The sequence below is a fragment of the Erinaceus europaeus genome, chromosome 9, assembly GCF_950295315.1.
Source record: "Erinaceus europaeus chromosome 9, mEriEur2.1, whole genome shotgun sequence".
Lineage (NCBI taxonomy): Eukaryota > Metazoa > Chordata > Mammalia > Eulipotyphla > Erinaceidae > Erinaceus > Erinaceus europaeus.
The window spans coordinates 62,646,386-62,718,474 of NC_080170.1; the positions used below are offsets into that span (position 1 = coordinate 62,646,386).

Sequence of the window (72,089 nt, forward strand, 5' to 3'; positions counted from 1 at the left end):
ACCCTGCTTTATCTTTTGGTCATGAGTGAGAGATTAAGCAATGAAGCCTACTTATAGTTTAAAAGCCCTCAGGCTCTCATAGCCTAGAGGCAAGAAAAAGAACAAAAGAGGCATTAACATCCACTGTGTCCCAACTCAGAGACTGAAATAATATTAAGACAACTGTTAATTTCTACAACTGTGAACTCTTTAAGTACCTTACGTAGACACAATCCAGACAAGAGTAACCAGTAATTTGAAAAGTACTGAGAGAGGGACCTCATAACAATGTAGAATAAATATTGGAGAAATGAATCAGGACAAGAGTTGAAATAAAAGCCCCCCAAAGGTTGAAGCACAAAATAATAAGACCAACATCCAAACACTAGTTAAGGAAATAGTCACAATAGTGAGTAAAGAGTTTGAAAGAATTGTCAACAGAAATGCAGAAACAACAAATGAGACTCTGAAAGAAAACACAAATTATCTCAAGTTTATTAGACAGCTGAAAGCTGAAAAAGCTGAGCTAAGAACACAACTAGCTGAACAAGCTAAAACAGTATCAGAACAGGGTAACATAATAGATGAACTCCAGAAAACAACAGTAGAGGGGAGAGAAAATAGAATAAATGAGGCTTATGACAGAATTAGCAAAATTGAGGATGAATTAGATAAAACTAAAAAAATAAGAGATCTCAAACAGAGATTAAGAGATACTGAAAACAAGAACAAAGACACATGGAATGATTTCAAAAGAAATAATGTACACACTATTGGCCTACCAGAGGATGAAAGAGAGGGAGGGGAAGAAGCATTCTTCAGGACATAAAAGCTGAGAACTTCTCTAGTCTAGAAAACATAAAAGATATAAAGGTTTGAGAAACCCAGAGGTTTCTAAACAGAATTTATCCAGACTTAAAGACACCAAGACACATCGTATTTAGAATGGAAAGGAATAAGGATAAAGAAAGGATCCTAAAGGCTGTAAGAGAAAAATCAAAGAGTCACCTACAGAGGAAAACCCATAAGATTAGCAGCAGACTTCTCCACACAAACACTACAGCCAGAAGAGAATGGCAAGATATCTATCGAGTGCTCAATGAGAAACACTTTCAACCAAGACTACTGTATCCTACTGCTAGACTGTCATTCAGACTAGATGAAGGCATAAAAACCTTCTCAGACAAGCAACAGTTGAAAGAATCAACTATCACCTAGCCTGTCCTGAAAGAAGTTCTAAAAGTTCTCCTATAAACAGTCAGACCAACATAAATATGACACCTATCAGAACACTCTAAAAATCTACTAGAATAGCTTTAAATTATCTTTAATCTTAAGTAGGGCACCAAAGTAATAACCCTGAGGTAAGGGGTAGGCATGCAGCTTCCTGGGACAGTGGGGGGTGGGAGTGGGTGGGAGGGATGGGTCACAGACTTTTGGTGGTGGGAATGGTGTTTATGTACACTCCTACTAAAATGTAGTCATATACATCACTAGTTAATTAATACGAGAGGGGGAAAATTAATTGTATGTCTCGAAGTTTTTCAAAACACAAACTGAATCTTTTCTCAATATATGCAGTGTAATTGATATGCAGACTCTCTCAAAAGCCTAGACCAAGTAGATCAGAAGCAACCAATAGCACAGCTATATACAAGATACTGGGTACTGTACAGCAAACCCTAACAAAAGGACTTTTCAAAGTTAACCCAATTACCAAATAATGTGATGATAACATTAACTATCGATTGTCTTTTGGAACCCTAAGACAGCAGGAACCTCACATCTCCACTATAGAGCCTCTACTTCCCCCAGTCCTGGAACCATTGGATAGGGCCCACTTTCCCGTATGCATCTCCCAATCCATATCAAATAATATTGCATCTGCCAATCACAACCTAATCAACACAACAATTGCCACCTCAACATGCTTCACTTCAGACTGTCCAGAGACTTCACATGTGGAATGACAACCCTTCAGCTTCATTACTCGGGTGAGACCTTTCCTTTCATAGTTTACTCTAATTCCATCTCAGGTGGTTTACTTTCTAACAAAGTCCCAAAACCTAGATATATACCAGTTTCTGTGAGAGAGAGCATATGTTCACACGTATCCATAAACTACTGCAAAATATATACCTGAAAGCAGAAGTACACTAGAGTTTGCAGTGAGTATCCCCCTAACACTTCCTCTCCACTATTCCAACCTTTGGGTCCATGATTGCTCAACAACTTGTTTGGCTTCGTATGTTAACTCTCTTTTCAGTCACCAGGTTCCAGATGTCATCAGGATGCCGGCCAGGCTTCCCTAGACTGAAGACCCCACCAATATGTCCTGGAGCTCCGCTTCCCCAGAGACCCACCCTACTAGGGAAAGAGAGAGGCAGACTGGGAGTATGGACCGACCAGTCAACGCCCATGTTCAGCGGGGAAGCAATTACAAAAGCCAGATCTTCTACCTTCTTCAACCCACAATGACCCTGGGTCCATGCTCCCAGAGGGATAGAGAATGGGAAAGCTATCAGGGGAGGGGGTGGGATATAAAAAAAATAATAAAATAAAAAAATAAATTATCTTCAATCTTTGATATCAATAAATGTCAATGGCCTGAATTTACCTATTAAAATGCAGAGTAGAAAGATGGATCAGATCAGAAAATACAACCCCACAATATGCTGTCTATAGGAAACCTACCTAACTCAATAAGACAAACAGACTCAAAGTGAAAAGTTTGAAAACTATCATACAAACCAATAGCCCTCCAAAAAGGGTAGGAACAGCTATTCTCATATCTGACATGATAGACATTAAAATAAATAAAATTAAAATAGATAGGGATGGAAATTACTTGAGGATCAGTCAATCAAGTGGACTTAATAATTATTAACATCTATGCACCCAATGAGAAGATATCTAAATAGATCAAAAATCTACTGAAAGACCTATAGCAATATATTAACAGCAACATAGTCATAGTAGGGGACTGCAACACCCCTACTCTCTCAACTTGACAGTTCATCCTGGCAGAAAAATAAATAAAGAAATGAGGGAGCTAAATGAGGAGATAGATAAACTAGAACTATCAGACATTTGCAAAGTCATTCATCCCAGGAAACTGGAATATACATTTTACTCAAGTCCACATGGGTCATTCTCAAGGATAGACTCTATCTTAGGCATCAAAGAGAGCATCAGCAAATTCAAGAGCATTGAAATCATCCCAAGCAACTTCACAGACCACAGTGGAATTAAACTAATACTTAACAATCAACAAAAGACTAATAATAGTCCCACAATGTGGAAGATCAGCAGTACACTACTTAGCAACCACTGGGTCAAAGAGAAAATCAAAGAAGAAATCAAAATGTTTTGAGAGTTCAATGAAAATGAAGACAAACGCCATAAAAATATTTGGGACACAACTAAGGCAGTACTGAGAAGGAAGTTCACAGCCATACAAGCACATATTAGGAAAAAAGAAAAAACACAAATAAACAACCTGATTGCACACCTTAAAGACCTAGAAGAAGAAGAAAGGAACCCTAAAGCAACCAGAAGTACAAAAATCACTAAAGTTAGGCAGAAATAACATTGAAAATCAGAAAACCATACAAAAGATCAACAGAAGTAAATGTTGGTTCTTTGAAAGAGTGAACAAAATTGACAAACCTTTAGCCAGACTCACAAAAAATAGAGAAGACCCAAATAAATCAGATTGTAAATGAAAGAGGAGGTATCACAACAGACACTGCAGAAATTCAACATATCATGGGAGACTTCTTTGAACAACTATATGCCACCAAGCTAGAGAACCTGGAAGAAACTGACAATTTCCTAAATAACTATGGACTTCCGAAATTAAATAAAGAGGAACTAGATAGCCCATCACAGCTAAAAAATTGAAACAGTTATCAAAAACCTTCCGAAGAATAAAAGTCTGGACCAGATGGTTTTACAAATGAATTCTACAAAACCTTCAAAGAAAAACTAATACCTCTACTTTTAAAAGTCTTCCAGAGGATTGAAGACACAGGAATACTTCCTTCCAGCTTCTATGAAGCCAACATCACTCTGATACCAAAAGCAGACAGGGACAGAACAACAACAAAAAAACTACAGACCAATATATCTGATGAACATAGAAGCTAAAATACTGAACAAAATTCTAGCCAACCAGATACAGCAGTATATTTAAAAGATTGTTTATCATAACCAAGTGGGGCTTATCCCAGGGATGCAAAGTAGCCTCCTTCTTCCAGTGCCTCCATAATTACATCATCAATGACACTATGGCCACTACTTCACTGACACAGTTCTGATGTAATGCCACTCTCTCTCCATGCATTAACAGCTCCACCACAGGTCCCTGCATACTGGTGACTGTGGTCCCCCAGTTCATACTCTATGGAGAGGCAGAACTTGCCTGGCTGCTCCCAGCCCCCAAGCCCCACAGAGCAGTCTTTCTCCCCCTTCTGATAGGTGTGGGTTTAACCACCTTTGTGGGCATGGCCGGCGGTGCTTTGGTTCATCATCTTATTACAGCAGAAGACTTGACCAAGAGACTCCACCTGATCGTAGACTCCACTACAGACACCCTGGCTTCCTTCCAGTGTCAGATCACCTCCCTCTCTAAAATGATCCTCCAGAACTGCTGCACATTGGACCTACTGACAGCCAAGAGAGGTGGGACCTGTGTCTTCCTGAAGGAGGAGTGCTGTTTTTACATTAGTGAATCTGGACTGGTTGAAAAAAATATACAGACTCTAATTAAACTCACTGATGACCTTTGCAGCCACTACCCTCTTGGGTCCTCCTCCTCATTGCTGCAAGACCCACTGACCACCTGGATGCTTTCCCTTGTGGGATCCCTGATTTTGATTTCCTTGCTCTTTCTCCTTGCCCCCTTTCTACTAAAGTTCATTCAGCTTCACATTCATTATATGACCAGAGTAATTGTTAACCAGGCTCTTGTTCATCCCTACAAGCCTCTGCCCACCGACTCTCATCAACCCTACTTTGACTCTGAGCTCTAGATAATTTTTTTGTCATATCTACCCCTATATTTTATAAAAGAAAAAAGGAGGACATGTGGGTAATGGGCCCACTATCCAGGAAGTCCAGGCCATTGTTTCCATGAGAGTCTGAGTGGGTTGACCCAAATTCACCCCCTTTCCTGGGGGAGAAGTTAGGCAGGTCCTTCCTGATCTCATGAACTTATGATGGGTGGGCTTCCTCAGATGGGGTACCTCTCTGTACATGCTATTTCATCCCCTTAAAGCAAAGGTCATGAATTACTGTGTATGGATGACTTAAAACCCACTGCAAATATCCTGGTTTTACTCTAATGCTCCTTTCCCCCCTACCCTGAAGTGCCTGTAATTTACCCTCAGAGAAAAATGCATTGTGATCTCATGACCAAGCCTTATACAGTAACTTTCCAGGTGTGATCAAATACTTTGTAGGTCAACATGTAACTATGTATTGTGTTTGGGTTAATGATTACCTCAACCTTCTCTCTAGACTATGGGTATATCTGCTTCCTTGTATCCCTCAATAAACGAGTTGACCTTCAGAGGCTTCTCCCGGAGTTGACTGAGTCCGGAGTGAAGTTCCTCTCTGCGCACCTCACCGTCGACATGAGAGCCACACTGTGACCCTCAGGGGTCGCTGTGATCCCCTGCCACTGCTGCCCAGGGAGGCGGTGGACCCAGAGCAACCTGCAGTGGACAGATATTCCATGTTCATGGGTTGGAAGAATTAACATCATCAAAATGAATATACTACCCAGAGCCATATAAAAATTTAATTATATCCCCATCAAGATCCCAACTACATTTTTTTGGAGAATAAAACAAATGCTACAAATGTTTACCCGGAATCAGAAAAGACATAGAATTGCCAAAGCAATTTTGAAAAGAAAGAACAGAACTGGAGGCATCACACTTCCAGATCTCAAATTGAATTATAGGGCTATTGTAATAAAAATTACTTGGTACTAGAACAAAAATAGACACACTGACCAGTGGAACAGAATTGAGAGCCCAGAAGTAAGCGCCCACACCTATGGACATCTAATCTTTGACAAAGGTGTCCAGACTATTAAATGGGGAAAGCAGAGTTTATTCAACAAATGGTGTTGGAAAAATTGGGTTGAAACATGCAGAACAATGAAACTGAACCACTATATTTCACTGAACACAAAAGTAAATTCCAAGTGTATCAAGGACCTGTATATTAAACCAGAAACTATTAGATACTTAGAAGAAAATATTGGCAGAACTCTTTTCCTCATAGATTTCAATGATATCTTCAATGAAATGAATCCAATTACAAAGAAGACTAAGGCAAGTATAAACCTATGGGAATACATTAAATTAAAAAGGTTCTGCACACCAAAAGAAACCAATACCCAAATCAAGAGACCCCCTCACAGAATGGGAGAAGATCTTTTTATTATTATTATTATTTATTTGTAAAAAGGAAACACTGACAAAACCATAGGATAAGAGGGGTACAACTCCATACTATTCCCACCACCAGAACTCCGTATCTCACCTCCTACCTTGATAGCTTTCATATTCTTTAACCATTTGGGAATATGGACCCAAGTTCATTGTGGGATGCAGAAGGTGGAAGGTCCAGCTTCTGTAATTGCTTCCCTGCTGAACATGCCATACATCAAACAAGAGTTTAATAACCAAAATATATAAAGATCTTGCCAACTCAAGAACAAGAAAACAAATGATGCCATCCAAAAATGGGGAGAGGACTTGAACAGAATATTCACCACAGAGGAGATCCAAAAGGCTGAGAAACACATGAAAAAAAATGGTCCAACTCTTTGATTGTCAGAGAAATGCAATAAAGGCAACAATGAGATACCACTTCACTCCAGTGAGAATGTCATACATCAGAAAAGGTAGCAGCCACAAATGTTGGAGAGATTGTGGGATCAAAGAGACCCTCCTGCATTGCTGGTGGGAATGTAAATTGGTCCAGCCTCTATGAAGAGCAGTCTGGAGAACTGTCAAAAGGCTAGAAATGGACCTACCCTATGATCCTGCAATTCCTCTCCTGGGAATATATCCTGAGGAACACAATACATTCATCCAAAAAGATGAATATACCTGTGTATACCTATGTTCATAGCAGCACAATTTGTAATAGCCAAAACTTGGAAGCAACCCAGGTGTGCATCAACAGATAAGTGGCTGAGCAAGTTATGGTCTATATACACAATGGAATACTACTCAGCTATTTAAAATGGTGACTTCACTGTTTTCAGCCCAACTTGGAAGGAGCTTGAAGAAATCATGTTAAATGAAGAAGGTCAGACACAGAAGGTCGAATACGGTATGATCTCACTCTCAGGCAGAAGTTGTAAAACAAGATCAGAAGAGAAAACACAAGTAGAACCTGAACTGGAGTTGGTGTATTGCACCAAAGTAAAAGACTCTGGGGTGGGAGCTGGGGAGTACAGGTCCAAAAAGGTTGACAAAAAGAGGACCTAGTGGGAGTTGTATTGTTATGTGGAAAATTGAGAAATGCTGTGCATGTACAAACTATTGTATTTACTGTCCAATGTAAACCATTAATCCCCCAACAAATAAATTTTAAAAAAAGAAAGGGAAAACACACACACACAAAGGTGTACACACATTATCTTACTTAGTTATTTATCATCACAAGAGCTTCACTGCTCTGGGCTGACTTTTTCAAGTAGAAAGACAGACATATAGAGAGGGAAAGATACCACAGCCCCTAAGCTTCCACCACTGCAGTTCAGATTGAACCAGAACCTGGGTAGTACATGTAGTAAGGAGGCAAACTATCCAAATGAGCTATTTTGCTGACCTGATATCTAACTTCAAAATAGTTTCATCACCACAAAAGTTTCTTTCACACACATTAGCATTCACTCTCCATTTCTTCTCTTCCAGTTGATGTTAGTCACAAATCTACTTTCTCTCTCTCTTTCTTGACTACCCTGATCATTTTATAATGGAATTATGTACTATTTGGCCTTCTACATAAAACTTCTTTTACTCAGCATGTTTTTTAAGGCTCATCTATGCCATAGCACTAATTAGCACTTTATACCAACTTGTGGGTGAATATGTCTCTTTCTAGCTGTCCATTCACCCACTGTAGACAGTTGAGTTGCTTCCACTTTGATATTTTGAAGAAAAATACAATAAATAGTTGTATTCAAATATCTAGATAAACAGGTATTTTTCAATTGTTTAGTTGTGTACCTAGGGTGGAACTGCTGGATCACAGAATACCTACAAACTTAATTTTCTGAGGAATGGCCAGTTTTGTCAAAATGACTGCATCATTTTTCATTCACAATTAAAAAAAACCAAAATTCTAACTTTTCCACATCCTCAACAGCTATTATATTGTTTCTTTTTTTCCAATCATTATAGTTATCTCAGTGTGTACAATGTGATATCTCATTGTGGTTTGACTTCCATTTCCCTAATAACTAGTGTTGTTCTGTACATTTTCATGTGTTTATTTGCCATTTGGAGAAAGGTCAACTTCATTGGAATAATGTTTGTTAAATTCTTTGCCCTTTCAAAATTGGTTTTGGATCTTTTTCTTGTTGAGTTGTATGAGTTTTTTTATATATTCTGAAAGATGAACTCTTATCAGGTAAATATTTTGTAAGTATCTTCTCCAACTCTGTAGGCTTTTTTTACTTTCTTACTAGTGTCAATTGACATATAAATGCATTATACTTTGATAATTCTTTTTTTCCCTTTTGTTGCCCTTGTTTTTTTATTGTTGTTGTAGTTATTGTTATTGATATCATCATTGTTAGATAGGACAGAGAGAAGTGGATAGAGGAGGGGAAGACATAGAGAGGGGCAAGAAAGATAGACACCTGCAGACCTGCTTTACTGCCTGTGAAGCGACTCCCCTGCAGTTGGGGATCTGGGGGCTGCAACCGGGATCCTTACAAGGGATTTGTGCTTTGTGCTTTGCTCCATGTGCGCTTAACCCACTGCACTACTGCCCGACTCCCGTACTTTGATAAATTCTAACTTACATATTTTTTCCTTTGCCTTCTCATGCTTTCACTTCCATGCTAAAAACTACCACTCACTACTAAGTCATGAAGATATACACTTATGTCTTCTACTTTTTTGTTCCTCCACTGCCAGGACCTCACAGAGGTACAATACTGATGTTCTAACCCAATTTTTAATCTATATTTTTATTTAAATTTTTATTTCCACACTACCCCCACTACAATTCCATATTTTTTCAGAGAGGTGTAGAGAGAGAGAGACCAAAGCATGGATCCACCATCTATAGAGTTCCACCCACTTTGCTCCTTGATGTTATTGCTGGTGCTTTCATGTAGTTCCAGGGATCAAATCCAGGGTCTCATGCACAGAAAGCATTTGCTCTAACTACTGAGCCTGCCCTGGGCTATGTCTTCTCCTATTATCAATTAAAAAAGTACAGTATGTGGCAAATGCAATGTAAAATTTTGTCAAATGAAAATCCATAAGAATTGCCTTTCATTATAAATGTGAGTCTACAGAAGGGAATTTACACAGCTTGATGGAAACAAAAATCTGTAGCTAATACATATCTAATGTTAGATGTTAGGTGGTTTTCCACTAAGATAAGGAACAAAAAGATATCACTTCTCACCATGCCTTATGAATATACTGGAGGTTCTAGATAATGCAGGAAGTAAGAAAGGGAAATATAGGACAGGCAGATTGAGAATAAAGAAATGAAACTCTGTTCATATATGGCATATTTACCTATAAGAAAACCACAAAGTACTAAGAAAATACTTCTCAAATTAATAAGCAATTATAATAAGATTGAAGAATACAAGGTTAATATTCAAAGTCTATTGTGCTCCAATATACCAAAAATAAAATATTGGAAATTCAGATTAAAGATATAATACCAAATTTATTAATACCTCAAAGATAAAATTCTTAAGTAAAACTGCAGCAAAATATATGTCAGATCTGACTGGCATAAGGATCCCGGTTTGAGCCCCCAGCTCCCCACCTGCAGGGGAGCCGCTACACAAGTGATGAAGCAAGTGTGCAGGTGTCTATCTTTTTCTCCCCCTCTCTGTCTTTCCCTCCTCTCTCCATTTTTCTCTGTCCTATTCAACAACAACAATATCAATAACAACAATAACTACAACAAATAAAAAAATAAAAAATAATGAAAGAAAAAGTAATGTTAAGTTGAACTTCATTAAAATTAAATCCTCAGGGAGGGGGTAGATAGCATGAAGAAACCTCATGCCTGAGACTCCAAAGTCCCAGGTTCAGTCTCTTGTACCACCATAATCCAGAGTTCAGCAGTGCCCTGGTAAAAAGGGAAAAAAATTAAATTAAAACCTCTTCTCTGTTAAAGATATGGTCAAGAGAGAAGACAAGCCACAGGATGAAAGAAAATATTTTTCAGAAAACATATATCACTTCTGGGAGGTGTGACCATGGAACAGCAAGGAACAGAACCAATCTGCCCCCAAACAATAAATATCCACAACTATCAAACTTAACAAAAGTCACCAGCTATATAGATGAGACATCCAAAGAAGGACCACAGCCTCAGCCATCCAGTTGCAAATGCTATCATAACTCCATCCTGACTTCCCTGGGCGGACAACCTCACCAACATATCCCAGAACCTCACCTCTCTAGAACCCTACCCAACTAGGGAAAGATAGAAACAGGCGGGGAGCATGGATCCACCTGCCAGTGTTCATGTCCAGTGGAGAAGCAATTACAGAAGCCAGACCTCCCACCTTCTGCCCAACATAAAGAATTTTGGTCCATACTTACAGTGGGGGAGAAATGACAAGGGGAAGTTGAGCAGAGAGCTCTGAACTCCAACTTCATCAGGATCCAGAGAGAGAAGAGGAAAAAAAAAAAGGAAGGACATTCAGAAGTAGTAATAGGTGTAGGTGAAACTTAGAAAGGTAGAGAAGATGGGACCATGGGAAGAAAATGGGAAAATATAAACAAATATAGACTAATACTTGTGGAAATAAAAGTGAACCCATACCTGCAACTTCGGAGAACTGTTGTAGCTTCCAATGAAGGAAATAAGGACACAGAACTCTGGTAGTGGGAATGGTGTGGAAATATACCCGTTATCTTATAACTTTGTAAATCAATAGTAAGCCACTAATAAAGCTAAAACATGAATGAATGAACAAAAGACATATCTTTTTAAAATTAATATCACTTTTAATTTTATCTTTATTAGTGATTTAATAATCATTTATAAGATATATCATCAAAGGCTTTCATCTGAAAAGTGATTTTTATGGGAACTTACAAGGCACTCTTAAATATTTGACAATAAGAAAATTAATATCCTGATGAAAAAGTGATCAAAAGATCTGGATACCTCACTAAAATGGGAATTTTCATTGAATGCTGATGGGAATGCAAAATGGTGCATTCACATAAGAAGATATGTCTGAAACTTTCTTGTAAAACTATACATATTCTTACTATACAATCCATTAATCACACTCCTTAACCTTTATGTGAATGCTTATAATCACTTCATTCATAATTGTCAAGCCTTGGAAGCATCAAGATGTCCTTCAGCGGGCAAATAAACTGTGATATATCGATACACTGAACTATTATTTGACAATAAAAATGAGCTCTGAATACTGCATCTGTGTTGGTTATTATACCAGGCCCCCTGCATTGCTTAAGGATGTGCTGTGGTCTATTTACATAATTATTGTTTTGTCTGAGACCCACCCTGCCTGCAGGGCATTACTTTAATGCCCACTGGTTAGATGGAATTCGAGCTCTTTTCCTTCTCTCCACCCACTCTCCTGCCCACTTCCTTTTCTGGCCAGCCACTTCCATCTCAGAAGGTATAAAGGCAGATTCTTTTCTAATCAATAAACATTGGCTTATGTTCCTGCTCAGCCATGAGCTCCTGGTCGTCTCTCTCCCATCCTTGAAGCTAGCCCAGCACATCTGCTGATCCCAACCTATTCAATGCAATGAGTACCACCTCGGCATGCTTCACTTTGGGCTGTGTCCAGAGAAGTCAGGTGTGGAATGTCAACCCTTCAGCATCATTACTCGGGTAAGACCTTCCCTTTCTCATAGGACTCCTTAATTCTATTTTAGGTGGTTCACTTCCTAACAAAGCCTCAAAACCTAGATATAGAGCAGGCCCCATGTGATAGGGCATATGTACACATGTATCCATAAATTAGAGCAAAATATATACTTGAAAGCAGAAGTACTCTATAGTTTGCAGTGAGCCAATAAATGAAGCAAGCAAGTAGAAAGACCTAAAAACACATAAAGTAACTAATGAAATAGTTTCTACTTAGACCTCAATATCTTCCTCACCTACTTCCTATTACACTTCCCTCCGTCACTCCAAAGTTAACCTTATCAAAGTAAGGACTACAAAAGCTGAATAAGGGCAAGAGACTGGCATACTTTAATGATGACTCTTTAGTCACTGTCAGGCTACCCCATCAGCTGGGGCCCTAACTGGGGAATCCTAGGATTCCCACACAGACATAATGAGCCTAGACCTTGAATAGATCCCTCTCTCCATTCTCACTGGTCATCTCCATCAAGAACAACATAATGGAACCCTTTCAGGGACCCCATAGGACCTTGCCCTCAATGTGGATCAACAATGGTAGAGAATGTAGATAGAGAATACTCTTTCTACCATCTGAGGAAGATGGGTCCTGAAATTAGTGCAACTTGGAATGTTCCTACTCATGACCACAGAATTCGAGTTTGGACCTACAGGGATGTAGAGGTTATATAGGCTCCTATGTTGAATATGGGTCACAGATCAAATAGATGGGGTTTCCACCCCACTAGGGAAAGAGAGAGCCAGGCTGGGAGTATGGATCAATCTGTCAATGCCCATGTTCAGCAGGCAAGCAATTACAGAAGCCAGACCTTCCACCTTCTGCATCCCACAATGACCTTGGGTCCATACTCAGAGTGTCAGGGAATGGGAAGGCTATCATGGGAGGGGATGGGATACAGAGTTCTGGTGGTGGGAATTGTGTGGAGTTGTACCCCTCTTATCCTATGGTTTTGTCAGTGTTTCCTTTTTATAAATAAAATATTTAAAAAAAAAAAAAGACCTGTCTCTATCAGGAACAACAAAATAGACTCCTTTGTGGGCCCCTTTTGTAGGACCTTGCCCTCAACTTGGATCAACAATGGTAAAGAATGTTCCATCCTCCAAAAGGAGGCTGGACAACATACTCTATGCTACACCTGAGGAAGATGGGTCAATATTGGAGTAGCTTGGAATGTTCCTACTTATGACCACAGAATGTGAGCTCAGATCTACAGGGATACAGAGGTCACATAGGCTCCTAAGATGAATATGGGCCCCAGACCAAATCAAATCAATGGGGTTTAAGGTCAACAATACTTATACCCCTTCCCCATATTAGGGAGCTACTCTCTTCCCTGATCCAGCTTTCCGTCCCTTTTCTAGCCATGACATCACCTCCCCAAACAATAACTTGGATCCACCTGCAAATCAGATTTCAGGCTCAGAGAAAAAAAAAAAAAGTAGTATAGCTACAGGCCCTTTGAAATATAACTAAAAATGCCTACTAGCTATCTACAAAGTGGAGGAACGCCAAACACTTCATCTGCACTATACCAGCCCTTAGGCCCATGATTGTTCAACAATTTGTTTGGCTTTGTATGTTAACTCTCTTTTCATCCACCAGGTTCCAGATGCTAGCATGATGCCAACCAGACTTCCCTCGACAGAAGACCCCACCAATGTGTCCTGGAGCTCTGCTTTCCCAGAACCCCACCCCACTAGGGAAAGAGAGAGGCACTGGATCAACCAGTGAACGCCCATGTTCAGTGAGGAAGCAGTTACAGAGCCAGACCTTCCAACTTCTGCATCCCACAATGACCCTGGGTCCATACTCCCAGAGGGCTAAAGAACAGGAAAGCTATCAGAGGAGGAGATGGGATACAGAATTCTGGTGGTGGAAACTGTGTGGAGTTGTACCCTTCTTATCCTATGGTTTTGTTAATGTCTCCTTTTCTAAAGAAATTTAAAAATTAAAAAAATAAGACCTAAAAATAAAGGAGACAGAATATCAGGGTAGTTAAACTATCTTTAAAAAATCCATGGGGTTTATAGTTAACAGTATTTATATACTTTTCCCATATTTGGGAGCTACTCTCTTCCCTGATACAGCTTTATAGCCCTTTTTCCAGCCATGACATCATCTCCCCAACAATAACTTGGGTTCACCTGCATATCAGATGTCACACTCAGGCCAAAACTAATATAGTCATAGGCCCTTTGGAATATACCTAAAATAGACCTACTAGCTATTTACAAAACGGAGACCCCAAATCTTTATCTGCAATATTCCAGCCTTTAGGTTCATGATTAGTCAACAGTCTGTATGGCTTTATATGTTAACTCTTTTTTCAGCCACCAGGTTCTAGATACTTAACATGATGCCAACTGGACTTCCCTAGGCAGATGACCCCACCAATATGTCCTGGAGTCCCACTTCCCCAGAGCTCTGCCCCATTAGAGAAAGAGAGAGATGGGCTGGGAGTATGGATCGACCTGTCAATGTCCATGTTCAGCAGGGAAGCAATTACAGAAGCCACCTTCTGTACCTCATAATGACCCTGGGGCCATACTCACAGCAGGATAAAGAATAGGAAATCTATCAGGGGAGGGGATGGGATACGAAGTTCTGGTGGTGGAGATCGTACGCTTCTTATCCTATGGCCTTGTCAGTATTTCCATTTTATAAATAAAAACTAAAATTAAATTAAATTTAAAAAGTGAGCTCTGAAGTGATGAAAAGAAACAGAAGAACTCTGAATATACAGTGCTACGTGAAAGAAAATCTGTACCATTCTAACTATACAACTTTCAGGAAAAGGTAAAACCACAATAAAAAAGATGATGATTTGAGGGGAGTGAGGGATGAATATGTAGAGTTCAGGGAATTTTCAGAGCAGTGAAATTATTATATATACTACTATAATGATGGAGAGATCAAATATATATGTTAACATTTGTCGAGACCCACAGAATTCACAACATGAAGTGCATTGATTTAAACAATGGGCTTCAGCTAGCAGTGGGCTAGGAAATCTATTTTATGTATGTTCCATGTAATTCATTACTTATTTTTGAATCTCATAGCTAACATGAAGGTATACTAAAAGTATTGTCTAGGAAGATGGTGTCAGAGTTGAGAATAGTGTGAGAGGCAGTAACTCTAGAATAGTTTTAAGTGTAGTTTTAAGTATAGTTGCTTTTTGCCCTCCTGCCCAGTGAGGTGGAAAATTCCTTGCCCTTTTCCCTTGACAAACAGAACCTAAATAGTGAGGGCCATCAGTTATTTTTGTCTGAAAGATCCTGCAAGCATTATCAGAGCCTTTGCATAGGGTCTGAGGAATGCTGTAACCCAATAAGTTACAGCATATGGCCGGATAAATTGCAAACAGATGGCCAGGTGGTCCCAGCAGAGGACAAAAGAATGAGGTAACCTTTTTTTGCATACAGGCTTAAAATTAGACAAATTCTATAGGTTGCTCAGTGTGTTGTAATGTTTGAAATGATTGGACCCCATGTTTTCTATAGAGTACCATTGGATATATTATAGAATCCTCGTTTTGCATGACCCCCTCCCTTGGAGTGAGCTCTGAAATCCTATAAATAGTGTGGTTTGAGCTTTGTTCGAGGTCAAGCTGGCAGACTGCTATCTGATGCCACTCGGCCTGGATTCGAATTCGTTAATAAACATCTTTTGCTTCCTTGCAGTGGATGGTGGTTTGATTTCGCTCTTTAACAAATAGGACTAGAAATCTGGATCAGGGCAGAGATTAGCTCCCAAATATGGGAAAGTATATAAATACCATTAACTGTTAACCTCATCAATCTGACCTAGGGCCCATATCTATTCATATTTAGCACAGAAGCCTGTGTAACCTCTGAGTCCCTGTTGGTCTAAGCTCAAAGTCCATGGTCACAGCTGTGAACACTCTAGGCTACAGTCATTTCTGGACCATTCTTCCTTGAAAGGCAAAAATTCAAATACCTTTTGACTAAGTAAATTCACTGTTTAAAATATATTCCATAATAATAAACCATCAAATATAAGAGAAGTGGGGCCAGGTGGTTGTGCACCTGGTTGAGCGCACACGTTACAATGCACAAGTCCAAGTTCGAGCCTCACAGTCCTCACCTGCAGGGGGAAAGCTTCACAACTGGTGAACTTGCATGGATGCAAGTGTTTCTCTGTCTCTCTCCCTCTCTATCGCCTCCTTCCCTCTCGATTTCTGGCTGTCACTATCCAAAAAATAAATAAAGATAATTAAAAAATAAGTATGCACAATGAAAAATAAAGTTCTCTGTGGGTCTACCCATTGCCCCTCTTTTCACACATTTATATACTATTAAAACCTCACTTCAAATTTTGTTGGTTATCATTACTCATACTGCCCTTTTCCTGTTATTCACTCAGTTTGTTTCATATTAGATCATAAAAAAAATATTGTGGGGGCTGGGTAATGGTGTACCTGGATGAGCGCACATGTTACAATGCACAAAGACCAGGGTTCAAGCCTGCAAGGATAAAGCTTTTCAAGTGGCGAAGTAGTGTTGCAGGTGTCTGTTTCTCTCCCTATCTTCCCTCTCGATTAATGGCTATCTCTAATCGATAAATAAATAAAGATAATAAAAAAAATTAAAAACCACTTAGTTATCCTAGGCTCAAGATGACTTTGCTAAATGGAATAAGGAAAGAAGGCTAAACTATTTGAAATTTAAATAACAAAGAGAAATGATTGTGTAGGAAACAATACAATAACGAAACTGACCCAGACTCAGAAAAATATGGTGGTATCAGAGAAGAATGGAGAGAAGATGTGGGGGGACTGGTAGAAGGATCTCTTGGATGTGAAAGTACTGGAACTTTGATGATAGGTGTGCTAAGTGTTACACACGCATACATAGATGACTCCTAAAATCTTATGATATTGTAAACCAATGTTAAGCCAATACAAATAAATAAAAAATAACTGCACTCTTTCCAAACCATGCTCATTCAATTGTAATTTTGATGCACTATTGTCTGAAGATACACACCACCATGTAGCAAGTCCTTTGTGGAGAAACAGAAGTGAGTCCTTTAGCCCCACTGCTCTCGATTGCAAGACTGGACATACTGCTGAGCCCAGTGCCACCAGGAGAGAAGCTTGGTCCCCTGTCCTCCTTTTCTAGGACCTCTGTTTTCATGCCTGGGCACTCAAACAGACCCATGGAAAGCCCTCAGCACCAGGATGTGTCCCTCTTCCTCTCTCTGTCACCTCAACCTAAGTGACTTTTTCTGTCTGAACTTAGCACATACCACCCAGACTCATTCACCATCTTGTGAGACACATCTCTCCAGCATCCTTTCCTTCTATTCTTCCTTCTTCATGTTGTGGCAGCCACCTTGGCAGTTTCAGTCCTTGGGAAACATGTTTCTCAGTTCACAAAGATCTGTCTCAGGACCTTGTTGTCAAGATATAATATGGATCATTAGTGATAACTTCTGAGTGCAAAAGCTTCTTCCTGTCCCATGTGCCTTTGCTGGGCGGGGGGGAGCTATTCCTTCAAGTGGTTGTGGTTTACGTATTCATGTGGTTTCAACTCAAATGTCATTACTTTCCCGGAAGAACTACTGATCACCCCCAACTAAAGCTGTATACCCCAAGAACTTCCACCACCATCACTCTTTAGTAGGGCTGCTATTTCCGCCTAGCAGACATCTACAGCTGCCATCAACTGGAGGGCACCAATGTCTTCCAGTGGGAAAGAATTAGATGTTGTTACCCAACCCCCAAAGCATAGGATGGCCCCAAGGCAAAGAGTGAGCTAGACTCAAACACCTCCCTAGGTTGAGAAGCCCAGTGCTATCACTAGAGGGTCTGTTTCTACAGTAATAATCAGTATTGAATTAAGGCTTTGAGGTTCCTTCCTAGTACTAGAGTTCCTCAAGAAATGGAGCCAGCATGATTTTTTGCTCCATTCCCACCTGCGTCCCAAGCCAAGACCCACAGAATTATGTCCTGGGAGTCCAGCCCAGTCAGCAGATGCCTGGCCCCAGCTAACCAAGGAACCTGAAAAAAATCACAATCTGGTTTACAAAGTCAAGACAGAAGTCTTTTATTAATTAATGACTGTGTATTCACATGAGACATAGGGTCCCTCACATGTTCATGAAGTCAAAGAATGATCTTTGCTGCTGTCTGTAAAAGACTGACTACTCCCTCTTAATGCTATGAGAATTTTCTTAAGTTTAAATATATACTCCCAATTAAAGCATGTTCTAATGACTGAAAACTGCCTATGGGAAGCAGACTCTTCATTTCCTCAAAGGACTGAAAAAAAATTTTTAGACTGAAAGCAAAATTCACTATATTCAGAATTACAAGAAACAAAATCTAATACATTCTACAAGATAAGGATATTACACAAAATAATTTAGTGTGAGCTAAACCTCTTCCCTTCCTTTCCTTCTAACCCATTTACTCTCTTATTTATCAACAGCTTTTTCTACCGTGCAAAATGATAGCCACATTATCCAATATCAACTTAAAAAAAAAAAAAACACAAAATGTTCTTCAAAAAATGAGAGGCACTATATAGCAACAGATACAGGAGATAACACCCTCAGCATTACTAAGCACTAATGGTAGGCGTACTATCACTCTGCCAAATGTAAACTGAGAGATCTTTGAATTTCTATAGTGTTTTTGCCCTTTTCAAAGATTTCTCACATGTAGCATCACACTGAAATTTTCACTACACATTGGTGTGCATATGGAAATAATGATCTCTTAGAGGAACAACTTTGAGCATTTTTCATTTTCCAGGGCTACAGGTAAAAATTAGGACTACTATTCAGAACCTTTTCTAATTCTATGCATCTCTTATTCTCTGCATGTCCTTACATATTCTCAGAATACTACTAGATATTCTAGTAATCACTATGTGGGAGAGGGTAGACAGCATAATGGTTATGCAAACAGACTGTCATGCCTGCGGCTCCATAGTACCAAGTTCAATCCTCTGCACCACCACAAACCAAAGCTCAGCCATGCTCTGGTTAAAAGAAGAAGGAGGAGGAGGAGGAGGAGGAGGAGGAGGAGGAGGAGGAGGAGGAAGAGGAGGAAGAGGAGGAGGAGGAGATCTAGTAATCACTATGCTCAAGAGTTTCAAACAGATTTTGAGAATGCATAAATCAAACAAAGTTAACCAGACTCCCAGATTCTTTACTATTATATGTCTCCAGGAAAGGTTAAAAAAAAAAAAAAAAAACCAGCAAATGTTATGTTATAAACCGTATAGTCAATTAAGACAGTTGAACTTACAGGGAAATCAAGGGCTAGGAGACAGGAACTGGGGGAATTGATTCCACTTACTGGGGTTCTGACTCAATGGAATGCAGGTCTTTCTAGAGAAGTGACAAATCTGAATTTTGATATGAATTTTACACATTTATATATGTTGTCTTGAATTGGAAAGAAAAGCACAACACTTCAAACATAAAAAAAATTAGACTAGATCAATTGGGCCCAACAAAAACTGAATATATTAAGTTTCATAAGCATATTTGCCCACATAACCTTTAACTAGAATTGTGATTGATTTCATTGAATTCTGGAGGAAAATGCCAGAAATGTCACCTTAGAAATAGGCTTCTCACCTTCCTAGACCACTATGGGTGAATAACTCGGAGTCCCCAGCAGAAATTATTTCAAGGTTTATGCAAGTTGAAACTAGTACCCAGCCTTGTTAATTGCTTGCACAGGCACACTTCTGGTGATTAAAAATATCCTTGCCTATGACCTTTGCCTAGCCATTTTGAAAACAACATAAACGGTGAAAAAGGAATAGCACCTGCAATTAACATAGAATAGGCCTTCATATTTCCAACGAAAAATCATATACATATACATATACATATACATATACATATACATATACATATATATATATATATAAACAGTTTGAGAATAATTTAGAATTTTGGTTGAACATAGTTAGCAGTCTCAAATTATTAAACTGATAAATGAACTTTTCTAAAACAAAGGGTATTTTCCTACTTCCTTTCCTTTCTTTCATTAATATAATTTCCTGTCTCATCTTAGCACAAAAATGTGTTAAGGAATCTGAAAGCTGTTTCTATAAGTACCTAGAACTATTACACAGATGTAGCAAAAATCATCTAAATATATTAAATCCTGTGGTCATAGATTTTTTTGTCCCCCTGGGAGCAGCTTGGTCCACTTAGTACCTGAATATAAACAACACCATGCTGGTCCCAGAGCAAGCACTAAATGCCTCATATTCCTAGACCCCAAAATTCCAATCAATCTATAATAATGAAATCATGTGACCTTGTGCCTATTTTTCCAAGACATCAAAAGAACCTCTACATCCTTGTGGTTTAAAACTCTGGGAGAACTTAGACGTATAACATTTGAAGTTACAAGGTGGGGGAAAAAAAGAAATAATGAAGTGATTCCAAATGAAGTTCTTTAAGACCCCAAATTGAATGTGCCAATTTTATATCTAATTCCACATCTCCTGACAACACTAGTAGTCAAGCTGGGAGTTCATTTCCTGTCTCTCCAGTGAGTGCTTTTGATGAATACATGATTCCTGAAATCTAAAAAGAACATGAAATTCTAAAGTGCTCATTTCATGGTTGGAAGAGAACTTTGCAATGTCCAGAAAGACTGAGTCAGTTTTAGCATAAAAAGTTAGGACCTTATTGCCAGTGAAGCTGACTGTACACAGCTTAGTGAGTCAAGTGATTCAGTACCAGCTGAATTGTTGTCATGTTAACTGACATGTTGGATTAGCATTTGCAACTGACAAAGAAAAATGATTCCAGAACTTAAAGGAGTGTGGCAGGGGGCCACATGGTCATCTTCTGTAGTCAAGGACATAAAGCCTTAGAGGGTTTTATTCCACAACATAAGGATCATCCTCAACAATGTAGATATTGTCTTCTGCCTGGACTCGGAAGCCAGCTGCATTTTGTAAAGCTCCAATGTGAGGGCCATTTAATGAAGCCATGCTGCAGAAAGAACAACAGGAGTAAGGGAAACAGAAACCACATTTGAAGTATAAACAGAAGGCTGGAGAGATAGTATAATGGTTATGCAAAATGACTTTCATGCCTGAGATTCTGAGCTCCAAGTTTCAGTCCCTAGCACCACCATAAGCCAAAGCTGAACAGTGCTCTACTAAAACAAAACAAAACAAAACAACCAGAAACAGAAATACAAGCAGAAAATGTGTCTATGCTCAGGCAATACAGGGTTTCAACAAATGCTAGAGCACCAGTCACATAGTTTACAAAACAAATTGAAGCTTCCAGCGTTAGAAATACTATTCCAGGAAGGTCTGTTATGAAAGGAGACAGGAAACACAAGAAGTATGAAAAGCAAAAAACCCAAGTGTAGACTCCTTCAAGAGAGTTAGGACGTAGAATCCAAAGAATCAAAAAGCTAAAACAGACATTAAACTGAGAAGCTAAATCAAGTTTATTTTTTTTGAACCACATCAAGATGTATAGTTGCAAAGGTAGAAAAGAAGTCATTTGGTTGTTGTTAGTGATCTACATTCCATATTTAAGACAATAATCAAATAGTATATATCGGAAAATACTGGATGTAGTAAGAAAAAAAAACCCAGTGTTTCAAATAAGTATTTACTAGTTCCTGATGGTAACAATATATGGTATAGCCAAATACTGGATGTAGCCTAAATGCCTATCAACAAATGACTGCCTAAAAAAGTTATGGAATATATATTCCATGGAATACTACTTTGCAATCAAAAAGATGATGTTGTGTCCTTTGAGACAAAATGGATGGAACTGGAGGTGATTATGCCTAGAAAAATAAGTAAAGAGAAGAAAGATAACTACTGGATGGTTTCACTCACATTTGGAATCTAGACATATGGTACATATGAATTTGGAAAAAAAAAAAAACAAGATCTTCCAAGACTTTGAGAACGATGGTGGCTATCTTTGTGAGGTGGGAGGGTGAGGATACAGAATTTTGGTGGTGAGTGTGGTGTGGAACTATACCCTATAACTTTACAATCTACTATTAATAGTAATTTCTTCTTTTTTAATCTAGCAACAAGAGATGTTTCTCAGTGGGTAGAGCATAGGCCTCGCACAAATGATTGATAACTGCTTTGGTCTCATCTCTCAGTCACTCATTAAACAAATACTTTTTGCTTTTTAAGAAAAATCTAACTGTTTCTTTAGACACAGAATGTGAAATCCAAGGCTTAGCTACTCTCCTAACACTCACATATCAAATGTACAAAATCTCTTATATGGGGTTTTGATGGTCTATTGCTATGAAGGGCATGATTGCAAGATCAAAAGTCAGTTTGTCTGGACCATTTACAATATGCTGGATATTGCTCAGAGAACACCTGTAGGCTGACTCAAGTAATAAACTCAGACACAGGAAAGACTGTACAACATCTAGTGAAAGAGAAATAGGAGTAATAGGTGGCAGACTAGAGGAATAGATTTTGAGTCTAAGGCCTTACTTTCAAGCTCAAGCTGGATCAAACAATGTAGGTAAGGATATAGGAACCACCTCCCCAGAGCACTATGCCACTAGGGAAAGACAGAAATAGGCTGGAAGTATGGATCAACCTGCCAACGTCCATGTCCAGTGGAGAAGCAATCACAAAATCCAGACCTCCCACCTTCTGTACCCCATAAATATCTTTGGTCCATACTCCCAGAGGGAGGGAATTTTCCAATGGAAGGGATGGGATACGGAACTCTGGTGATGGAATTGTAGCCCCTCTATCCCACAGTCTTTTCAATTATTATTAAATCACTAGTAATAAATAAAAAATAAATAGTGTAATAATAAATAATAAAGGTCTTTTGAAAATAAAAAAGAAATAAGCTGTAGCTTTCCACCACAGTCATTGTGTTGGCACCAAGGACTACAGGGCATGAATGTCAGTCAAGGGGATTTAAGTAAGTTTTTGTTCACTTAGCACTGGGGTGCAGGAGTTGCACAATGACCCCACTATTTCCAGAAGCCATATTCTTTTCCCTTTTCTTTTTTTTTCTGATAGAGTAAAAACAAGAGGGAAAGAAAAGAATAGAGGAAGAGAGATACCTGCAGCATGACTCTACCACTCATGAAGCTTCCCTTCTACAGGTAGAGATGGGGACTGAACTCAGGTCCTGGGTATGATAATATGTGCATTCAACTGGGTGCACCACTTCCTGGCAATGGGCATCTAAGTATTAACTAAGGAGTATGCTTGAAAAAACTGTAAGTTCAAATGCCTATGAGGCCAAATGATTACATCAGCACAAGCTGGCTGTGGAACCATATTGGACCACAGAGAACCTGAGCACTTAACACACTCACCACAGTGCTTTTGCATCCCTTCATCTGAAGCTATCTTCCTGGAATCTGTGCAGACTCCCTTCTACTCCGTGTATTTCTTCAGGATCATTTAGAGAGCTAATTTCCCTATTTGGTATTCCCCATGTTGTTTGTCCAAAAACATCAAAAGACCCTGTTTACTTATGTGTTTTCTTTCTGGGTCATATCTTTGAAAAATAGTTGGTATTCAATAAATAAATCACAGTATAAACGAAGAACAAACCAAACAGCTATTTCAAAGATTCCATCAAAATTAAACACTGATTTAATTATCTTGCTCTAAAAGATTAGGAGTGAGTTCTGGTACATTTCCAGGGAAATACAGAAAGCTGAAGGATCATGGGAAGACACAGAGAGCAAGGAGAGTTCTTCACACTAGACAGTTCAGAACACATGCATAAAATAGAGGGGAGGAAGAGATGAAAAAGGACAGAGATTTTTTTTCTTTAGTTTTTAGCAAGCAGAATCATCAAAAGATCAAACTTACTTGATCTGTTGTTCCTTGCTTCTCATATTTAAATATTCTAAATTGAGGAAGAGAAAAATCAAACCTGTTAGCTAAAAAGTTCGTGAAATCTTTTTTTCCAAGCATGTATGTTATTTCTGCTTTTACATTAATATGAACAAAATCTGCATAAAGTACAGAGTCTGAAAAAAAATAGAGGAGGCCAGGCGGTGGTGCACCCAGTTAAGTACACGCATTAGAGTACACAGGACTAGGGTTCAAGCCCCTGGTCTCCACCCGCAGTGGGAAAGCTTCAAAAATAGTGAAGCAGTGTTGCAGGTGTCTCTGTCTCTTTCTCTCTCTTTCTCCTCCTCCCCTCTCAATTTCTCAATGTCTCTAGCCAATATAATAAATCTTCTAGCGTTTGCCATACCATTTATATAATAAATAAATAATAATTAATAAATAACAATAAAAATAATAATTAATAAATAATAAAATAAATAATAAATAAATATTTTAAAAATAATTTTAGAAGAAAAGATGTTTTTAAAAAGAAGAAAGTAGATTTGATTCTTCCTGGTAAGTCTTTTGAGATCTGGGGGTCCCAAACAATTCTTTTAATGGAAAGTCTTATGTTCATTGATGGTTTAGTGTACTCATCCACATGCTTAGCTCACTTTAATACATTTATTAGTGATCATGCTTTTAAAACTGATTTATACTTTTTTAAAAAAGTGAATGATTGTGCCACACATGCATACAAATACAGCAGATAGGTGGCTGTCTTTTAAGACCCTTTATTTAGAGCTGGGGAGATAGCATAATGATTATGCAAAAGTCTTTTTCATTCTTGAGATTCCAAGATCTCAGGTTCAACCTCCAGCACTACCATAAGCCAGAGCTGATCAGTGCTCTGGTTATAAAAAAATTATAGTAAATAAAACCCTTTGGTCTAGTCTAGCTGTGAAGTTCATTTCCCTCCCAATCCTGCTTTCTTAAGTGGGTGTTATAAACTCAGTATCATCGCTCACAGGGACAAAATCTGATTCCTAAGGAAAAATGAGAAGGAAGAATGAACAAGTCTTATTTCTAACAATGATTGTGCCCTTCTGAACCCTGGCTCTACTCAACAAACTATTACTTAGTATTCAGTTTCAACCAGTGAACAGTTTAAATTTCACTCTTCTCTTTACAGGTGAATAAGTTTAAGGCAAATGAAAGAACTAGTCCAAGAGTCAAGAGATTTATGTGAAATGAACATCTTAGGGTATATGAAGTTATATGAACTCAGGGAGTCTGTCTAGAGCCTACACCCTGATCCCTTGAGCATAACCCTGAAGTGACTTACTTTTGACAATCATGGCAGCCAAAAGAGTGATCAAGATCACAGCAACAATCGAGATTATGATGATGAGTTGTTTGTCTACTGATGGATTTTTTACCAGTGACATATCCTAAAGAGGGTTCAGTGGATCATAAAAAGCATCTGGTTAGAAGACATTTCCTGAAATAATGTACCCAGAAACGTTTATCTTTCTTGGTCATTGGCTAGTTCTGGATCATGAAGGAAAAGACCAAATGATTTGAGGTTGTAACCATAAGGAATTTAAAATTCAGAGTATATATTGGGATGGGAAAATGTTTTCTGTCTTGCTCGAGGTGGCGATGTTCACAGAGGTATAAACATTTGACAAAATTCATATGATATGCTTCAAAGGGAAGCTTTATTATATATAAATTATTTTACACACTGACTTTAGTATGTATAAATTACTCATATTTTTTAAAAAATCAATATTTCCATAAACATAAAAGAAAATCAATTTTTGTTCATGTAAGTTGAGCTGGTAATGTGGTCTGAATGCTTTCAATTACTGTATTTGATCTTTGATTACAGTACTTGTTATTTAAATATAATTCACAAGATACAATTCTGTGTCTATATAGGTAGATTTGAAAGTAGCTGCTCACAGACATGGGTCTGATTAACAGTTAACGTAGAATGCTGTGCAACTGTGTAGAAATGCATAACTTCATTTCATTCTCCTAGTACAGTTCATGAAGAATAGCCTTTGGAATAGGCCGTTGCCTATGTCAGGCAACATACACCACGCTGGACCCTTTGCCACAGTTTAGCTCTAATCCTAAAGGGATTCCACTGGATAGGTGTCCTAACAAGAAATGGAGGTCAAAGGGAAGCACCAAGTGTCTTCCTGCAGAAAAGTTTCATCTCTAATGTCAGAATATCAGCTCTTCTATTTAGTTTCTTTGTGACTTTGAATAGGTTCTATCATTTCTCTGAATTTCTGTTTCTGTTTCTGTCCACTGCAGCTTAAATAGGGCTTTTGGGAAAGTTTCTTAATGACACTGAGCCATATAAAAAGGATAATTTAGTGTTTGAGCCACACTTGTTTAAAGGGGAAATGACTGGTGTTTGTCAAGAAGTGTGTTCTATGATGAACTAAACTATCAATGAATCCACCTAGTCATGGGGAAGGGGCTAGAGAGGATATATAAAATGTATGGTTGCAGAAAGCAGATTGTGTTTTCATTTAGAAAAAAAAAATACTAAAGCACATAAAAACTTCAAGAAAGTGCAACCAAACACAAAGTAAAAGAAAAATGAACCATAGTTGTAATACCCAGACACAACCACAATTTCCTTTTTTTTTTTTTTTTTTGCCTCCAAGGTTATTGCTGGGGCTTGGTGCTGCACTATGAAACCACTGCTCCTGGAGGCCATTTTTCCCACTTTGTTGCCCTTGTTGTTTATCATTGTTATTATTATTGTTGTTTTTGCTGCTGTTGTTGGATAGGACAGAGAGAAGTTGAGAAAGGAGGGAAAGACAGAGAGGGGGAGAGAAAAATAGACACCTGCAGACCTGCTTCATCGCTTGTGAAGTGACCTCACTGTAGGTGGGGAGCCAGGGGCTCGAACTGGGCTCCTTACACTGGTCCTTGCGCTTTGCACCATGTGTGCTTAACCCGCTGTGCTACTGCCCGGGCCCTCACCATTTCCATTTTGCATTTTGCATACCTCTAAAGTTTTTCCTAGTGTTTTTATTAGTGTATTAATATATTTAGCATATCCTCTATTTTAATGTCTCCCAACATTAATAAATGTAATTCAGTGAAGATTCTTCATGACAATATGTCAGTATGCTTAATTACTAAGTAATTAAATCCTTGGGTTGTCTATAATTTAGATTGCTTACAACATGTTTGTAACTATAAAAGATGGTAATGAACATTCTTACGTATCTTCATGTATTTGTTTAATTCTTTTCTTTTTTGATTTATTTATAAAAAGAAGACATTAATAAAACCATAGGATAAGAGAGGTATTTTCAGGAAGTTGACCTAGTAGGTCAAAATATACACTATATGTTTTCAAAACTCCTGGGAGACATTTCAACATCTTCAGAAGCCAGGCACAAAAAGTCCAGTTTCCCTCCTACTATGCTGAACTTGCTTCTGATTTGTTTCTACTTCCCACTAGATATACCTATCCTGCAGGCAACTGAAGTCAAGAACAAACTCACCTTGCAGAATGTTTTTATTTTGATTCAGCATAAATCTGACCCCACAGCAGTAAAGCAATCATTTACATTGTGGCAATTCTGACATTTAGAAGTTAGACACAAATTCAGCCCACATCTACCAGGTCAATCAATGCCCACACTGCATGAGTTGTTAAGATGCTTACTATCACTCCTGTGTAGTGGGTTTTCTAATTGTCCTTAAGGCTCACCACACGTGATTGCAAGGTTTTTTCTAAAACTATGAATATGTTGTTCTTGAAGATATGTGCTGTATGAGTGTAATCAGAAGGATTCTTCTAAGACCTCAAGCTCTTTTTTCTTTTTTATTAGTGATTTAATATTGATTTATAAAATTATAAGTTAACAAGGGTACACCATCCCCATCACCAGAGTTCTGTATCCCTATTCTCCCCTTGGAAACTGCAGTAGTCCTCCCAAGGTCACAAATATGGATTATTATTTCTATAACTATCTACCTATATTTATATATAATTGATCATTTTTTTCTATTGTCCTACCTTCTCTTCCTAAGTCTTATTGTTTAAGGGAAACAGGTGGTAGTGCACTTGGTTGAGTGCATGCTATAAGGCACAAAGACCCAGGTTCAAGTTCCCCATTCCCACTTGCAGGAGAAAGCTTCAGAAGCAGAGAAGCAGTGAAGCAGTGCTGCAGGTATCTCTCTCTCTTCTCTCTCTCCCCTCTCTCTCTCTCTCTGTCTCTCTTCCACCCCCATCTCCTCATCCACCTCAGTTTCACTCTGTCTCTAACAAATAAATTAATAAAATAAAATTTTTTAAAAAATACTTTTTAAAAAATAACTCTTGAGTCCAGGTGGTGGTGCACCTGGTTAAGGGCACACATTATAGTTCACAAGGACTCGGGTTCAAAGGGGTGGAATAGGGAGGGAGAAGCTTCATGAGTGGCGAAGCAGGGCTTCAAGTAGCTCTGTTATCTCTTCCACTCCCAATCTCCCCCTCCTCTCTCAACTGCTCTCTATAAATCCAGTAATAAATAAATAATATTTAATGAGTAACTCTTATTGTTGCTGCTTTGCATACAGTAGGAGCAAAGTTGTTTCTCTCAGGAGATTCCAAAGTAAAGGTCTTACAGAACAACGATGCTAACTTACTTGCAGAGAGAGTGCTTTGCTGAGCATCATGAAACCAGGGCCCTATGGGTGTTTGTCAGGCTCACTGTGGAATAAGTATGACACCATCTTAGAGAATCACAAAGATGTCTAATACCTTAACCCGTCATAAGGAGGCTTATGTACTAGAAAGCTCAGCTATGGCATCAGAATTTCCACTTATGATGGTAATTCACTTTTAAAAAATAACATTATGCTTTCACTTACATAATATTTTTGTTTGAGGTGGCATGCATGCTGCAACATTGATCCAAAGCATATTATTTCCCTAAAGATAACTGAAATATTCTTTGGTACGTTATGTTTAACTCACTTCTTTTGAATTATTTCATTATTTCTTTTTTGAAATGTTTAACCAGAAGGAAAGTGTGTGTGTGTGTGTGTGTGTGTGTGTGTGTGAGAGAGAGAGAGAGAGAGAGAAAGAGAGATAAGATAAAATTTCTCAGTAGTCTCTAACTAAAATTTCTCAATAGTCTCTAACCAACTTATATCTATTTGAACTTTCTAAATTAATTAAATCATCCCTGTTCAAGAGTTAAATTCTGTTCTTTTTTCTTTTTAATTAGAAAGAATCAATCTGTGGGGTGGTCTTGCAGAAGTAATCTCTAAATGTAACTTGCTTCCAGGGAGACATACAAGAGAATCTGGCTAATAAAAAGGGAAGGAATATGCTTACAGTTTGATTGTTATGCCAAAGGCCTTCTGAAGACTGTGTCACAGTGCCATTCCCATCTGCACAACAAGAAGGAAAGTTAATTAGAATTACAAAAAATATTGAATTTTCACTGCAGAAACTAAATATATTCATATTGCCTTCTGGTGATAAATAAAAAGTTGAATAATAATCTGACCAAATGCTGTAGGCATTTCAAGAGCCATAGCTAGTTGCTAACATTTATTAATTTAGTAAGGTTGTGTTTCTCTTTTTTTTTTTTAACTTTTATCTATTCCCTTTTGTTGCCCTTGTTGTTTTATTGTTGTTGTAGTTATTACTGTTGTTGTTGTAGTTGTTATTGGATAGGACAGAGAGAAATGGAGAGAGGAGGGGAAGACAGAAAGGAGGAGAGAAAAAGACACCTACAGACCTGCTTCACTGCTTGTGAAGCGACTCCCCTGCAGGTAGGGACCCAGGGGCTGAACAGGGATCCTCAGGCCGGTCCTTGCGCTTTGCACCACGTGCGCTTAACCTGCTGAGCTACCACCCAACTCCCTAGGTTGTGTTTCTTAACCATTTTGTCATGGGGTCTTCAGAAATGGGCACATTTTTTTCATCTTCACAGAAAAATAATACATGTACACACAAAGTTCTGCCTGCAATTTTAAGGTAGCCCCAGGGGATTCTCATTGAAACCAGGTTAAAAACATCACTTAAAGGCAGGTAATTAATATTTTCATGGAAGCTATGAATGAGTGCCTAGTCACACATACTTCCAAAAACCAGGACCATATTTTCCAGTGTGTATATTGCATTGGTTATTAAAATTCTATAGATATTTTGAGCATCATGTTGGCTTTATATTCAGAGTATGACATGACATCTAAAATAGGTGCCACGATTTTCTAGGCAATTACCACTACATACTAATCATACTACATCTTCACAATTCTGTAATCTCTCCCTAATAAAGGAGGAAAAAAATGGAATGGCTGGGAGTCGGGCTGTAGCGCAGCGGGTTAAGCGCAGGTGGCGCAAAGCACAAGGACCGGCTGAAGGATACCGGTTCGAACCCCGGCTCCCCACCTGCAGGGGAGTCGCTTCACAGGCAGTGAAGCAGGTCTGCAGGTGTCTTTCTGTCCTCCTCTCTGTCTTCCCCTCCTCTCTCCATTTCCCTCTGTCCTATCCAACAACGACAACAACAATAATAACTACAATAAAACAACAAGGGCAACAAAAGGGAATAAATAAATAAAATAAATATAAAAAAAAATTAAAAAAAAAAATGGAATGGCTTACCAAGTTTCTAATTCTGCAAGGAAAAGAGTATAATGACCACCACCCATACTGTACTCCCCTGAATAGACATTATTGTACATGTATAGATTTCCCTGACAATTGAGAAAGTTGTAGAGCCTCAGTTGTAAAAAAAACTGACCTAACCATACCTCCCCCAACTAAAACTGTATATAACTACTATGTTTACCATTCACTCATCCTGATACTATTTCTTGGCCAAAGACAGCATTTAGGTCTAGATACTACAGCCTAAGTTGTTTATGACTTTGCCTTTAAACATATCCTTCATCTGTGGAACTGGGAGATGCAGCAAAACCTGCACAGGCTTTAGCTGAGTCACAGAGAATTTGAATTTAGTCCTAAAAATGCTCTTGATTTTTTTAAGATTTTTTTTTGTACTTCTTGAAAGAGAGCATAAACAGTGTCTTCTCTGAAACACAGAGTGCAGGGGATCAAACCTGGCCCTCATGCATGCAAATACTATACTCTACCACCAAACCATCTCCCCAGTTTCTGACAGTGTCCATTAGCTATGTGACCTCATTCAAGACCTTTTGCATACACAGATATGCATGTATGACTCATATACCATTGATAGACATGTGTATCATATTTGCAAAGCATAAACATATTTATCATGCTATTTCTAGCTGGGGTAACCTGAAATATGAACTACTAATAGGATCATATTATAAAATTGCATAGATTATATGATTCATGAAAAGGACTTACTGCTATATTACATAAGTATCAATGATTATGAATTAGGGGCTATCTCAGGGAAGGAGCATAGTGGGCAGGGGGTTAGGGACACCACACAATTTGCTCTCTAAACATTCACCCTTCACTCCTCCCAAACTTCCAGTGAAGAATGCAACAGCAACTTGCTCATGGGCACAGAGCTAGCGACTGGCAGTTGAAAGGGGAGCCATCTGTCTGTAAGACACAGCAATCGGTCCCCCCCCCCCCCCAGTGTGGCAGTAATGGCAATCACAAGGGCCTGCCTTGAAAGAATCAAGCGAGGGAATGTAGGCATGACCGGTTTCTGGCACACACCTCTGTCAGAGGTAGGTGGTAAGCATATGATAACCAATCCCTTCCAGACTTAACTTCGTTAGCTTCTGTGAGTCATCTGCCCACTGGAGACTGACTCGGCACAGCGAGGAGTTGGCTCAGTAGTCTCAGACATGTGGCCATAGACATGGGGACACAGCTGCTTCTCTGTCTGTTCCCCTGTGGTTCAGCTCTACCTTGACCAGGTTTCAGTGACATGATATTTTAGAGAATAATTCCTGACTCCTACTTCCTTCAGCCTCATACCCTCAAAGTGTAGGATACAGCTGCTCCCATGACTGCTCCTCCATATGTTTTAATCTATGTTTGTTTTGTTTTATGCCCAGAAACAGTTCCCACTCAGGATTCCACATGGAAAACCACATGTAACTATTATCTAATCCCAGCTGAATGGGTCCCTCTGTGTACCTTTTGGCAAGTTCACTTCAAATTAACCAGCTTCCAGGAAGGATGGGCAAAAGAGACACCATTCATAGGAGCTCCATATAGGTTGGCAACTCCTGAACACAATGACTGTACACACACACACTCACTCACTCACTCATGGAGTATATGGGATAAATGGGAAAAAAACTGGCAAGACCATAGTGAGGCATGCCTCTTAGGGGCCACTGCTTAAGCCCTCAGCATATCTCATCATATTTATATGCAAGATTAAGTAAGAATTAATTTGGGTGACCAACTGTGTCTGGACACCAGGTAGTTGGATTTAATTGTTTAATGACCCTTACCCCATGGAATAAGTCTAGTAATAATAACTTTGGAGTTTAGGTCCAGTGAAATCATTCACTTAGATAATGCTCTGCTTTGCCATGTGCTTGAACAAGGTTCAAGACCAGCTTCCACGGCATTGAAGGAAGCTTCATCTTTCATTATCTCTCCACCTCTCATACTCTAACTAAATAATGATAATAATAACAGTAATGGAATTGAGACTTTTATTAAAATATGTACCTGTGTCAGTCAGGTAAAAGGATTCTGCTTGCAGTATACCAAGAGTTGCAGTTGTTATTATTAATGATCACTTATCCCCTTTTAACTATGTCCCAGCTCTTCATCTCATTTAATCCTTACAAATATTCTATGAAATTGATAAAAAGGCTAGCCATTTTACCAGTGATAAAACAGATTCAGAGAGGGTGAGATACTGGTTCAAGCCATACTACTAATTAAAGAGGACACTGTAGGTAATCAAATCAGATGCCCCTCCTCCTCCTTCTCCTTCCAGAAGGTGCTATCCACAGTTACCAGAAACTGAATGTGCCCAGGTGTTTGGGAAAGGAAATAAAGTTACCTGTTGTGCAAGAGTACATGGGTGAACTGGGTGGCCTTGTTGTTTCCTGTGGGATGGTTGGCTGGATTTCTGTTGTTGGTATTAGAAAAGATGGGCTCACTGCTGGAAAGGAAAGAATGGAAGAATTGTGTTCTCTTTGTGAAGGAGAACAAAACTATAATGCAAAGTTAAAAACAGATATGACTACCAGCTTCCCATCATACATTTAGCCAAACAGCTACTTCCCATCCCTAAATGTTCCCTGGGAATCTACTCTATGATGGCCATTAGGCACTCACTGCCATCTAGGAATTGTATTATCATAAATAAATCTGATGTAGATAATGACCTGATTAGGTTACCCATGTGTAGGATTATTATTTTTTATTTTTATTTTTATTTTGCCTCTAGGGTTATCTTTGGTGTTCAGTGCCTACACTATGAATACACTGCTCCTGGAGGCCATTTTTTTCCGATTTTGTTGCACCTGTTGTTATTAATGTTATTGTTGTCATTGCTGTTGTTGTTGGATAGGATAGAGAAAAATCGAGAGAGGAGGAGACAGAGAAAGATAGACATCTGCAGACCTGCTTCATCGCTTGTGAACTGACCCCCCTGCAGGTGAGGAGCCAGGGGCTTGAATTGGGATCCTTACACCAGTCCTTGCACTTCATGCCATGTGCACTTAACCTGCTGTGCTACCACCCAGCCCCCCATGTGTAGGATTATTAATATTAAAATATTATGTGTGTTTTCTATATTCCTAGGATCCTTCTGAGCGTATAAAACCTACAGCAGGGCTTCTTATGTTAGGACGCATAGCTGAGAGTTTGTTCATATAAGTAACATTTCACTTGCATAGAATGGGATCTGAGAGTTTGCATTAATTTGCCCTTTATGTTTGGCAACAATTTCCATCTGAATTCCTAGCCTTGTTCAACTTCTTGATTATCCACATATCTTTCTAGAGAGATAGACACCAGCACAGCCTACAAATGCTTACATTTAGAACACAATTCTCCCATTCTTTGCACTCCAGCAGTGAGGCCATCTTTTCCAATGCCAATATGCTCAAAAGAGTTGATCCCTTGAAGTCTCTTTAAGGTAACATGTTATGTGGTGGCTGAGCCTTGGTAATGATTTGCAACCCTCAAAAGCAATATTCCCTTGACCCCAGTTCCTTCTGGTCACAACCTTTGTTAGACTGGTGTCCTTGTGTTGATTCCTCTTCTACTGTTCACCAAAAAAATTCTCTTGGAATTTCTTCAATGCAGATCTATTTCCCTTTCTTAAAATCACTCTTTTTACTTGTATTCATGATAACTTGCCTCCTTATCAACTTATTATATTCCTTCCTCTTTGAGCACCATGGAATCTTGGAGCAAGTTATTCATGCTAACTGGATAATGTTTACCCCACCACGGTCTTTACCTTTCAGTATCACTTTTTGTTATGTTCTGTATAGGGGTTTGTGCTTTCCTCTGATACTCAAATCTGTATCAGGATGAGGTTCTACTGAAGAATTAAGGACAGAACAACTCAACACAGCACAACACAGAGTCTTTGTCCAACTTAGATCTGTGCTAAAGACCTCTTGAGATTAACTTTTTGTCAGGCTGGTGTGGTTGCACACCTGGTTGTGACCTCGGTTCAAGCCCCCAACCCCCACCTACAGGGAGAAAGCTTTGTGAGTGGTGAAGCAGTGCTACAGGTGTCTCTCTTTCTCTCTCCCTCTCCATCTCCCCCTACCCTCTCAATTTCTGGCTGTCTCTATCCAAGAAATAGAGATAACAAAAAATGTAAATATTAATTTCTTGCCTAAGTTTAAATCTTTGTAGGCTTCTTTCTTTTCTCTCCTGTACCTACAGTCTTATGTCCAACTACCCCAGCAACATCTTTACAAATGTCCCATATTGTTTACATCCCTCCTGCTCAACTCTAAACTCATATTCTGTAGAAAACTATCAGGATGAAGAAAGACATGGTTCAATTAATACTAACCCCCTCAGGAGATCACATTCAATATTACCTACATTGTTCTTCTGAACCTCAGCTTTAAATGAAGTCAGAATTTTATGCATGTTCACCAGAACTAACATACAAATCCATCCACCTTTGCAAGCACAAACTAAATATTAAGAAGCTAAACCAAAATTGAGAAAGTCTATGGATTCTTTAGAGTGCTCAGTTGCCTGGAACAAAGCTGTTTTATTCTTACCAACTTTCATGGCTTTAAAATCCCAGTTTTAACCTAAAGCCCTCTCTCCAAACTCAGTTCAGAGCCCAAGCCTTCAGATCTCTCCGGGTTAAGTACACACTTAGTTCAGTGGGGGGGGGGGGGGGGGGGTGAAGAGAAATCAATGTTCCATTAGAATGTTCTAAGAGGTAGTGACATTTCTGTTACTCCACAGAATCATGAGTCACCCCAAGGGGTTGACTGGCTTTAGTGGCTTTGAAAATATGCATTAAAAGTTATCTTTTTCATCCTATAAATACAAGGTTTGAAACCTAAGCTATCTTCAAAATGTCATGCTATTTTCTTATCTATAAGTCAGAGTTTCTCCATGTGTGTTAAATTCAAACTCTTCTCTGTTTAAAACTGAAAGAATAAAATGAGTTGCCAAAGTTGAGGAAATAAACATATACAGTCTAAATCCCACAAGTCCTTATACCCAAAATTCACTTTTTCATCAGGATAAATAATATCTTGTGCAACTCTGGGCTACATAAATAAGTTCAAAGGTGTTAGAAGCAAAATTGTGTATGTAAGTCACTGCCTGCTCTAAAATGACAGGGTAATTATATAAAGGCATTTTCAGCACAGACGTAGGATCAAGATAAATCCTTCCAAACATAAACTTTGTACTGATAATGGGAGGCACAATTCAGTAACTAAAACACAGATTCCCAATTCAAAGTAGTGAAGATTGATTCCCCACTCAACTATTTTCTGTTCAAATGGCTTTCAACAATAGACCTAGACTCTGTGCCTGAGTTCCCTTGACTATTAAGGAAGATGGAATCATGTCTACTGTGCACAGAGTTGTCATAAGAACTCAGTAATATAAAGTCTGTGCACAGAGTTGTCTTAAGGATTAAGTAATATAAATCTTAGTATGGTTCCTGTCCCATAGAAAACAGAGTAAATGTTAACCGGACAGAAATCTTATACTCAAGTATGGAGTTTGAATAGGTGTGATGATTTCTATTTAGAGCACCTTATGAGGAAAGAATTCATTAACCTACCCCTTGTTCTCTAGAATACCTATTTAACTCATAAAGCTGTGCTCAACTGGGTAGAATCCATGAGCCGTTTTTGCTAGATATCCTAATATCTAAGGTAAGTAGCTTTTTTTTTTTTTGGTATTACTGAATCCCCTTGATAATCCAACAACAAAAAAGCTGTAGGTGCTCTCATTCTGAAAACACTTTTACACACAAAACTTGCAGAGCAAATGAGACAAAGATTTCACAGATTTGTGAAGACCATGTTTGGAATCCAGGTAAGATTACGCCCCCTAGGGGCCGGGTGGTGACGCACCTGGTTGAGCGCACATGTTACAGTGTTCAAGGACCTGAGTTTGAGCCCCCAGCCCCCACCTGCAGTGGGAATGCTTCACAAGTGGTGAAGCAGGGTAGAAGGTGTCTCTTTCTGTCTCTCTCCCTCTCTATCATCCCCTCCCCTCTCGATTCCTGGCTGTTGCTATCTAAATAAATAAATAAAGATAATTCAAAAAAAAAGATTATGCCCCCTAGACTATATTTCTTTCTTCACAGAGTGTCCTGGACAGTCTACAGTCAAGTTCCAGATGCTAGCATGATGCCAACCAGACTTCTCTGGACAGACAACCCCACCAATGTGTCCTGGAGCTCTGATTCCCCAGAAACCCACCCCAGTAAGGAAAGAGAGAGACAGGCTGGGAGTATGGATTGACCTGTCAACACCCATGTTCAGTAGGGAAGCAATTACAGAAGCCAGAACTTCTACCTTCTGCATCCCACAATGACCTTGGGTCCATACTTCCAGAGGAATAAAGAATAGGAAAGCTATCAAGGAAGGGGATGGGATAGAGTTGTGGTGGTGGGAATTGTGTGGAGTTGTACTTTTTTTGTTTTGTCAGTGTTTCCTTTTTATAAATAAAATAAAATAAAATAAAATAAAATAAAGAAGAAGAAAAAGACCTCGGGGCTCAGAAACACATCTGTTTACCTAACAGGAGGTTCTGCATGGGTGTTGGCATTTGAGCAGAGAGAAGTTGGAACACTGGTGACCTCTGATGGAGTTAGAAATGAACGTGAAAGCAAGGATTAGTCAAGCAGCAGGAAGCAAAAGCCCTGTGGTTGGCCTATACAACAATCCAAAGGAGGAGAGGTTGATCCCAGGGAAAACTGGACACCAATCTTTCCTGCAGTGAGAGCTTTCTCACTGGTCAGCTAGAATGTATGAGGGTGAGGGCTTAAACACAAACTTCTGAAAAGGAAACAGCTGTACTAAAAGGTGTAGCAAAGGAGGTTGGGAGGTGGAAAGTGTTATCTAACATTTGCATTGAAGCCCTTTGAAAAGAAAAATCATGCATGTAAAATTAGTGTATCTTTGCAAACATTTGGAAAATGTCTACAGCCAACAGCTGTCTTTGTCCCTCTCTCAGTGGTAAATGACTAAGATTTAGACAGGAATTTCCAGACCAAGAATGTTTAACAAGGAAATAGCCCCTGCCACCTCTTAGAAGTCCTTCCCAATGGACCTCTTATGTAAAGGTTAACTCACACCATGGGTATATGGGAGACAGCACGGACAAATGGTTCATTTGGCTAGAAGGTAAAGGAGACTTTTTATTTTTATTTTTAATGCCAGCAGGGTTATCACTGGGGTTTAGTGCCTGCACAATGAATCCATAGCTCCTGCTGTCATTTCCCTATTTCTTTCTTTCTTTCTTTCTTTCTTTCTTTCTTTCTTTCTTTCTTACTTTCTTTCTTTCTTTCTTTCTTTCTTTCTTTCTATTTTTCACCACCAAGGTTATTGCTGGAGCTTGGTGTGAGCACTACAAATCCATCACTCCAAGTAGCCATTTATTTTTTTTTTCTCTATTTTATTTAAGAAAGAAATTCAGAGTGAAAGGTAGATAGAGAGGGACAGAGTTTCACTGCTTCAGTGTTTGTGAGGCACCCCCTCCCCCGCCCGCAGGTGGGAGCAGGGGGCTCAAATCAGGGTCCTTGGGCATGATGATAGGAGTGCTTAACTGGGTCTTCTACCACCTGCCCCCATCTTCCTTTTTTTATTTGATAGGACAGAGAAAATGAGAAGGGAGGGAGAAGGAGATAAAGAGAGAGAACGTGAGATATTTGCAGCACTGCTTCACCATTTTTGAAGCTTCTCCCCCTGCAGTGGGGACCAGGGGCTCAAACCTGGTTTACTGAATATTGTAATGTATGTACACCACCACTTGGTCCTGAAGATAACTTGAGGTCTTAGATTGGGATGCTCCCTACCTAAGAATGACAAGAGGAAGTAACTGACTATTTCCATGTAGTTTACAATTCCAAACTATGCATAAATGTTTTAGAACTACTGAGAGAAAGGGGGGAGAGAGATATGAAACTATAATTATGCTCAAACACTGTGACTGACACAAAAGCAGAGTCCATAAAGGACTGAATCAGGAATGGGTGCTTTTTTTCTCTCATCAGGCACACTTTTCCCCCATACAACTTTCCTTAAATCTCACTTCTACTAATGATAAAAGAAAACCTCAGGTTCTTTGGAATAGGGACAACTGGTTTAAGGCTCTTCTGAGGAATCAAATTTAATTTTGAATTTAGTCAATTACTACCTTGATAAAGGTAAAAAATAAACCTCTTACAAAAATTGCTGAGTGCCTATTACATATAAATCTAAAGCAGAAGGTAGTAAGGTTTCTGTAATAGAAAGGTAGTAAATACTATAGTTGTGTGGTTGGGGGATGGAAATCCGCTACGGTCTTTGACAGCCTTAATTCTGTCAGTGTGAAAGCAGTCATAAAACACACAGACATATACACACAGAGAGACACACACTTTATGAAACAACTGATATTCCTATTTTTAAAACAATAAAAATACAAGGCACACACTCTATCATTGAGCCATCCTCCTAGCCATCATGAAATGTATAAGTGTGACAAATGAACAGGTATTGGGATATTATCTACTCTGGCCCCAGCTATAGTTAACAGACCCTAATGTAATACTAATGTGTAATGAGATACTTTAAAGAAGAGTATATCTGATGGGGTCAGGAAATAGTGCACTAACTAGTAGAGTGCACACTTTATCACATGCAAAGATCCAGGTTTGAACCCCTTGCCACCACATGGGAGTAACTACACAGGAAAGCTTAATGAGCAAAAAACCAAAAAAGTGTGGTGGTATCTTTCTCTCCCTCTCTGATTCTAACTTTATATCTAGAAAATAAATTAGAAAGAGAGGGGGAAAAAAAGAAAGGAAGAAAGGAAGAAAGAAAGAAACCACTGAAAGCAACAGAATCATGCAGGTTAAATAAAGCTCCAGCAAAATCCCTGGCAGTAAATAAGTAAGTAAAGTAATAAAACTAAGAGAAAGAAAGAAAGGCAGGAAGGCAGGAAGGAAGGAAGGAAGAATGGAAGGAAGGAAGAAGGGAAGGAAGGAAGGAAGGGTAAGAGAAAGAAAGAAAGAAAGAAAGAAAGAAAGAAAGAAAGAAAGAAAGAAAGAAAGAAAAGAAAGGAAGGAAGAAAATTAGCTGATCTAAGGATCCTAATGGAAACAAAACAGGAGGAAATCTAGTCAACTTGCCTGAAAAAGTTGTTCTCCCTCAATAGTAAAGATTTATCTCCCCATCAGAAGAAACTGGAAACTTATAGAAGAAGCTAATGAGGAAAATCCTACCCTGAAGTTGGAAGATTAAACTCAGTCTGTGAAAAGTGCAAGAAAAAAACATAAATAAAGGGTTGATTACTGGAAACAGGTTACTTTGACTCAGTATAAACTCATTTTACATTAGGTAAAGCAGTGGCTTTGTAAATAATTACTTAGATTCCTGAGCACCATAAAAGTCTATTTATCTCTATTGCTTTTTTTTTTTTTTTTTTTTGCTGTTGTTATAGTCATGGGAGTATCACTTCTCCCAACTGGTTTTTTTTTTTTTTTTTTTTTTTCAGAAAGAAAGAGGTGGGAGGGACATTTGAATGTAATAATAGGTATATGTGTGACTTAGAAAGGAAAAGAAGATGGAACTATAGAAAAAATCAGCCAAATATATAAAAATATAGGAAGATGTAGAAATAATATGTAACCCATATCTGCAAGCTTAAAAGAACAGCTGTAGCTTACAATGGAAGGATTGGGATATAGAAATTTGATAGTGGGAACAGTGTAGAGTTGTACCCCTGTTATCTTGTAATTTTGTAAATGGATATTAAATCACTAATGATATTAGAGAGAGAGAGAGAGAGCAGAGAGAGAGAAGCAATGACAGACAGAAGCAGAGAGGAAAAGACACCACAGCACCAAAGCTTCCTACAGAGCAGTAGGGGCCAGGCTCAATTTAATGGGTCATGTGCATGACAAAGCAGGTTCATTATCTAGGTGAGTTATCTTACTGACCCTCCATGGCATTGTAAGAAATTTAGCTGGACCAAATATGGAATTTCACAACCTAAAAAAAAAAAAAAAGAAAGAAAGAAAAAGAAGAAAAGACAAAAAAAAAAAAAAACTCCTCTGCATACCTGTGTCCTCACAGCTCTTTAGAACACAACAGACTACTGAGCTTCTCTAAACTGTCTCCCAGATAAGTTTCCCCAGAGTCAGCTGTCTTCTGCATTAGAATTGGCTTCCCCTAACTTGCATTCACAAGAGAAACAAGTCAAATCCCAAAGATGGGAAATTATAAAATTAAGTTCTTCTTTTAAATTGTGTTGTTGTTACACGGGAACAGTGTCCTATCTCCTCCCCATGATAAGTGCCAGCACAGCACTATGTGTAATAGCCAGAAATTGGAAGCAACCCTAGTGTCTAGTGACAGATTAATGTTTTACAGTTGAAAGTAAATAAAATAGTTTGTATATGCATAACATTTCTCAGTTTTCTACGTAATTATATAACTCCCACTAGGTTCTCTGTCATCCTTTTCCAGGGCCTGTTTTCATATTTCTAGATGTTCACCTTAATTTTTCTATTATCTTTATTTATTGGATATAAACAGACAGAAATTGAGAAGGAAGGGGGTGATAGACAGGAAGAGAGACAGAGAGATACCTGCAGCACTGCTTCACCACTCATAAAGCTTTCCCCCTGCAGGTGGAGACCGGGGGCTTGAACCTGGGTCCTTGCACATTGTAATACATGCACTCAACCATATGTGCCACGATTCAGCCCCACTCACTTTAATTTTTAATCAAGAAATCCCATGATGGGATGTGAGATATTCATCAAGAAAGTGGGCAAAGTGAAAGGTAGAGCTTCTTGCTTCTAGAGTGTACATACAACTGCATCAATTGTTGTTAACAATTGTTGAAGTTGGGTGGTGTATTTATTGGATATTATCTTACCTATGTTATATGTTCAAAATTCTCCATAGTCATTTTTAAATGTTAATAAAGGTCATTTTAGCACCCTTCTAAAATAATCTCAGAGCAAAAGGGCAAGTTCTTAAAGTTGAATCAATTCATCTAGATAAACATATTTGCTAACTAAATGTGGATCAACAATGGTAGAAAACGTTCCATCCTTTGGAGGGAAGCTAGACAGCATACTCTAGATACCTTCTGAGGAAGATGGGTCCTGAAATTAGTTCAACTTGGAATGTTCCTATTCATGACCACAGTATGCGAGCTCAGATCTACAGGGATGCAGAAGTCACATGGGTTCCTAAGATGAATAAGGGCCCCAGATCAGATCAATGGGGTTTATAGTCAACAATATTTATATACCTTTCCCATATTTGGGAGCTACTCTCTTCCCTGATCCAGCTTTCTAGCCTTTTTTCTAGCCATGACATCATCTCACCAGACGATAACTTGGGTCCACCTGCATATCAGATATCAGGCTCAGAAAAAAAAAAAAAAAAAACTAGTATAGCCTTTGGAATATAACTAAAATAGACCTACTAACTATCTACAAACAGAGACTCTCCAATCTTCATCTGCAATATTCCAGCCTTTAGGTTCATGATTAATCAATAATTTGTTTAGCTTTATATGTTAACTCTTCTTTCAGCCACTAGGTTCCAGATGCTACCATGATGCCAACCAGACTTCCCAGGGCAGATGACCCCACCAATGTGTCCTGGAGCCCCGCCTCTCCAGAGCCCCACCCCACTAGAGAAAGAGAGAGACAGGCTAGAAGTATGGATCGACCTGCCAATGCCCATGTTCAGCGGGGAAGCAATTACAGAAGCCAGACCTTCCACCATCTGCACCCCATAATGACCCTGGGTTCATACTCTGAGAGGGTTAAAGAATAGGAAAGCTATCAGGGGAGGGGATAGGATACAGAGTTCTGGTGGTGGGAACTGTGTGGAGATGTACCCCTCTTATCCTATGGTTTTTGTCAGTGTTTCCTTTTTATAAATAAATTTTTTTTTAAAAATTTGCTAATAGTGAGTATTCATGAACCAACTGGTATTGTGAAATTGTGAGGTGCTCCCCTAGCCTAGAGTTGTGAATTAAGACTGGACTTAACATTTCATTCTACACAAATGAAAGTAACCCTATTGCCTGAGTTACAGGAAAAGAAGAATTTAGGAATCTCTCCACTCCTTAATAAAAGAAAAATCACTATCAAACAAAAATTGCACCTCAGCTAACCCACCAGAAGGGACCAAAAGGAACAAAGAAGACAAGCTCACCTGCTTGTATCTCCAAGGATAAGGTGAGCTTCATATCATTAAACCACCCACTGTGCTCCACACGGCAACAGTACTGACCACTGTCAGTCTGGACTGCCTTCTCTATGGTCAGAGACACATTCCCTTCCAAGATATTTCCCTTTAGGTTATAGCGCACATCCTTCCAGAATGTGACACGAGACCCATCGGTCCAGATAAGTTCACTTGAGCATTTTGATGACGGACATGACCCTCGGCCCCAGCACATGGTGGTGACTCCTTTGGCCGTTGAGTAGGAGCACGGTAGTGTGACAGTCTGGCCCACCACACCTCTTATTGTCTGTTGGGAAATGACGGTATCTGCAAATAAGAAGTATTTTAGTTTTATACTAAGTGGGGAGAACAGCATAACGGTTATGTAAACAGACTCTCATGCCTGAGGGCCCCAAATCCCAGGTTGAATTCCCTACACCACCATATACCAGAGCTGAGTAGTACTCTGTAAAACAAAAGCAAGAAAACTCAACAATTTTGCATTTGTTTTCACTTTTTCCTTATATACTATATTTGGTTTAACACCATATAGCTAGATCTTGGATCTTTAAAATGTACTATAAGCATTTTCTATGTTATGGTTTTTACCAGCATGATTGACAGATTTGCAGATAAAACATATATACAATTTTTCTGTATTTAGGGTTGGATCCTGATAGATTGCCAAAAGAGAAATTACAAAAGCCTTTTTTTTCAGTCTCTTGGTGAATATAATCAGCATTTTCCCCAAAGGATTTTAACCAAATGACAGTCTAGTAACACATGAATATTTTTTTTTAACACATGAGTATTTTCATCCTGAGTCTGACAGCTATCAACTTAACTAAGTAGATGATACTTAGATGTGCTTGCTTCCAGCTCCCAGATCTAATCACAGTCTCTGGAAATCTTCAAACATTTTGATTGCATTTAAAGTCTTAAGTCTTTTTTAAAATAATATTAAAAACTGTTCTTGCCTAGGCAATCAACTTTATAACCCCTATCTCATGAAAAAGCAGGGCTGGAAGGCCAGGTGAAGGCTTGTACATGATACCATGAGCAAGCATCTGGGTTCAAACCCACCTTGGGGGGGGGGGCACTTCAGGAGTAGAAAAGCTGGTCTGCAGATGTCTCTCCTTGTCTTTCCCTTTTTATCACCCCCTCTTTGTCTCTCCCTCTCTATCCCACCATCCCTTTCAATTTCTATCTGTCCTAATTAAAAAGAAGAAGAAAAAGAAAATGAAAAAGCAGGGCTAATGATCTGGATAACAAAGTGTCACTTTGAAAGCAGAAGTCTAGTAAACTCTTCAGAAATCAATTTGTTGTCCATGGGTTTCTAAGACTTCCAAGAGGACTGGAGACTGAGCACAGGCTTTGGAATTGCTCCAAGAAAAAAAAATCTAAGTAGCTAAAAGTCTCACAAATTCATCACATGAGCAAGGCTGGCTTACTGAGGTGCACCAGGGAACTGAAGACTATCCAAACACTCAATTATGCCACCTCACAAACAAATTTTAAAACTCTCTCTTGGGGTAGTGGCATTAACACCTTAGTGATCAAAGGCACTCATAGCGATACTTAAAAAGAAATCTGAGATTCACTCACATTCAGTACTGGACTATGAGTTTGGGAAACAATCTGGAAGTAAAATGCCTATTGTTACATAAAATAGTGTATTTTCCCTCTGGAGTTCTTATCTCATTTTCCTTAATTTCAATTTGAGACCATAGATACAGATGTCATTAATTCTTTTTTAAAAAATACAGTAGTAAAAGTAAAATTCCACTAATAATTCCAGTTATAGAGGTTATTGCTTCTAAATTTTAGAACATTTCAAGTCCTACATGTTTTGAATAAAAATATTTCATTTTAAAAATAACTTCAGACTGTTTAAATAAGAAGAAGGCACAAAATTCTCCCATGAAGGACTTGTCTTCTTTCTAGCCCAAGTCCATTTTTCTCCAGTTCCCTTGACATCAAGATAGCAACTCTTACTATTCCTCAGACACCTCCACACACAATTATCTATCCACCTCTTTTTGTTTACACACAAATAACAGCATGTGACATACTCTTCTATATCAGGCTTCTTTCACTTACCCAAGAACCTGTGATTCTTATAGTTTTATGCAATTTCTTTGAGTATGATTATAACTTGATATTTAGTCCATTCAACTTTTCTACAAAGCCCAAGAACATGCATGCTCCTCCACCTTACACCTGCACCCCAATCCTCCTATCCCCAGGGCTTGCCATTCATCCCCCTTACCTGTCACAAGGAGAATAAGGCCTGTGATGGCTGCCTGCAGATGCATGATGACATGAGTCTGGAGGAAAGAAAGCAGACTGATTGTTGTCCCCCTAGAGATGGTGTCAGAATAAGTGTTAATTCTTCAATTGTAACTTCCCCTTTCACACTGACTTGGGGAATCACGTGGACATGCTTTGCTGAGGCTGAGATCATGTGTATATCTTCAAGCTTCTGCTGGCTCCAAGGGGCTGGGGTGGAGGGTCCTCAGATGCAGCCCCTCCTTCCCTGCACACAGTACCAGTCAGCTGCTGGTGCTGTCATGGAGGGGGTAGGGAGTAAGCAGGAAGGAAGCCCAAGGCAGGCCTAGTGTAGGGACTCAGAAGCAAAGCCCAGTAAGCCAATGGCCGAGGTGCACTTACCCTTGGCATTGAGATGCAAGTCAGCAGACACTTTGGTGAGTACAGGGTGCTTCCTGCTCTGTGGCCACAAGTGATGATGTTCCCAGCCTCCCATCAGCAAGAATTCAGCTAGTGTGTGAATCAGTGGTCTAACTGGTTAATTCATAGGACAGGAAGCAGTGATGCAGGCTAGATCTTACCCAGTGATGTCACTGCTGTTTCGGGGAAGGAGTGTCTCTGGGTTCAGAGCCCAGCCCTGTAGCTTTCAAAGATACCTATGCCTGCAAGTGACCCAACCCCTCTCATTCTTGAATTCTTCACACTTTAATTTTTATTTAATTATTGGCTACAGACAGAAAGAAATTGAGAGGGAAAGGAGAGATAGGATAAGAGACAGAGACACCTGTAGTACTGCTTCACCTCCTGTGAACCTTTCCCCCTGTAGGTGGGAACTAGGGGCTTGAACCTGGATCCTTACACATGGCGACATGTGCATTCAACCGAGTGTGCTGCTTCCTGACCCTCAATTTTTCTCATTTCTTAAATGATTTTAAAAACACTTTTTTCCCTTGAGATGTTGAGAATGAGTGAAAAGGCTTTGGGAGACATTCAAAAGCAAAGCCTAAACAAGCACTGTTCTGACGGGGAAAATTTAGGGGAGATTTACTATGCAGCAAACTGTGTGCCAAGCACCTGTCTGATTCAATCAGTGATCACAGAGCCCCTGGGTTGGTGCTGTAGTGTCTTCATTCACAAAGGAGGAGACTAGGACCCAGAGTGGTGAGGTGAACACAGACTCCACTCCAGGTCTCTTTTTGCATTTTTAATCAATAAACTACACTAGCTGTGTGAGTCTGCCTGGTACTTCATTAACTTCCCATCTTCTCTGAGACTCAGTTGCCTCCAAAGGTGGGGTGCATAGTACTCTATTTTGTCTTCTTGCTGCTTGTAACAGGCTTTCAGAAGTGAGTGATAGCCCTGATACGTACACACACATGCACACACACACACACACACACACACACACACACACACAGAGACACACACCTAGAATGTGAAGCTGCTCCAGCAACTTTTGCACTCGGAAGATCCACACTACAAAGTGGTGGCCCCAGATGTACCTTGTATGACAGTACTTACAGATTCCTTACAGATTCATTCCTAATGGTCAAATCTTAACAATTCAGTGGGCCCCTGTAAGTTGACTTTTGGTGAGACAAAAGCAGATGGCAATACACAGCCCCTTTGTGTTTGTTCTTCGGAGTCTGCAGTGGGTCCTAGTTGGCAGGTGTCTCTGATGTAGCCTTTCTACCACTTCCTTGAACACAACAGGCTCCCTGGTCCAGCAGTCTTCACACAGGATGTCCTCTGGCCGATTTGCCGAAAGTTGCTTCTCCCATTGAGTGAAGCGTTGATTGAATCTTACAGTCTCCACTACTCCTGATAATTAGACAGTGCCACACACTTTATTTTTTAAAGACAAAGGCAGAGAGGCAGAGAGTGTGTGTAAAGGAGTCATAGCTGTGAAGCATCCTTCAATTGTGAGGGCTAGGCTTGAGCATAAGTCACGCATATAGCAAAGCAGTGCACTATCCAAGTGAACATTTTGCTAGCTATATGCACATGTTTTCATTAAACTGGGCAACAAAATGGGTTCTACTAAAGAACAAGAACATTTCTGTTCTTACATGGATCCCTCTTATTGTCTGCCTTCAGATGCTTAGAAGGGTACAACTGACCCCACCTCAACTACCTGCAAAGATGTTCACACAGAACTTAAGCTATGTTTTATGTTTGGGGGCATAATATTTTATGACTCATTTCAAGATTTGCACATGGCCTAGTCTCGGATTTAATTCAGTCCTACCATAGTTAATATTGAAACTAAACGGACATGACAGTATATAAAGAATGAGAAAAAAACAAAAACAAAAATCCAGGATTGTGCAACTAGTAGAGAAAGAGGTAAATAATCAACTAATAAAAGGTAAGGCAGAATGATATAAATGACAAATACATAATCAAATCCTGTTACTTCCCTCCTACAACCCTCCTGTGATTCAGAGGGAAAAATATTAACCCCTAGCCCACCTAACAAAGCCCCACTCACTTTGCCTTTGTCTACCTTTTAGGTTTCTTCTATCATGACCCCAGTCACTTAGGGGGTCACAAATGCACCCCTTCTTTAGGACCTTTTCTTGATGATGCTTTCTTCTGAGACCCCTATTAATTCAGCTTTCCATTTTCAGATTTTTCCTTTTCACTCTCATCTTTGCTTACCAATCACCTTTTCCCATAGCCTTATAATCTCTCCACCTAAGATAGTCAATTATCAACTTTTTCTCTAACACACTCTATTTCAATTCTCTACACAACTTTTAATGCCATATTTTCCCTGATATATATGAGGGAAGGGGTTGGCCCTGCACTCCCCTCTTGTACTTTACTAACTAATAGAGCATTCTCTAATACTGGAGCTCTTCTATATGGGTTTTGTGTAAGGACTTGAAACATGGCTAGCATAACTGGTGAATTTTAAACTGTCTCACTTAATTTCATTTTAATTAAATTTAAATGACTGCACTTCATTCTAGACTATAAACTCCTTTAAGACAGAGCTCCTCCCTTTCTATTTCTGGTCTTCCCTTGAAACATTGTAAGGAACTAGCAAGTGTAGACTTCATAGATACACAGAGGCACAAAGGCATGGAGAGAAACCACTCACTGGATGAGGTAAGGGGAGCGGGAAAGAAATTTCTGAAAGAAAATATGATGAGAGAGTTGCCTAGATGGAAGATGGGGGAAGGGGCAGGGTTTGGTGGAAAAGAGCCAAAACAGGGACACAGATGAAGGTACTGAAAAGTTAAGTAACTACTCAAGCTATAGGATAGCAGAACTCCTGCTATGTTCTAGAAGCTCCCAAAAGCACAACAGATGTGCTCTAATATAGACTTGGGGACTGAACCCAGAGATTCATGCATGTATGTCATGAGCTTTGCTGCTGAACCACCACCACCCTGGACCCCAAAGTTTTTTTTTCTTTTGAGTTTTTTTTTCAAGTTGAGCTTTACACAAATAAAAGTGGAATTAATTACCTTATGATCAAGCAATACCATTCTGAGGTATTTATCCAAATAATATGCAAACACTAATTTGAAGGAACATATGCACCATTATGTTCATAGCTTTATTATTCACAATAGCCAAAGAGTTGAATCACCCTAAATGCCTATCATCAGATGACTGGCTAAAGAAGCTATGGGATATATATTCCATAGAATGCTTCTCTGTAATAAAAAAAAGATGATATTGAGGGTCAAACAGTGGCACAGCACATTAAGCACACATGGCACAAAGTGCAAGGACTGGTGTAAGGATCCCAGTTTGAGCCCCCAATCCCCACCTGCAGGGGGGGTTGCCTCACAAGCAGTGAAGCAGGTGTCTATCTTACTCTCCCCCTTTCTGTCTACGCCCACCTCTCTCCATTTCTCTCTGTCCTAGCCAATAGCAAGGACATCAATAACAACAACAATAATAACCACAACAATGATACTTTTTTTAAAAAATATAATATTGTATCCTTTGGATGGAACTGAAGGTGATTATGCTTAGCAAAATAAGTAAGAGATGAAAGACCACTACCAGATGTTTCATTAATTTGTATAATCTAGAGATTACATGGATATGAATTTTTTTAAAAAGAAAGAAGCAAGCAAACTGTTTCCAAGACTTGGGAGAACACCCTTGGTGGTGGATGTGATGTGGAACTATTTACTGTCATCTTATAATCTTGTAACAAACTATTAATCATGAGTTAAAAATGCAGTTAAAAATTGACCTTTACAACTTTCCATGCATGACTGTTCTCTAGTTCAACTCTGTGACCCTTTGAAGGAGACATTCTAGTTGAAAAGCTAAGGCTCTACTAAGTGACATAATCAGTGCTGAATGTGAATTTCCATCCACTCACATCACAAGAAAAGAAACACCCCCTGCAGGCACACAGGGGTGAGATGATGAGCTCACCCCTGGGAAGAATCACCAGGGTTGCCTAGTTGGGAAACTCCTAGGTGTGCTGGGAGAGAACACAGTAGTTCAGGAAAAGGAGAGAGGACCATAGAGTGAACCACAGTCCTCTAGAGTTCCAGTCCTGGTTCAGGAAGCAAACAGGATTCTCCATAGAATGTAAGACATAAACCAGGTTCCAGATGTCATCAGGATGCCGGCCAGGCTTCCCTGGACTGAAGACCCCACCAATGTGTCCTGGAGCTCCACTTCCCCAGATACCCACCCTACTAGGGAAAGAGAGAGGCAGAATGGGAGTATGGACCGACCAGTCAACGCCCATGTTCAGCAGGGAAGCAATTACAGAAGCCAGACCTTCCACCTTCTACAACCCACAATGACCCTGGGTCCATGCTCCCAGAGGGATAGAGAGTGGGGAAGCTATCAGGGGAGGGGGTGGGATATGGAGATTGGGTGGTGGGAATTGTGTAGAGTTGTACCCCTCTTATCCTATGGTTTTGTTAATTTATCCTTTCTTAAATAAAAAAAAAAAAAGAATGTAAGACATAGAAGCTAAAAGATGGCTCCACTTAAGTCAACAGGAAGGTGCCATGGTGCCTCCTACTTCAATGGATAAAGCTGCATGAAGCACAGGTTTTAGAGAAAGCATTCTGAATTTTAGACATACTGATTTTGAGATGTCTTAGATATCCAATGGAAACTGTTGGCATTCAAAAGAGAGGCATGGACTAAAGAGACATACCTGGAGTTATTAGCATAAAAACAGTATTTTAAAGTCTTTCACTTAGAATTAATACTCAAGGGAAGATTGTAACCAGGCCCTGGATCTTTCACTTAGAATTAATACTCAAGGGAAGATTGTAACTAGGCCCTGGATCTTTTCACAAAAAACAGAATGTGGAGGGTCAGGTGGTAGCACAGCGGGTTAAGTGCACATGGCACAAAGCGCAAGAACAGGCATAAGGATACTTGTTCGAGCCCTCGGCTGCTCTCCTGCAGGGGGATCACTTTACAAGCAGTGAAGCAGGTCTGCAGGTGTCTGTCTTTCTCTCCCCCTCTCTGTCTCCCCTCCTCTCTCCATTTCTCTCTGTCCTATCCAACAACAACGATGTCAATAGCAACAATAATAACCACAACAACCACAATGATGAAAAAACAAGGGCAACAGAAGGAAAAAAATAGCTTCCAGGAGCAGTAGATTTGTGGTACAGGCATGGAGCCCCAGCAATAACCCTGGAGGCAAAAAAAAAAAAAAAAAAGATAGAATGTGTAGAAGTACCCAGGCCCCAATAGAAGCAGAACAAGAGGTAGGAGAAAAAAGCAAAAGGGAAATGGGATCCTGGAAGCCAAATGAAGAGGCAATTATGATGCACTATTACAAAAGCTAAGGCTTTTGGTCTGTAAGACTGAGCAGTCTACTTCAACAAAAGCTCTTTGTGTGAAGAAACAGTGAGCGAATGACAGGTCACTTTCTCTAGGTATGTGAGGTCTTCGTGGAAAAAAATATTTACAAGGAAAAGGAAAGTCAAAGAATTAGAGACAGGGAACTCTCTATAGGAGTTTTACAGTAAAATTAATTAATTTTAAAACCATAAGCACAGTTGGGGAGTAGGGCCAACAAACTTCTATAAAAATAATTTTAAAAAATGTTTCTGTAATTGGAGATGGTTGAAAGGAGAAAGGAACATTTATTTAAGAGAAAATTGAGAGGGCAGTGGGGAGTGGAATTTAGTGCCCAGTAGAGGATTCTGTGCAGACATATCAGAAAGTCAGTGATAGCAAATGGAATAGGGACCAAGACATGGCCACATCGTGGCACTAAGATGTTCCTGGGGATCGTGGTCATGACAGTGAGCCCAGCCCAGGCAGAGGGCCTCAGGTCACGTACAGCTTTGGCTCTGAGGGAAGAGGAAAGTCCCAATATGAGGAGAGCCATTTGTAAATTTTTCTGGGTGGGGCTGGGTGGTGGCACACCTGGCTGAATGCATACATTACGATGCACAAGGACCTGGGTTTGAGCCCCCAGTCCTCACCTGTAGGGGGAAAGCTTTGTGAGTGGTGAAGCAGGGCTACAGGTGTCTCTCTGCCTTTCTTCCCCTCTATTTCCCCCTTCCTTCTTGATTTCTGACTGTCTCTATCCAATAAATAAATAACTATAATAATAATAAATAAATTTTCTGATGTATCTCTTAAAATAATTCAGCCAAGGGAGACTTCCTAAGGCATGGCTATGGAGTAGCAGCAGACTCCTTTTGCTCTCCCCAGTCAATTAGGTAAAACAACAAAAATCAGGGAGTTGGGCAGTGGCACAGCGGGTTAAGCACACGTAGCGCAAAACATAAGGACCAGGGGAAAGATCCTGATTCGAGCCCCGGCTCCCCACCTGCAGGGGGGTTGTTTCACAGTCGGTGAAGCAGGTGTGCAGGTGTCTATCTTTCTCCCCCTCTCTGTCTTCCCCTCCTCTCTCCATTTCTCTCTGTCCTATCCAACAACAATGACATCAATAACAACAATAATAATAACCACAACAATGTTAAAACAACAAGGGCAACAAAAGGGAAAATAAGTAAATATTAAAAAAAAAAATCACCTGAAAGTTCAACAAAATACAACCAGGATTTCTTCAGAAACCCACCAAGCTACAGGTGAGTACAGACATGTATGGCTCACAGACAAAACAGGGGTGAGGGAGAGATTCCTGAAACTAAAAGGCAGTACTAAGGAACTGCTGTTGCCAAACTGGGAAATTGGCAGCTGAGGTGCACCACTTCTGAGTCCAAGTTTAAGCAACAAAAAGCTGTTAAAATAATCCAATCAAGCACCTTTCTCACCTCCAAAGCACTTAGGACTTTTCAGTACCAAAGTCTTAACTCTAAAAGCTATCCCCTTCCATACTGACCACAGCCTTTCATCTCAAGTTTCACAAAACTCCAACTCAACCAAATCATTTGTACCTGTTCATTCTTTGCAGGTTTCAAGCACAGACTGTCAAAACTACAGAAGTCATAATTCAGGACTGGGCTTCCTCTTGAATGAGCATTTTGCTCTCCCCAACTATTTACTGTTTATAATTTAGAAGTAAGTGCTCTTACTTTGCAGACAAAGAATAGAACAGCTAGTATAGCAATGCTCTAGATACATGTATTCCTATTTCCACATTATAACATAATCATTATCTTACAGTTGACAAGAGGCTCTGAAAAAGCATGTGTTGTTGACTCTACAGTCATGGTTTTCAGGTCAGCCAAAAACAAACAGGAATTACTTTTTCCAAAAGTATCACACAAGCTTCAGTGGTTTCGTTTCTCCCCCTCAATCTTCTCCGTGGTGTTGGGGAAAGCTTAACTGACTGACAGAGTAAAGTGCACTTCTGTGGCCCAGGACATGGGACAGTTGCTCCAGCTATGGACTTATAAGCATGAGGTCCTGAGTTTGAACCCTGGTATTGAATTTGCCAGAGTAATGCTCTTGTTCTCTCACCTTCTCTCCCCTATCTTAAATAATCAAACTTTTCTCTTTTTTAAAAAAGCAAATGTAAATGAGACTTTATCTCCCAAGAAAGCAAAGGATTCTGTTTTGTGTGAATTTCCCTAATTTCTACAGATTCAGTTACATTGTCTTATTATTTCAGATAGTATGAAAAGGCCTAAGCATCTGAGTTATGGCTTTTTCTTTGGCCCAAGTTTCCAGAGGTCTATACTCACAGTTATGAGGCATTTTCTGGTTTCTCTAATGGGTTGTCATTATTCTTATAAGTTGAGATAACTTTATCCCAGGTTTCCATTCTTTATCTGTTTGCCACACCTCTAGCTGAGAAAGGATCTTTGAAAAATCAAACTCTCCAGTGGGTCCAGATTTCCAGCTGTATTTGAGCCACTAACTTAAAAAGATGACAAAGAAATCTTAGTGGGTCGGGCAGTGTGTGTTACCTACTAGGCCTTATGTAAAAGATTTAGCACAGACTTTGATTTCAGGACTCTAGGCCTAAGAATCAGACTTTAATACTATTTTTTATGTGAGATGTGATCAGCTTGCCTGGGGCCATTCCCTTCCACACAGTGATGAATAATCTAAAAACCAAAAAGAGGAATGGAGTATAGTCCCATAGAAGTAACTTCGAGCAGATGCAGAAGTGAAAGCCAAATTTGCTGCTCCTATTGTTCCACTAGACACGTCACCCACCAAATACCATCTCACCAAATGCTTCTTGAGGTACACACTGCCCACCGCCCCCCTTACTGATCCACCCACTCCGACCCCCTTATTGAGCAATGGAACCTTCTAAGAAACGAAACAAACCTATGGGCTAGGGAGATATCATAATGGTTATGCAAAAAAACTTTCATGCCCGAAACTCCATAGTCTCAGGTTTAATCCCCAACACCACCATTAATCAGAGCTGAAGTGCTCTGGTAAAAATAAAACAAACAAAAAACTACATAATTGAACCTCAGAAGTTCAGGATAGCAAGCTGCCACTTGTAGTAAAAATGGAGTAAAGCAGCGTCCAGGAGGTATTGCAGCAGTTAAGCACACATGGCGCAAAGCACAAGGACCAGCATAAGGGTCCCAGTTCAAGCCCCCGACTCCCCACCTACAGGGGGATTGCTTCACGGGTGATGAAGCTGGTCTGCAGGTATCTATCTTTCTCTCCCCCTCTGTCTTCCCCTCCTCTCTCAATTTCTCTCTGTCCTATCCAGCAACAACAATAATAATAACAATAACAACAATGATAAATAACAAGGGCAACAAAAAGGAAAAAATAGTCTCTAGGAACAGTGGATTCAGAGCCCCAGCAATAACCCTGGAGGCAAAAATAAATAAATAAAAATGAAGTAAAACTGTAACGTGCACCAAGATAACTGTCTATACATTTTCAGGTACTAATGATACGTCCCTAGATATCATTAGTCCACAGAGGGTTTACGGACTGTGTGAAAGACATCAGAGAAGGGTGTGAGCAGCAGCCTTCTCACACAGCTAAAGGTCACTACCCCATGGACAGCAGAATGGTTTCTCACTACCTTAGAGGGCTGGCTGTCATACATTCCCAACCAAAGCAGTGTCTCCTTCTTAAAACACTGGATTCAAACCTGCCTATTGAATCAGTGCATTAACACATGGTGGTTAGACTTCTGTCCCCCTTTCATTTTAGGGAACCTGAGGGTGGGGACCGGGGGAGGGATCAAAGAGACTTAACATCATTGGATTATTTTTTAAATAATTTATTTATTTATTAATAAGAACGATAGGAGAGAAAGAACCAGACAACACTGTGGTACATGTGCTGCTGGAGACTGAACTCAGGACGTCATGCTTGAGAGTCCAATGCTCTATCTGCTATGCCACCTCCCGGACCACACAGTATTGGATTTTTACAAGATAAAGTCAGATTATTTTTAAAAGAATCAGATATGACAAGACCTAGGTACCAAGTTGAACTACCCATGTTAGCAGCATTTATATAATATACATTTAAGGCCAGGGAAATAGTACAGACTATCAAGACTAAGGCTTAGAGATCCCAGTTTGAGTGGAGTAGTGCGCTGATGGGAAAAAATAAAGAAAAAGAAATCTATATATAGCCCAGATGGCAATAAAGAATTATAATAGTTAAAATAATTTTCATAAATTGTATAGAGGTAGGGGAGATAACCTAATGGTTATGCAAAAAAGATTCATGCTGGGGGGCCAGGCAGTAGAGCACCGGGTTAAACTCACATAGAGTGAAGCACAACACACACAAGGATCAAGCTCCCTACCTGCAGGAGGGGGGGATCACTTCAGAAGTTGTGAAGCAGGTCTGTAGGTATCTATCTTTCCCTTCCCCTCCTCTCTCAATTTTCTCTGTCCTATCCAACAACAATGGAAAAAAAAATGGCTGCTGGGAGCCAGGGATTCATAGCGCAGGCACTGAGCCCTAACTATAACCCTGGAGGGGAAAAAAAAAGTTTCAGGAGTCGGCAGTAGCACAGTGGGTTAAGCACAGGTGGCACAAAGCACAAGGACCAGTGTAAAGATCCTAGTTTAAGCCCCCGGCTCCCCACCTACAGGGGAGTTGCTTCACAGGCAGTCAAGCAGGTCTGCAGGTGTCTATCTTTCTCTCCCCCTCTCTGTCTTCCCCTCCTCTCTCCATTTCTCTTTGTCCTGTCCAACAATGACAACAACAACAATAATAACTACAACAATAGAACAACAAGAGCAACAAAAGGGAATAAATAAATAAATAAATATTTTTTTAAAAAGTTTTATGCCTGAGGCTGAGGGTGAGGCTCCGAGGTCCCAGGTTCAATCCCCAGCACTACTAAAAGCCAGGGCTGAACCATAATCAAGTGATGTGTATACACACACACACACACACACACACACACACACACACACACATATATATATGATAACCATCATGTAACTTTATGGAATCACCCAGTTAATACTTACTGATAATCTACTATGTGTGAGGTTATCCATATTCTAGGAAAATCACTTGGCATTTTATACTTAAGTGGTAGAAACAAGGATTGATATTTCCAGGAAAAAATAAAATCATTATCAAAATATTCTTTGTCATATTATTCAGGATCTTGTATGCAAGTCTGTTAAGGCTTTTTACCTGTTGTTATAATCATGTGCTTGGCTATAAGGTTGCCCTGAACTCTAACATCCCTGAAGGAAGAACATGAGCCTCTGTGCCAGTGGTGCTATCTATTGGCTACAGTTTGCAATACAGCTGACATAACGCCCAACTACTCAGTCCATCCACAGATGCATATTTAAGACACACTGTGAGTTCTAGGCCCTGAGAGATGAGGTGAATGATAGCTTACTTTCTAGCTGAGACAAATAAAAATTTGAGCTAAATCACAAAAATAAAGACAAATAAGGACATTTCAAATCTGAATAAACCAGGCAGGGAACAAACTGGGCTAGAGATGGGCAGGTTGACAAGTATACTAGGTAGGATAGTCAGAATTCTTAGAGGAAATTTAAGTTCAAAACTAAAAGATGAAAAATAAATATCTCTTAATAGGTTGAAGAAGAGTATTCCAAACAGAGAGAACTAGAAGAAATGTGGCTTGTTCTAGAAGACAGGAAACCATTGTCGCTAAAAAAAAGAAAGAATTGGAGAGTTGATGAGGTCAGCAGAAAACCAATCTCCTGTCAGAAGTTTTAAATGACAGAGTATCTGGGTCTATTTGATCACTTATAAGGGGAAAAAATTTACACTGCTGGTGGGAAGTCAGGGAGAGAAGTGTTGGGGGGGTGAAGGAATAATCAGGAGAGCAAAAGTAGGATGGGGGTATGCCAACTACAGAGATTTCTTTGGTAGATGGGTAACTGAGTGGATAAATGAATACATAGAAGAAATGAATAACCGTAATTAAAAACGAACAAGGCTTGCCTTGGGTATTTAGCTTTAACTGGTTAAATTTAATTTCAAAAAACTATTTTCAGTGAAGGGAACACTGCTAAGATAATTTTATAAATGATTGCCTTGGGAAAGATAAATATGTTTAACAACATAATTTCTGGTGTATTTGCTTAAATCATATTACTATTTCTAGTCACAATGTCTTTCATATCCCCCAATATCAGGCTGTTTTGTATTCTCTTCAAGAGGCATTATGTGATACAAACTCAAGATTGTATTACAATCACTTGTAAGTTAAATTAACTTAATATTTCAGAGGTAAAGGAAAGCTTTTAAACAGAATGAGTTATGTGAACACAGAAAAGAATGAAGTGTTAGATCATAGTTAAGTGATTGTAATTATTATTCTGATAATAAGCAATTTGTGAACATCTCCTTCAGGCATGAAGCCTTCCCTACTATGGAATCTGCAGTAAATCAGAATTTCATTTTCTGATGAAAAAAAAAATTGCCACCCATAACCCTCTGGCAGTCAAGAACAAATAATTGTTTGGTATAACATTTTAAACATGATTATGTCCCTTAATGCAGCAATTTCATGTCTAGAACCCTAAATCTTGGGAGGGTGTTGGGAAATTGTGAGAATGTGGTTGAGGGTTGAGCTCGGCAGGCCTCACAAAGTACCCTGCATTCCTGATACTATGGCCTATCTACATAATCATTGTTTTGCCTGAAAGATCACCACTCATACCATTCCTTTGATTTATCTTCTTTCTACCCTCAAGACCCTCCCTGCCTCCAGGGTATTATTAATCCTACCAGTTAAAACCCTAAGAACAGTTGCTAAGGAAGTTCCTACCTTTCCAGCCCATTTTGCCTTTCTCCACCCCTTTCCTAGCCATTTCCATTTCAGACTGCCACTTCCAGGTCTATCTTTTAAAAGCCATGTTCTCTGATCAATAAAGATATTACATTGTCTCGCCACCACATGTTTGGTTCCTGAGTCATCTCCCTCATGTCACTGAGTGAGTAGCAGTCCAGGCTGGCTCCAGGCAAGTTCTCTCCAACCCAGAGAGTATGCACCCAGGAAAAGGCACCCCCATGCTAGCCCAGCAGGAGGGCATAAATACACATATGTTATTGTAAAAAGGATGTTAGAACAAATTTAAGTATCCACTGGCTGAGGTTGTAGAGAAGAAGTGGTAGAGGACATAACTTGCTTATAGGAGGTCATGGGTCCAGTCTCCAGCACCAAAACCCAAACAAACAGAAAACCAAATATATACACATAGGGATGTGATTGAATAGGTTTAGCACTTTTGTTCTACTTAGTATAATATTTCATAGCTACCAAAAGAAAGACTATTATTCCATATATTGTAGCATGGTCTTTTATAGTCAGGAAGTGGGGCATCAGGGAAGCAAGTTACAATGTGTGTTTGTATGTCTTTTTGAGGGAAGAGAGAATGGTCCAGAACTGTACTAATCCTGTAGCCACTATTCACTTATGGTGACTGAGCACTTATAAGTAGTCAAAACTGAGAGGCAACCTAAATGTAGACTAATCACTGGATTTTTAAAATGTATTTATTCCCTTTTGTTGCCCCTGTTGTTTTATTGCTGTAGTTACTATTGATGTCATTATTGTTGGATAGGACAGAGAGAGATGGAGAGAAGAAGGGAAGACAGAGAGGGAGAAAGATAGACACCTGCAGACCTGCTTCACTGCTTGTGAAGCAACCTCCCTGCAGATGGGGAGCCAAGGGCTTGAACCAGGATTCTTACGCCCATCCTTGTGCTTTCGCCACCTGCGCTTAACCTGCTGTGCTACTGCCTGACTCTCAATCACTGGATTTTTAAGACTAACAATGGAAAAGCCCATTAATGAAGTGTACATTCACTCTACATTAAAATAATAATAATTTAGATGTACTAAGACAAATAAAAATATTCTTTATACTTCTACTTTTGTGCATATGTCTAGAAGAAACAATAAAATGATCTATGTAATCATTGCAGTTCTAGCAGGTGGTGGTGGTTTAAAAAGATAAAATCCTGGGGAAAGACTTGATGGAAAGGACAGGGAACAGGGACTTTTAGCTTTAACTTAAACTTTACTATATTTTTCAAAAAGGATCAAGCTAAAAAAATTAAGGTGACTAGTAGAGATAAAAGTAACATTTGAAATTCAGTTAATATTGTCATATCAATACTAATTTATTGGTTTTTGATAAATGCAATGTGGTAGTATAAGCTACAGACATTGCAGGATACTGGTGAATACAAGGATGCTCAGTTCTAGCAATATAGTTTTTTCTGAGAATCTCAAATTACTTCAAAATAAAAAAAAATTAAAACCATATTAAGAGAAACAATCTAACAAAAAAAAAAAAATATATATATATATATATACATATGTCATCCACTTAGAGCTCTTCCTCTAAATATACATTGACCTCTAAGCAACTGACCCAGTCAGAGTGCCCCACGTAAATACATTCGCTTGATGTAAGGCAGCTATGATAATCATAATAAATGCCATATTTCCTAGTTTTCACTTCAAATTCTATCAATTCAGATAACTCTCCCATGGAATTAAGAGTTGTTTGGCTCCTTGTTGTGTAAGAGGGACTTTTTGCTGGCATAGAAAATTTACTGGCCAGAACAAGGAAAGTTCTCCCCTGAGAACATTACAATTGGAGACCTAAGAGGCTTTTTTTCTCTTGGGATTCTTACTTCAGCCTTAGCCAATACATAGGTCAGGAAATGTTTGATAAGACCTAGTGTGAACATTGGGAAGAAGGAAAAAAAAGTCAAAGGGGCTCCTGAGTAGTGATGCATCTCATTGAGTGCACATGCTATAGTGAGCAAAGACCCAGGCTTAAGCATCCTGTCCCTACTTGCAGGGGGAAGCTTCATGAGCAGTGAAGCAGTGCTGCTGGTGTATCTCCCTCAATCTCAATCTCCTCATCTTTCAATTTCTCTCTCTACCCAAAATAAATGTTAAAAATTCAAGAAATATTGTTATTAGTATAAAAAATTGTGTGAAACATTTACCTACATTTATATAATTGCTACTTTTTTAGAACTACCACTGTTTGTTTGTTTTATTTTGTTTTGTAGAAAGAAACTGAGAGGAGTGGAAGAGGGAGGGAGGGGGAGAGAGGGAGGGAGAGATAGGGGAGGGGGAGGAGAGAGAGAGAAGGCAGGGAGGGAGGAGAGAGAGAGAGAGAGGGAGAGAGAGGGGCAGTTGTATAGTATTGCTTCAACACTCACAAAGCTTCCCCACTGCAGGGAAGGACTAGGGGCCTGAACTCAGGTCCTGGTACACTGTAATGTGTGAACTTTACCAGGGGCACCACAACCCAGCACTGAAACTTTTTCACTTAAATGATTTTTGAAGAAGAACTGAATTTATTGTTCAATTGTGCATTAATGGTAAGACAGACCATGGAGAAAAAAATTTAAAACAGACTAGTTATCATTATGTAGACATTTAAATATTTCAGAGCTGACCAAAACAAGATAAACACTGGATTACAGTTTAAAACATACCTACATCATGTGAACTATAATTAATTGAAATGAAAATATAGAAATAACAAACAGACTCATATGGTCTGTGCATTAAAAAGTTTGAGGCATTCAATTTTTCCATTCATATTAATCAAATAATGATTTATATGACTACAAGTTAATAGGAGTGTACATAAACACCATTCCCACCACCAAAAGACTGTTAGGACTACTATCTACAAAATGGAGACCCCCCAACTCTTCATATGAACTATTCCTGCCTTTAGGTTCATAATTAGTCAACTATTTGTTTCATTCTGTATGTTAACTCTTTTTTCAGCCACCAGATTCCAGATGCCAACCAGACTTCCCTGGGTAGATAACCCCACCGATGTATCCTGGAGCCCCACTTCCCCAGAGCTCCACCCCACTAGAGAAAGAGAGAGAATGGCTGGTAGTATGGATTGTCTGTCAACACCCATGTTCATCAGGGAAACAATTACAGAAGCCAGACCTTCCATATTCTGCACCCCATAATGACCTTGGATCCATACTCCCAGAGGGTAAAAGAATAGGAAAGCTATCAGGGGAGGGGATGGGATATGGAGTTCTGGTGGTGGGAACTGTGTGGAGATGTACCCCTCTTATCCTATGGTTTTTGTCAGTGTTTCCTTTTTATAAATAGAAATTTAAAAAAAAATACATGGTGTATTGCATCAAAGTAAAAGACTGGGGGAGGGGGGAGAGTACAGGTCTGAAAAGGATGACTGAGGACCTAGTGGGGATTGTATTGTTATGTGGAAAACTGAGAAATGTTATACATGTACAAGCTTGTATTTATTGTCGACTATAAAACATTAATCCTCCAATAAAGAAACTGAAAAATATAAAATAGAGAAAAGTTGGGCATTTTATCATGAAATAGGTTGTAAGTAAGGGATTTTAAGTTAAAATGCAGTATTTCCAAAGATGACCTACCCAAAAGCAATTATATGAAAATAATGTATATATTTTAATCTGAATAACATAAACATTGTTTTAAAACTCAGTGTATTCTATGGGAAAAAGAGGGGGGGGAGAGAACCTCACCAAGAGGAAAAAGAATCTGAGACCACTATTAGTAAGTGAATGACTTGGGATGACCTTTAAATTGCATCAAAATGTCTGAGAAAATGAGGATGTAGAAGCCTAAAGATAATATTTAAGATTCACTTTCCTATGTGTTTTTCTTCCACTAAAATCAGCTAAAAGTTGAGGTTCCCCTAGATTTAAAATTAGTGATCTGGGGGCAATATCATTATTTTATAACTAGTCCTTAGAGAACCAATCAGCCAAATGGTATAGCTTTCTCTGCTTCTTCTTGTTTCCCAAAGACCCAGAAAGAAAGAGAAAATTCTTTAAAAGTATAGCTGCAAGGCATCCCTTTGTATTGAGAAAAGGCTCCAGACCTTCTCCATAGAATCTAATAAAACTAATAAAAACTAATAAAAAAGAAATCTGGAGTCAAAAGTCATTTCTGTTAAGTTTAATTTCTTAATTTCAATTTTTCAGAAAGTTGTTTATTAATGAGAGAGAACCAGAGCATAATTCTGGCATATGCAAGGCCAGAGATTGAACTTGGGGCCTAATACCTGGGAGTCCAACACTTTATATACTGCACCACTTCCCAGGTCACTTAATTTTTCTTAATTTCTTTATTGGGGGATTAATAGTTTACAGTTGACAGTAAAATTCAGTGGTTTGTACATTCGTAACAGTTCCTAGTTTTCCACATAACAATTCAACCCCCACTAGGTCTTCCATGGAGACAGTCTTTTCAGGGGAGCAGAGTCAACATGGAGACCTGAAGCAGCAAGGAGACAGACTCTCCCCAAAACAGAATCTTTTCAACAAAGGTTTATGAAAGGGTTCCAAACTCCAAGACAAAATAAACTGGACCGTCAATATCACCATGCAGTTATTTCTTGTGATCATATTTTTTCCCATAAGGTTTATTTATTTACTTATGAGTGTGGGGTAGAGAGAACCAGAGCATCACTCTGCTCTGGTACAATGGACTGATAAGAGAAGATTAAAAATGCTTGACTGATGCACTCTTTGGACAGTCACCCTACTAATTCCTTCATTTAATTTTGCCTCTTTCTGTACAGTTTGTTGTCCTCAGACTAGTTATGCCTTCCTAGGAACTTAAATTCAGGGACTTCATCTCGTCTTTAGTGTTGGAGTACGGAAATAGCTTCCTAGACTTGTGTTTCATTCCCTGGGCTGTTTTCTGCTGACCAAAAGACAAAATCTCTATTGAACTGATATTTGCCACTGACATTATTGTGGGACTATGTGAAAGCTTGGTAGAGCTTAGGGGAGCTCTCCCGTCCTTGGATGGAGGTCTGGAAAGACACCCCACTTGTTAGCCTCTCTCCTTATAGAGATGAGCCAAGAGGGAAAGGTCTCCCAGACTCAGTTTCTCCTTGTTAGTCTCTCAAGCTCACAGAAAGCCTACAAGCCTCTCACACTTAGTTCCCCCGGCTAGCAGGCCAAATGGTTGCCTGTTTGAGGGTTCACTCAAAGTTCACACATCCACTTCATCTTTTGATCATATAGGAGAACACACTCTATCATACACTCCGGCAATGAGACCCCCATATTCTGTTTCCTTGTGTCCTTTGATATCTGTGATTTACATCAAGCTTTATTTTTCTTCTTCTCTACCTCACCTTACTGGTTTAACCCCTATGCTTTTCTCAAATACCTTTGGATAATTAACTCACTTGCATCATGGAAACTAATCATTTTTGACCTTTATGTATCTCATCAATTCTTGTCATACCAACCCCCTACCATAGGGGCAAGCTGACCTTTAAGAAACCTGTAATTTCTGACATATGTGAAAAATGTCCTTTGTTTAACTCAGTATAAAGACCTGTACTCTTCTCCAAATAAACGAATGTTCATACCAGAATGTTCCCCGATGCCTCTTTCTGAATTCACATAGGCACTAGAGCTGGTGAGGAAGGGTTGGAGGCTTAACCCCCCCCCCCCCGTTGGAGCCACTCCATGTGAGCCCCAGCACATTGTAAGTCAAACCTTCTAGGTTAATTATTTCCACTTTAATGCCAGGACTTCAAGATCTTATTTATTCAAGAGAAAGTTAGGAGGAGAGAGGAATTACCAGACATCACTCTGGTTTCTGTGCTGCCAGGGATTGAACTTGGGACTTCATGCTTGAGAGTCTATTGCACCACCAACCCCCCACCACCACTACACCTTGCAATTGAATTTAAATTGGTGAAGATATTGTAAGACCTTACATGGAAGAGAGGGAGAGAGTTCTGCCTATGTTTTCCTCCAAGTATTTCTTCCTTCCTTCCTCCTACCTTCTTTTATTTTTCCTCATGTTTTTTTTTAAAGATTTTATTTATTTTATTAATGAGAAAGATAGGAGGAGAGAGAAAGAGCCAGACATCACTCTGGTACATGTGCTGCTGGGGACTGAACCCAGGACCTCATGCTTGAGCGTCTAGTTCCTTAATCACTACGCCATCTCCTGGACCACCCTCCTCATATTTTTTATTGGTAATTTAATTATGCTTTATAGAATTATAATATTCTAAGTATATCATGGGTTATAATGTCAGTCACACAAAGTGTGTGTGATTCAGCATATCTTTGCCATAACTACCTGTAACTCCACCCCACCCTCAGAACCATTATAGTTCTCACAACATCCACCTAACCCCCCATTCACTTGCTTTTATCACTTATATTCCACATAGGAGTGAAACTCTCTTGTAGTCCTTTACTTCTTCATATATTACTGCCCTCCTCTGTTTAATCTTGTCTTCCAGTTCCTCAACTGGTTCCAGGCTTTTCTGTAGGACCTGAAGGTACACACTTTATCTCCCCTGTAGGAAAGTAATTTGGGATGTAGACTGACAATAGAAATCTAACAGCACTTTTTTTTATTCTTTCTCATCACTGAGTACTCACCAGTCTAGATCACTTTTTCAGGTAGAAAGAGAGGGACAGAGAAGGAAAGATACTATTACACTGAGTATTCCCCACTTCAGTGGGGGCTGGGTTGGACTGTAGGTCACTTAGTTTTAATTTAAATGAGAATCAAAACTAATTGGGACTAGTTATGAAAGGATGCCCCCAAATGAACTAATTTTAAATCTAAATGATAAATGATAGACAAAATATGGTAAGAACTTAGCTTGTTCAGTCTAAAAAGATCAGAAAACTTCTCTCATTTTTTATAGTAAGTATACTTCTCTCTCTATTTTATTTTAATGAGAAATAGAAAGACCAAGAGACCAGAGCACTGTTCAACACCAGCTTATAGTAGAGTTGGGGACTGAACCTGGGACTCAAAGCCTCATACATGAAAGTTTTTTGTTTGTTTTGCCAACAGGGTTACTGCTGGGGCTTGGTGCCTGCATTACAAATCTACTGCTTCTGGTGGCTTTTTTTTTTTTTTAGTTTGATAGAACAAATAGAAATTGAGAGGGAGAAAAGGTAAAGAGGGAAAAGAGACACCCGAAGACCTGCTTCACTGCTTGTGAGGCATCCCCGCTGCAGGTAGGAAGCTAAGGGCTCAAACCCAGATCCTTGTGTGGGTCTTTGCTCTTAGTACTATGTACAGTGCACCACCACCCAGCCCCCTCAAGCATGAAACTCTTTTGCATAACCGTTGTACTATCTCCCTGGTTTGTATATGTGAGTCTCTTAAGGCAGAGTTATAAAAGGAAAATGCTAAAGTACTTCTAGGGCCAAAACACACATTGAATTTTCTTATACTTTTTTTAACTAAGTTATTAAGTGTCATCACTGTAGTTGTTTCTTCTTTTTATTTCCCACTGTAAACAATTCATGTACTAAACACCAGGGTCCCAGTCTTGGCTTACTGTCCCATCTACTGCCCTTGAGCTTAACTAACCTGAGTCTTCATTTTTTTTTTTAATGCTAAGGAAAGCAGACAGCAAAACCCCGCTAGAATGCTTAAATCTAACTTTGTCATTACCAAAAAGTGAAGAAAAATAATCCAAACAATTAGAGAAGCACCTAAAAGGAACTGAAAGTCTGTCTATTGGTCCCATGGAAAAATCACAGTAATTGTGGTATAATCTTCCAGATGTCTTTAAATATAAAAAAAAATCAACTATGTATCCTAGAAATTGTTTTATTTGGCAATACAACATTCTCCTCTGACAAACAATTCAAGCTCTGTGAAAGTAGGGGCTTTAACTGCTTCCCCATCTGGGGTATTTTTAGAGACTAGAACAATGTCTGACACAAGTGCCAACAAATGTTCACTGAATGAACAGACAGGTGGGATCTTCCCTCCTATCTGATCAAGTACAGGTTCCATGGGGTCAGGGATGTGCCAACTTGGGTTAGTCTCTATGACTCAACACCACCAAACAGGCCTGATAAGGTCTACTAACAGTTTATTTAATATAACAGTTCAATGATGAAACCATTCTTTTTCATTGCAACAGTCTGCTGATGTATCTCAATAACTAATTATTCCAATTACTGATGAGAAAAATAATTCTCAGGGCCAGGCGGTGGTGCACCTGGTTGAGCACACATGTAACCATGCTCAGGGACACTAATTCAAGCCCCTGGTCTTCATGTGTAGGAGGAAGCATCACAAATGGTAAATAGTGGTGCAGGTGTCTCTATTTCCCTCTTCCTTTGTGTCTCCTCCCCCATTCCTTCTCAATTTCTTCCTATCTCTATCCAATAAATAAAAATAAAATATATATATTTTAAGTCTCAGGAGATGGGTAGTGGTGCGCCTGGATGAGCACACATATTACCTACCATGTGCAAAGACCCAGGTTCAAGCCCCCAGTCCCTGCCTGCAGGGGGAAGTTTGACAAACTGTGAAGCAATATTGTGGGTTCTTCTCTCTCTCTCTCTCTCTCTTTCCCTCCCTTCCTGTCTTCCCCTTCTCTCTAGATTTCTCCCTGTCCCTATGTAATAAATAAAAATATATTTTTAAAATCCACTGCAATAAGCTTCCTATTTAGTTTAGAATAAGATCCTTGGAAGGACAAGGATGAAAGAGACCTATCTCATATTGTGTTCTGAATTCAGTTCCCTATAGCATTTCATAACTTTAAAATACTTGATTCATTTTTAAGCTTATAGAAGAGGTGCTGCCTATACCTCTGGACAACAATCTCTTTTTCATAGGTCCTAGTAGAAGGCCAGTATTACACAAAATGTTAAGATGTAGCTCAAACACTATACAACACAAACGACTGCCAGAAAGACTTCTACAGACAGGTTGCCTGCATCCTAGGTAACTCACATTTGTCTGTGGGACAACAGTATCTCAGTCCTCTCCTGGGGATGGTCATTTTCAGTGTCACTGATTCATTCTATTATGCTTAGGAGGACTTGGTGGAATAGGAGAGACAGGAGAGTAATGACAGCCCAGGGCCCAAGCTAGGAGATAATGCTGAAATACAGAGGACCTGGATCAGTACAGACATGTGAATTCTAAAAGAAATACAGTTAGTAAGACAGAATCTATCTGAGCTTCTCAGTGAACAAGTCTCCCAAAGGGCTTTCTATTTACTTAACTTTTTTTTTTAACTTCAAAGATGCTTGATGAGATTCTATTGTGAATGAAAGCTATGTCAGACACTGGGGAGGAAGTAGGACAGATCTAGTCTCCACCATCTTGGTATGCAAATTTTGGGTCTTCCCATCAGGAATCTTAACATTCATCAGTAAAGTTATGAGGAACCAATGCCACCTTTCTGCCAGAAAACAGAATTTGCATCCCAGTCACTCCTGCTGCCTCTTCTTTGTCTGAAAAAAGAAGCACAATTCCAATTCTCTCCATGAATGGAGAAGTTGGTCAGAGACATTTCCTTTTGAGAACATCCAAGCACAACTTGGCAATGCACACCAGGTGTACTTCCTTTTTCTCCAGTAACTCCTGCCCCTAAACAGACCTTGCTGGGCTGCCTTCCTAACTGAAGCAAAGGAAGACTGGGTTGGAAAACCAATATTCACAGAAGTATAGACCATGAGATTCAGAGGGAACCTACTAGAATATCTAGTCCTACTTCAGTAGTTTTTAACCACTGATGAGTCTTGTTGAAAATCAGTGATACTTTTATACTTTCTATGGCCCAAATAAAAAATAAATAAATAAAAAGAAGATATACACATATATAAGCAAATACTTTCTCTACTATTTTAGAGTTTCATGGATACTACATGGGACAGAATTCTCTGGAATCCCAGAGACCCCCATATTAAGAACCCCTACACTCTACAAAAGCCCATGTGAGCACCAATGTTCCTAGTGACCAATTTCTGAATTGGTGGGGGAGGGGGAGGCTGTGGAATGGACTGAAGAGGTAATGTTGGGTGTTAAGTCAGTGTAGATCACAGTTCAATCCCGTGGAAGCTGATCATCTTCAGAAAAATGGAAAAACTCTGCAGCATCCACAGAATCTTTAAAATCAGTTTACTGGTTGCCATAGCTTTTAAAGAAGACAGTGAATGCCAAACTTGGAAATGAAGTGTTTGGATCTGATGGTGTTGAGTGGTGACAGCTCAGAAGTAGTCAGGACAGCTGTCCCTGGGGAACAGAGCAGTAATACTCATATGGATCTTCTATTTCATACACATTCTCCTCAATGATGTAGATGTTTTCCTCTGAGCGCATTCCCTCTGCTACTGCATTTGCAATCCCTGAGGAAGGGGTGTTTGCCAAAGTGATGAGGCTGTGGAAGTAAGATGTTGCTGAGTTATGCTGAAGACAGAGAACAACCATAACCCTTGATTATGTTGTGATTGGGGGAGGGGGAGATCATAGAAAATAGTAATAAAAATTGGGAAAACCTACTGAAGAAATATAAAAGTTATGAATGTATTTTGGGATCCCATCAGACTTGAATTTGAGTTCTGTTTCCACTGTTTATTGACCTCATGACCTTATATAAGCTGAATTTTTATTTTTATTTTTTTTCTTGCCCCCCTTTTGTTGCCCTTGTTGTTTTATTATTGTTGTAGTTATTGTTGTTACTGATGTCATCGTTGTTGGATAGGACAAAGAGAAATGGAGAGAGGAAGGGATGACAGAGTGGGGGAGAGAAAGATAGACACCTGCAGACCTGCTTCACTGCCTGTGAAGCGACTCCCCTGCAGGTGAAGAGCTGGGGACTCAACCCAGGATCCTTACGCCGGTCTCTGTGCTTTGTGCTATGTGCGCTTAACCCGCTGTGCTACTGCCTGACCCTTGAGTTTTAATTTTTCATTCAATCACTCAAGAAATACCTTTATGCTACATACTGTTCTATTAAGCTAGAGATGCAGCAGTGGACAAGACACAAAGTCCCATGGCAGCCATTTAATACAGTTTCATGACTTGGGGCCATCTTCTATAAAATGGGAATAAAATCCTCTTACTCAGAGAACCACTGTAATCAAATTCAATCATCAAATATTTATGCAGTGCCCACAAAGTACCAGGTGCTAAGGAACTGTAACTTTTGATTATGGCTGCTCGTGACAGACAAGATTCTCATTTTCTTTGGAGCTTACCTTTATAAAAGGAGATAAACAGTAATCATGTAACTTTACAAATCATAGATTAATGCATGAACATGTTAGCTTACATATTACCACATTTGAAGTTTCAGCTATAACAAAAAATTCCAATCTGGACACATTTATTACATTTATTTATTACTTCTTCACTTTTTTTTTTTTGGCTCCAGAATTATCACTGGGGCTTGGTGCCTGTACTATGAATACACTGCTCCTGGAGGCCTTTTTTTTTTTCATTGTTGTTGTTGCTGTTTTTATTATTGTTGTTGTTGCTGCTAATGCTGTTATTGTTGGATAGGACAAAATGAAATTGAGAGAAGAGGGAAAGGGGGGAGCAAAATATAGACACCTGCAGACCTCCTTCACCACTTATAAAATGACCCCCTTACAGATAGGGAGCTGGGGGCTCAAAATGGGACCCTGTGTAGGTCCTTGTGCTTCAAACTATGTGGACTTAACCCGGTATGCTATCACCTGGCCCCCAACTTCTTCACTTTTTAATGGAATACTTCATGCATTTTCCTATCATTCATGTTCAGAATCCAAGATAATCTTCTCTATATTGTTTATATTTTAGTATACATGCTGCCAAAATGATCATTATTTTACTTTTTCACTAAAAACTATTTTGTCCTCACATTGTATTATCTATGCTTTGTCCAAAATTATTAGTGGCTTAGATAGAATTCAATGGACAGAATCATTCTTGATATACATTGTGTTATACTCATGTACCAAATGTCGCCAAAAGGTAGCAAAAGTTATAGAAATTATGTATTTGGATTGTGCATGCCAGCGTTGTGTGATGTGTGTGTGTGTGTGTGTGTGTGTGTGTGTGTGTGTGTGTGTGTGTAGAGTCAGGAATGAAATAAGCCAGTAGCATTCAACCCTATTTGCATTTAATTACCTGGACAACCTCTAGAAATATACCTATGACTTCATCCTCCCAAAGATTCTGACTTACCTGCTCTGTGGGATGCCAACTGTGTGTTAAATATCTCAGTGATTTTAAAGCAATCAGGGTTAAGAAAATTATAGCAGAGATGGTCTATAATAGCTCTGATAGTAGATTCTGGGTTTCATGTGGAATTGTATGATCCAGTGCCAAACTCTACATCTGGATGAAGTAGGTTCTAAGTTTATTAGGAAAAAAATTAGCATAGATATAAACATATCCTATTCAGGGAAATAAATTTTATACCTTAACCTTAAGACTAGAAGCTAAAGACAACCGGGAGGAAACATTACAGCATACTAAATAAGCATTTTTTTAGATTTAGGGGCCATTTTATGAAAGATCTGAGTAGTATTCTGGTGCCTCTCTTCTCTCATATTCTCTCTTATAAAATAAGTAAATAAATCTTTTTTTAGGCTAACATAAAAGGAAGTATAAATTTTGGACCCAAAATTCCAGGAAAGTATTTTGAAGAGCAAAGAACAAGACATAGAAGAGTAGGGATCTCCAGGGTTATCACCATCTCCTCTCCCATCCATTATTCTTACCTTAGATTCTGTGACTCTTTGATGTGTGAATACCCTAAGTAAACAGGAGAAAAAAATCCACTTAAAATGCTATCATTAAACAAATAAGAAATAAAATGGGTTCACTGGAGGTAGAGACTGTTTAGATAAGTCTGGTCTCCCCTAGACTGAATTAAATCAAATTACCAACAAGTGACTTGATTTATTAGATATTTTAAAGTAATGAAGCTCTGTTTCAGATGTTTAACAAATGTATAAAATACCTACAATGTGTCTGGCAGTATGTTAAGCACCAAGAAGGCAAAGGTAAACTATAAACCTTGACTGCAAGAAGTTATGTTCTGTAAGGATGTCATTTAATATTAAAAAAAGAAGGAGGAGGAGGAGGAGGAGGAGGAGAAGGAGAAGAAGGAGGAGGAGGAGAAGGAGAAGGAGAAGGAGAAGGAGAAGGAGAAGGAGAAGGAGAAGGAGAAGGAGAAGAAGAAGAAGAAGAAGAAGAAGAAGAAGAAGAAGAAGAAGAATACATAGGGGGAAACAGTGATTTCAAATTGCGATATGACATAAAGGAACTCAACAGTTCATAGGACAGACAACAGGGAAGTTGGTGGGAAAAAAAACTCAGAAAAGATCAAAAGATAACTGGGATTGGAGGTTCTCTTTAACTCATTTACTTATTCATTTAATGGATATAGACAAAGAGAAATTGAGAGGGGAGTGAGAGACAGATACCTGTAGCTCTGCTTCACCACTTGTGAAATTTCCAGTTCTGACAGTAGAAAAATGAGTGAGGTAAGTCAGGAACAAGGGGAACATTCCAGTAGAGGGAATTCCTGGGAAAGGGAAGGGGGGAGTATCTGAAACCTAAAACCATAGCTGAAACAGGACAGTGACCCAAAATAATAAAGGCTGAGAGGTAAGCTTGGGCTAGGTCCTATAGGATCAGCTAAGTCACAATCAAAGGTTGGAATTTATCTAAGATCTACCAGGAATTGATGAAAGGCAGAAATACAGCCTGATTGTGCTTTAAGTTCCCTCTGGCTGCTAATATGGAGAATAGGGTTAAAAGTGGTACCAACAATAAGTAGGAAAGTGGATTGTGCCTCAGAGTAGGGTAGTAACAGAGAAACGCAGAATAATGAATGTGTTTTATTGATTAGATTTATTTCAGAGAAAGGAACTGCAAGAATTCAAAGTATTGTGAGTGAGGAGGAGTATATCAACTAGAGAGCAGGACAATCAGCACCAACAATCTAAGAGTCTAAGAGGTTAAGGATGACCTTTAAGTGTGTGGAAATATAGGTCATTACCTAAAGGGTGTAGAGAAAAAAAAAGGCTGGCCCTGATGCATCTCAACATCTAAAGAAGCAGAGAAGGAAAAAACTCTGAAAATGAAGTAGAGGAAAAGTGTTTCAGAAACCCAAAGAAGATACACTTTCTAGAACAGGTGAGAACCAACCTGGTTGAGTACTGCCGAAAGACTATCTGCAATGAAGACAGAAGTGCCTATAAGTCTAGCAAAATGGGGGTCATTTGGTCAATTTAACTAAAACTATTTTATCACACTTCAAGAGTAGAAGCTTGAAACTGGGTTGAAGAAGGTGAGAGAATGTAAACCATAGGAAAAACTTGTTTGGGAAATTTGCACAGAAATGAGAAAACCTGGAGAGAAATGTGTCAAT

The 72,089-nt window shown here is 39.3% G+C and overlaps 2 protein-coding genes across 4 annotated transcripts in view; both read right to left on the minus strand.

Moving 5' to 3' along the window:
* Nucleotides 1–18,179: 18,179 nt before the first annotated feature.
* On the minus strand, nt 18,180–46,584 carry HAVCR1 (hepatitis A virus cellular receptor 1). 2 transcript variants are annotated; one of them, XM_060198051.1, is made up of 8 exons: nt 45,463–46,584; nt 45,062–45,119; nt 42,781–43,119; nt 32,943–33,041; nt 29,297–29,352; nt 25,280–25,385; nt 23,971–24,007; nt 18,180–21,118 (listed from the first exon to the last, which is right to left on the minus strand). In XM_060198051.1, the coding sequence occupies exons 1-8, from the start codon at nt 45,469–45,471 to the stop codon at nt 21,004–21,006; spliced, it is 819 nt and encodes a 272-aa protein (XP_060054034.1). In that variant the 5' UTR covers nt 45,472–46,584; the 3' UTR covers nt 18,180–21,003. The 2 variants fall into 2 exon arrangements, with proteins under 2 accessions (XP_060054034.1, XP_060054033.1); XM_060198050.1 differs by having other exon boundaries at nt 32,943–33,044.
* Nucleotides 46,585–67,437: 20,853 nt separating this feature from the next.
* The window catches only part of HAVCR2 (hepatitis A virus cellular receptor 2), a 19,793-nt gene continuing 15,141 nt past the window's right edge, over nt 67,438–72,089 (minus strand). For both annotated transcript variants that reach the window (XM_060198052.1, XM_007528640.3), the window contains 2 exons: nt 70,432–70,465; nt 67,438–68,102 (listed from right to left, as the gene is read on the minus strand). In XM_060198052.1, the coding sequence (XP_060054035.1) occupies nt 67,943–68,102; nt 70,432–70,465 (194 nt within the window). In that variant the 3' untranslated portion in view covers nt 67,438–67,942. The remainder of the gene's footprint in view (nt 68,103–70,431; nt 70,466–72,089) is intronic.

What these genes read in the sequence shown, in the direction of transcription:
- HAVCR1 (XM_060198050.1), bottom strand. An exon ending in CCTTATTCTCCTTGTGACAG is followed by an intron (nt 43,120 to 45,061) that starts GTAAGGGGGATG and finishes TCTTATTTGCAG; the next exon opens with ATACCGTCATTTCCCAACAG. An exon ending in ATCCTTGGAGATACAAGCAG is followed by an intron (nt 33,045 to 42,780) that starts GTGAGCTTGTCT and finishes TTTCCTTTCCAG; the next exon opens with CAGTGAGCCCATCTTTTCTA.